Below are 65,696 nucleotides of genomic sequence, written 5' to 3'. Positions count from 1 at the left end.
ATCAGCCGGAAAGATGGCCTGTTGGTCACCTGGTACCATGCTGCCAACAGCCAGAAGGACATGAGGGCTGCCCTGGAAAGTAAGTGCAGCTGTGAGGGCCGAGGCAGGCCAGGGCAGGAGTGGGGAGGGAGGGGTTACCCAAAAGGGGACCTGGCCCTTGGTGTGTCTGCCTACGACGGCCAGTAGCGTATGGCTTTTTTGGGGGATTGTTAATCTTCACCCGAGAATATTTTTCAATTGATTTTTAGAGAGAGTGGAAGGGAGGGGGAGAAACAGAGAGACACATCGATTGATTGCCTCCTGCAACCTAGGTGCGTGCCCTTGACCTGAATTGAACCAGAGACTCCGAGGGCCGACGTTCTATCCACTGAGCCATGCCAGCTAGAGCAGTGTGTGGGTTCTTGACTGAGTACAGGAAAAATTTCACAACACAGTCTGGGTTAATCTTAGAGGACGTTCATTAAAGCTGGGGGCAGCGAAACAAGAACGGGCTGAGGCAATGAGCCTAGGAGGGTCTGCTTTGGCCCCCTAAGAAGTCAGAGGAAAGGGGGCCTTGGGGACTCTGCTCCCCTGGTTGCAAGCCTCATGGGGTCTCTTGGAGTTTAGTCCCTATTGGGGAGGAAGTGTCCCTGTTCTAGGGAAAATGGGATTCACTGCATGGCTGCAAACTGCTTGTTGAACTATCTGTTTCCCTGCTTCTCTGGTCCTGGCTGGCAGGCCTGTCTCGGGGAGAGCAGAGGTGGGGATTAAACAGCACTGTCTGTCCGGTGAGGGCCGCGCGATGATGCTAATCACCTGGCTTGTCAGGCAAGGAAGTGGGGGCTCAGAGGTATAGGTACTGGCTCAGGCTGTGCAGCTGATAACCTCTGAGCCTCTGGCTCAAACCCGATTCCAAAGTCATCATGTCCTGCCCTCCCTTCCCGGCTACCCCTCCCATGACCCATCCATGACAACTGTCCCTGCTGAGGAGGCCTTTGCCCTCCAAGCCTAAGGAAACCAGAAAACGTGTGTTTGAGGCCCGGCGCTACCAAACACACGTTGTAAAAACCCGAGCAAATAGCCCAACTCCTCTGAGTCTCCCAATTGAGAGTGATTGTGGCAGCCAGTCTGCGGCTGTTCACTGTAGAGACAGGCACACACATTCCGCATGGGCTGTCCTAGGTCTGCAAGAAAACTGCTTCCAGGCTACCGTGTGGCAAAAGGAAAAAGGAGGCTCAGGAAAGTCAGGTGACTTACCCAGGGTGACACCGACATAGGAACCCGGGGTGGTTGGCCCCACACTCCTGGCCCCCGCACTGTGCCCGACCCAATTCAATAAGATGCGAAACTAAAACCGTAACCATCTGAAACGAAAGGGATGGCCTTCAGACGCAGATTGCTGGCCCCACCCCAAGCTTCCGATTCCGTGATTCTGGGGTGGAGTCTGAGAATCCGCATTTCTGATGGTTCCCAGGTAGTGCCGAGGCTGCCGGCCCCAGAACCACTGCTCAGCCAACATCTCCCAATTTCAGAAGAGCAACTGGGGTCCAGAGTGGGAGACACAGCAAGTCTGAAGCAGAACAAGGTGTAGGCACCAGGCCTCTAGTTCTTATAGGGACAGAAGAGGGCCTGGGTAGGAGTGCCTGGGAAAGGCTTGCTGAGTGAATGAATGGTGAAGGAGGGCTTCCTGAAGGAGGCAGACTTGGTGGAGAGGAAAGGCCACTACCGGCTGGGAAGAACCAGTTTGCTGTAGTGTAGGCAGACCTTGGTGATAAGAAAAACAGATCCCTCCCCTGATGAGAAAGCCAGGCCCAAGAAGGGGGACTCCTATCTGGGAGATAAGACCTGGGATAAACAGGGCTCATCCCAGTCAGCCCACGGGCAGCTGACGGACCCAGCCCTACCAAACTGTGACATTGGCCCTGAAGAAAGTCAAGGGCCCCCCCTAGGCAGTGCCAACAGCTCAGAAGCACAGAGAGGCACCCTTAGCATGGCCTCAGGGGGCCAGCAAGGACCCCAGGCCTGGTGTCTTCCCGGGAGCCCTGCGGTGGGCCGCTGGGGGGAGGGTGGCACCACAATGGGGGTGGGGGTCCTGATGGGGAGCCAGAGGTAGGGTTAAACTGGTGAAGTCATCTTAGCCATGACCAACGTCCACGCGAAGAGGTGGGGCCAGCGTGAAGGCCTGAGAGGCATGACAGAACTAAATTCACATTTTACCTCGGCTCTTTACCAGCGAAGGGATTTGGAATAAGTGGCTTCACCTGTCTGCAGCTCAGGTTTTCCCTCTGCAATAGGGGGGGTGGTAGGATGACTGCATCATTTATCATTCCAACCAGGGCACTTCTGATAGTGGAAGAGTTCATTCTTTTTTTTCTTTTTAAAAAAATATATTTTATTGGTTTTTTTCAGAGAGGAAGAGAGAGATAGAGAGCTAGAAACATTGATGAGAGAGAAATATTGACCAGCTGCCTCCTGCACACACACCCCCTCCCCCATTGGGGATGTGCCCACAACCAATGTACATGCCCCTGACCGGAATCGAACCCGGGACCTTTCAGTCCACAGACCAATGCTCAATCCACTGAGCCAAACCGGTTTTGGCGAAAGAGGTCATTCTTAATAGCTATACAGTCCTAGCCGGTTTGGCCAGTGGATAGAACGACAGCCTGTGGACTGGAGGGTCCCACCTTCGATTCCTGTCAAGGGCACGTACCTCGGTTGCAAGATCCTCCTCGGCCCGGGGCCCTCGTCAGGGCGTGTGCAGGAGGCATCCAATCTGAATGTTTCTCTCACATCGTTATTTCTCTGTCTTTCCCTCTCCCTTTCACACTAAGAATTCAATGGAAAAATATCCTCAGGTGAGGATTAAAAAAAAAAAAGGTTATGCAGAGGTAACAGAAATATACTAGCCCAGTGGTCGGCAAACAGAGCCAAATATCAACAGTGCAACGATTGACATCTCTTTTGAGAGCCACATGTTTTAAACTTAAACTTCTTCTAACTTCACCTCTTCAAAATAGACTCGCCCAGGCCATGGTATTTTGTGGAAGAGCCACACTCAAGGGGCCAAAGAGCCGCATGTGGGTCACAGTTTGCCGACCACGATACTAGACTATACCAGGCAAACAGGGACAAACAGTCACCTAGTTAAGTGAGCTACTGAGTGTAAATAATAATTAATGCTCAGTGAATGCCTAATCTGGGATAGTTTATTATCTAAATCTAGTCAGTGAGAAGGAGATACAGAGAGGTGAAGTAACCTGAGAGGTCCAGGTCACACAGCTCTGCAAGCGTTGGCCCCGAGACTGGACGCTAGCAGAATGTGTTCAGGGTCTGCCCACTCAGCCGCAATGCTCTCCTGCCTGGGTGTGCAGTGCAGAGCTGGCCAGGCACGGGGGGAGAGAGGGCTTGGTAACTTTCTGTCTGCTCCTCTGGAGAGCAGCGCTCCTTCCTTCCTGACTAACCCCCTGTGGCCGCGGGACCTGATTCCTCCCTCATCTCCTGTACCTTCTTCATACTCGGCCCAAGCAAGTCGGGCCCCCAGATTCAGCATCTGGAAGGCGAGTACCAGCTTTTCATGATAAGGGACATTTTTCCAGGAAGAAGCTGGACCCAGCGGCAATCACAAGGAGACAGGTTAGGGCCAGACTGCACTCTCCATCCGTTTTGAGTCCCCTTTGCTGAGCATTTGCCCGGCCCCTGCTCTGGGCCAGTCTCAGGAGGAAGACTTAGAAGTAAGATGTGACCCTGTCTTTCAGGGGGTCGCAGTGTCACAGGGGAAGCAGCTGGTGCAAATCAAGGAGGCGGCAGCAGTCCAGACTCCAGTCCTGGCTCCCTCCCGATACACCCCCACCTCCCCCGGATGGGAGCTGGCCAGTTAGATGGGGTGGCAGACCCCTCAGTATCCACTGGCGTGTGTACCCTTGTATCTGCCCAGCGGTCCCGGTGGACCCGGCTCCTCTGGGCCCCACTGGAGGCCAACCCTTTGGACCTCTCTGTATTCCCAGGGAACCAAAAGTTAAGAAAAAAAAGGACTTTGTGTTCAAGCCATACAAATAAAGGCTACCCGCATAAAGCACCTCTGTTTACAAGGTAGTTTTATGTCCACGTGCTGTGTTTGTGGCCTGGGGAGGCTCACTCCCATTATGCCAACGAGGAAACCAGGGGGGCCGGAGCTCTGGGCAGGTTGCAAAAGTGCCAGGCTCGGTGCCAGGGACCACCTGCACTCTGCTTCCTTCCCCTCCTGGAAACGCAGACACTGAGATTTTAGAGAAATCTGAAAACTGAGACTTTGGGCAGTCTTTCACTTTTCTGGACCTGGGCTGTTTGATCATTCATTCATTCAACAAACTTTTTTTCATTTCTTTAAAAAAAAAAAAAAATTAAATTGGGCCCAGATGGCATAGCTCAATGGTTGCACATCAACCTATGAACCAGGAGGTCACTGTCCCATTCCCAGTCAGGGCACATGCCAGGTTGTGCACTTGATCCCCATTGTGGGGCGTGCAGGAGGCAGCTGATCAATGAACCTCTCTCATCATTGATGTTTCTGTCTCTCCCTCTCCCTTCCTCTCTGAAATCATCAAAAATATTTTTCTAAAAAAAATTAAATTGATTGGGGTAACTGTTGTTTTATAAATAACTTTATGTAAATGTCAGGTGTAAAACTTTGTGATACAGCATTTGTATACTCTATCGTGTCTTACCGTCCCAATCTTAGTCTCCTTCCATCACCATATGTTTGACCCTCTTTACCCTGTTTGTCCTTCCCTCAACCACTTCCCCTCTGATAACGGCTTGTGTTGTCCGTATCTATGAGTTTGTTTTCTTTGTTCACTTGTTGCTTTTTGTTTTGTATCCTACAGAGGAGTGAAATCAAATGGTTCTTGTCTTTTTCCTTCTGGCTTATTTCACTTAGCATAGTACTCTCAGACCCATCCAAGCTGATGTGTGTCACTGGGCGTCTGAGGTGTACCGAGGTGTAGGGAGTGCTCCCTGGAGCACAGAGGTCACGAATATTGTCTTTGAAGCTGTCCCTGCAGTGGCAGCAGCAGCCACAAACCCTGCTGCCCAGAGCACCAGACAGTCCAGAAGGCAGGACATGGATATTGAGTCTGCAGGAGAAAGGGCTTCATCGTGGCAAATGACCGGTCGCTATGATGCACACTGACCACCAGGGGGCAGACACTCAACACTGGAGCTGCCCCTGGTGGTCAGTGTGCTCTCCCAGCGGGAATGCCACTCAGCCAGAAGCCAGGCTCATGGCTGGCAGTGCAGCGGCGGTGGCGAGAGCCTCTTCCACCTCCGTGGCAGTGCTAAGGAGCGGTGAGCCAGGCGGTAAGGAGTGAGCAGGCAGGCGGTTAGGAATGAGGGGTCCCGGATTGTGAGAGGGCACAGGCTGGGCTGAGGGATACCCCCCCATCCTACCCCCATGCACGAATTTTGTGCATCAGGCATCTAGTTCCTGTATAAAAGTTCCCAAATGTTGCATCATTATTTATTGGTAGAAAAAATTAGAAACTGCAGGAATGTCTCAGGAAATAGGAGGGGGTAACTAAATCGACGGGGCCTTTGGTGGCCTTTTTTTCTTTAACGAAGCACATAAACGTGTGTGAAAATGTTTCCTACGGTTGAAAGAAAAAGATTAAACATTAGACATGCAGTGTGGTCTCAACTGTGTAAAAACTGTACAGTGACAAAAACGAAAGAAAGTTTATCAAAACGTGAGCTATGGTGGAAATGTGGATGGACCGTCCCCTTCTTCCTGCTTTTCTGTATTTTCTGAGTGCTCAATCCGAAACATGCAGTAGGTTTTACGATGAGAAATAACCGTTTAAAAACAACCAAGAACTCAAGAACTGATTGAGGTCTGTGTCTTTCCCAGGCGACATCATGGTCCTGGAGGCGGACGTCAACATAGAAGGACTCAACACAGCCAACGAGACAGGGGTCCCCATCATGGCGCACCCCCCGCTCATCTACAGTGACAACACCCTGCAGCAGTGGCTGGATGCTGTGCTGGACTCTTCCCAGAAGGGTGAGCGCCTCTCTCCCCCGCCCCCTCCCGGCTCCCGGCAGCTTGGGCAGGGATCGCTCCCTCAGCAGGCAAGCCCGGTTGCTGTCATGAGTTGCTCATTGGCTTGGTTTTCCATCCAGTGTTCCGGAGGCCCAGGTGGGGGAATTCTAGGCGAGATGGAGATGTGAAAAGGTACCTGGTGCTCTGGGTGTTTCCTCTTGGACACAGGGGAGATGGAGGATGTAGCTCCCTCCTGCAGTGGTCCTTCCTCCCTTCTTGAAAGCCTGATTGAAAGCCCTTCTTTTTTTTTTTCTTTTTTTTTCTTTCTTTTTTTCTTTTTTTTTTTTTTAACAAGGTTGTATTTTATTTTTATTTTTTAAAAATATATTTTATTGATATTTTTTACAGAGAGGAAGGGAGAGGGATAGAGAATTAGAAACACCGATGAGAGAGAAACATCGACCAGCTGCCTCCTGCACAACCCCTACTGGGGATGTGCCCGCAACCAAGGTACATGCCCTTGACCAGAATCGAACCTGGGACCTTTCAGTCCACAGACCGACGCTCTATCCACTGAGCCAAACCGGTTTTGGCTGGAAGCCCTTCTTCATGCTCAGCCAGGATCTGGTCCCTTTCTTCCCCCATCCTTTCCATCTCCTTCCCCCACCACACACACACACACACACACACACACACACACACACACACACACAAACACCATACCTCCTCTTTCTGTCCCAGGAAGTCATGTCTTCCAGTTCCTTCTGCCCTGAGCATGAGAAGCCAGTTTCCTAAGCCCTCGGCCTCCTCCCCACAGGTATCAAGCTAGACTTCAAGAGCATCAAGGCTGTGGGCCCCTCCCTGGACCTCCTGCGGCGGCTGACCGATGAGGGGAAAGTCCGGAGGCCTGTGTGGATCAACGCTGACATCGTGCGGGGCCCCAACGTGCCCATCTCCATCGAAGTCAATGCCACACAGTGAGTGTTCCCACCTCTGCCCCAACGGCACCCAGGCCTCTCCCTTCATCGTTTGGCACAGGAAGTGCTCAGGGGACCGTTCCTGAGTTTGCCTTCAGAAATACCATATAGTCTGACCTCGGAGCCTTCACACAGGCTGTTCCCTCTGCCTCGAATGCTTTCCTCCCGTTTCCTGATGAACCTTCGCCCAGTCGTTACCTCCTCCAAAGGAGCCCCAACATATAGGAGGAGGCTGACAAGCACACCTCCTACCACAGCCCTGGTGGGCTCTGTGTCCCCAGGGACCAGGACAGGGCTCGACCTGCTAGAAAAGTCTAAACTGCTGACTCCTGGCCCAGCCCCCGTGAAGTCCCGGCACTGCCACCAACAGCCTTCACACCCCTGCGTGCTACTCTGCATCGTACAAAAGAGGGCCACCTAAAAGGATAGGACACTACTGACTTAATCCTTATACAGCATCACTAGGCTAAAAGTATTCCCCCCACCCCCACCCTGCGGATGAGAAAGCTGACAACAATGGAAGCTTTAGTGAATGTTTATTGTGTGCCCCAGGCACTTTAGTTAGAAGAATACCCTTTATAATTCTTTTTTTTTTTTTCTTTTTTAATCCTCCCGAGGATTTTTCATTGCTTTTAGACAGAGTGGAAGAGAGGTGGAAGGGCTTGGGCAGAGGGAGGGAGGGGGAAAGGGAGGGAGGGAAGGAAGAAGGGAGGGAGGGAGAGAGAGAGAGAAGAGAGAGAGATTGGTTGCCTTCTGCATGCTCACCTACAGGGCAGGGGATCCAGGCTGCAACCAAGGTACATGCCCTTGACTAGGAATCGAACCTGCAGCCCTTTGGTGTGCAGGCTAACGCTCATGCTCTGACCACTGAGCAACCGGCCAGGGCCCATTTAACTCTTACAGTGAGAATGAGGTAGGTACTATTATATCCGTTTTATTAGTATAGGAACTATCTCATCAAAGTGCGAGGACCTGCCCAAGCCTAGTAATTGGCAGAGCAAAGATTCAAAGCCAGGCCTCTGAGTCTAAGCCCCACACTCCTTATCAGCCATCTCTCCATCCATCTGCCCAGCCACCCAGCCAACAATCCATTCATCCAACATTTGTGATTCCCAAATGGAGGTGCATTTGGAAAGCAGTAGTTTGAAAGTTGTAGTCAGCAGCACAAGATAAATACGGTATGTCTTTGTCTTCTTGGAGTATTGATTTTACTCAGTAGTTGGGGAGAGAGATGGGAACATTAATTGCCTGTTAAAATTTGCACCAGGGCAAAATCTGAATGAAATTTTAAAATAAAATCTGAAGCTTCAGAGGCTCTCACAGAAGACCCCGGGGGCTCCGGGTGTCATTGCTTCTGTCTAAGGGGATGCTGAAGAGGCCCTGCCCTCCAGGGGTGCCGTCTCTGAGAATCAAAGGGGCCCAAGGTCACAGCCAGGACCTGGACCCAGGCCCCCTGACTCTAAAATCCATGCCCTCTGAGTGGGGCCTAGAACAGGCCACTCCTGCTCTTCAGGACTCTGCTCCGGCCTTTACCTCACAGACTCACCAGGCCCTGCCACGTTCCCGCACAGCAATGGGGACCCGGCAGGTGCGGACGGGGCCAGTGAGGCTCTGAAAGACGTGTCCCTGATTCTCTGCAGGTTCCTGGCCTTGGTCCAGGAAAAGTATCCCGAGGCCACCCTGTCTCCGGGCTGGACCACCCTCTACTTGCCCCTGTTCCCGAGCAGCACGTACACCTGCGCCATGATAGAGAAGATGCAGGCGCTGGTGGGAGCGGTGCCGCAGAGGGTCACCTTCCCTGTGCGGGCTGTCATGGTGCGGGCTGCCTGGCCCCAATTCAGCTGGCTGCTGGGCCAGTCGGACAGGTGAGCATGCCCCGCCCCCGGGCCCAGCCCCTGCTCCTGCCAAACCCACCCCTCGGCACTGGTGCCCCCAGGAATCATGCTCATGGCTGGGACTTAAAGATTCTAGCCTAACCCCCGCTGGTGCTCACATCCCAGACAGCATCCCTCTCAGCTTGTACACTTCTGGTGACAGGCTGGCTGCGCACCATCACCTGAGGCAGCCGTCCATTATGGATAACGAACTTCCTGCCTGTTTGGGTTTACACTGAGACATAAGTTACCTCCCCTCAGCTTCCTCCCAGGGGAGCCAGCTGTGGGGCTGCACAGATTGCACCTGCAACCTCTGCCCCAGGGTAGTCTCCCAGCCCCACCATCGGCAGCGGCTCCCAGCTACCCAGCCGCACCTTCAGCAGCTCCCCACAGGAGTCCTGAGGCTTCTCCCTTCGTCCACACCCGACTGCTCCCCTCTCCCCTGCGCCCATCCCCTTTCCTAAAACAGAAAAGAGGCGCCCTCTCCCTCCTTCTGGGCTTCTGCTTTCAGTTATCCTCCCCACAGCCCCTGCGGCTTCTTCTTCTCCCAGGAAGGGGGTAGCGCTCTGGAAGAAGGGGCTGGTGGGAAGTCAGAGGCTCCGCCCCTATCCAGCTAGGGTCCAGTTCCAAGCACAGGGACTGAGGACCTAGCTGGGCCCAGGCCGGCGCTGAACCTGCTCTCTGGGCCCCAGGTACAGCCTGACACTGTGGCAGGGTGTCTCGGACCCCGTGTCCGTGTACGATCTCCTCTACATCCGGGACAACTGTGCCACCCACCAAATCTACTATGACCTCTACGAGCCTGTCCTGTCGCAGTTCAAGCAGCTTGCAAGTAGGGAGTGGTCTGGGAGGGTGGGGCTGGATTCTGCAGGGTGGGCATCGGGAGGGGAAAGCCTGGGTGGAATAGGGAGAAAGAACCACTCAAAGCACCTACTGTGTGCCAGACCCAGTGTCCCATGCTAGCTAAGCTTCATATATCCATAGAGCAGCAATTCCATTTTCATACACGGGAAAACAGAGGTTCAGAACGGTTAAGGAATTTATACAGCCATTCAGCTCGTACATGGCACAGCTCAGATTGGAGCCCAGGAAATTCCAAACCCATGTATCTTCCCTGGCAGCCTCGATTCTCTGCGGGTTACGCTAACATTTCAGAGACCGGCCCCTCTGCTGCCTCCACTCGCCAACAATCCAGATGCTGCCTGTTCCCTTGCTCAAACCCCTCACTCCCCGACTCCGAACCTAGGAGAGCCTGCAGCTAGGCCATGGGCCCGTCAGATTCAACATTCCTCGCCTGGGAGCCACCGAGGTGACGGGGAACCAGACAAACCTGGCTCCATCCCGTTCCAATCCCAGCATCTCTGCCACTGGCTGCGGGATCCTGGGCAAGCCACTTCCTGTCATCTACAAGACAGGAAATGACAGCTGCCTGGCAGGTTGCTGTGAGGGTTAGAATGTGTGGAAAGCCGTGGCACACAGAAGTTGCTCTGTGAAGAGCAGCCATATCATCGTGACAATTTGGGATCCCACAGTGAATGCCACACGGAAGCGAAGTTACTACTCCGGAGGCAGCCTGATCCCTCTCCTCCAGCCTCCCGGGGGCGACGCTCTGCGCGTGGAGTGGCGGGTTCCTGATGTCCAGGGCAATGGAACAGCGGCAACCGTTCAACTCCCAGGTGAGGGCTGCAGCCCTGAGCTCCCAGCTCAACTGCGGGGGCTTCCCTTTGCATGGGGCAGCGACTCGGTTACCATGGCAGCAAACCAGCCGGGCGGTGGGGGAGGACAGGGTTGCCAAGGAGGTGGGGTTCCCGGCCTTCGGACCAGCACCCCAGAGCCCTGAGCCACACTGAGCTGGGAAAGAGGCAGGCACAGTCATTGTTCCTCTGTCTTCTCTCCCAGGAGAAGAAGGCATGGTCCTGCTGCACGTCGGCCTCCAGGAGCCCGCCGCCGTCGGAGACGCCGTGCCCGTCGTGCGTGCCCCGGGTGGCCCTGCCCTGGCGCTAGAGTCCTACCTGCTGCAGCTCGCCACCCACCCCGGACGCTGGGGAGTCCACCTGCACATAGCCGAGCCCGCGGCCCTCCGGCCAGCCCTGGCCGTGCTGGCCCGCCTCTCCGGCCTCCGTCGCCTTCCCCTGCCCGTGTGGGTGGGGGCCACAGTCTCCCACGGGAGCTTTGCAGCGCCCGGCCACGTGGCCGGCGAGGAGCTGCTTTCCGCCGTGGCCGAGGTGTTCCCCCACGTGACGGTGGCCCCGGGCTGGCCGGAGGAGGCGCTGGGCGGCGGCTACGGGGAGCAGCTGCTCACGGACATGCTGGAGCTGTGCAAGGGCCTCTGGCAGCCCGTGTCCTTCCAGCTCCGGGCCGGGCCGCTGGGCCACAGCACGGCCGGCGCGGTGGCCAGGTTGCTGGCAGCCTCCCCCAGGGCCACGGTCACCGTGGAGCACAGCCCCGCGGCGGGCAGCTACGCATCCGTGCGGAAAGAGCTGCTGGCGGCCAGGGCCGTGGACAGGACCCGGGTCTACTACAGGCTGCCCCAGAGCTACCGCAGAGACCTGCTGGCAGATGTTGGCGGAAACTGACCGCCCGGCGGTGCTGGACAGGAGGCCCCTGGGGCCAGGCTTCCCGTGGGGGAGGCAGGAAGGAATAAACGCCCCTGCCTTCCTCACTGCGCTGCACGTGTGTCTGGGGTGGACGGCGTGGGGGCGTGGGAGCTGCTGAGGGGCCTAGAGGGTCTGCAGGCTGGGGGCCAGGTCGTTGCGATTGTCCAGAAGGAACTTCTCGCAGGCCTTGAAGGTGTTGTAGAACTCCAGAGAGAGGCCGGCCACGTTGGTGGTCACGTAGTTGAGGAAGCCCGAGGTGGCCTGGTTGTAGTAGGACACCTGCAGGACAGGAAGCCACGCTTGGGGTGCTGGGCCGGGGACGGGAGGGCCGTCTGCCCCACGGGCCTGCGGGGAGGGTAGCAGCCTGGGGTCTTCGAAGGCCACTGACTGGCAGGCATGGCCTCCTCAGCAGTTCCCCGGGCCCCTCCCCTCCCCTCCCCTCTGGGTACTGACAACCCTAGGTCCCCGCCACCACACACTGTCCTGTCATCGGATGAAGAGCAGAACCCAACACAGACTCCTGTTTAAATGAAGGCCTATTAGTAAGGTGACATCCCGCTTTTGGTGGGACAGTCCCAATTTTTAACAATTTGCCCCGTGTTCTTGAACTGGGACTTTTTTAAAACTCTGTGGGACACGGGGCAAATTGTTAAAAATCGGGACTGTGTGTGCCAGAACTGGTTTGGCTCAGTGGATAGAGTGTCAGCCTGAGGACTGAAGGGTCCCAGGTTTGATTCCGGTCAAGGGCATGTACCTCAGTTGTGGGCACATCCCCAGTGGGGAGTGTGCAGGAGGCAGCTGATCGATGTTTCTCTCTCATCGATGTTTCTAATGCTCTATCCCTCTCTCTTACTCTCTGCGAAAAATCAATAAAATATATATATATATATTTTTTAAATCGGGACTGCTGCCAAAAGCAGGACGTCTGGTCACCTTACTATTAGGGCCTTAAGAGACGAATTACAGCTACGCCCAGCGATTGTCCTGAGAAGCTCATCGGGGAAGTGTGTTGCCGGAACAAGTTTCGGGGCCCGGACAGCTGTGCATCCAGGAGGGCAACTGTGCAGACCCCCCCACCCCACCACCACACACACACACACACCTCGCTCGCAGCCCCTCCCCCACATTTCCAACACCGACTGCCCTGCTGTGTCAGATGGGCCCTGAGGACCAGAGAAAGCCCTCCCAGACAAGAAGGAGCATGTGAATTTTAGATGAGGACCGGGGCCTCCTGCCCTCAGCAGGCAGAGCTTTCTCCAAGACCCCGCAGGGGCCTCGGACTTTTCCACCCAGATTAGATTTGAGTGAAGGCTCACTTCTAGTCCCTGACATGCTGAGGTCCCCCGGGCTGGAGGAGCCCACTGTTGGGCAGGGGTGGGGCCCACGGCTGGAACTGTGAGCCGCTCAGTGCTGAGTTGCGCCCATGCATGTGGGTTTGGGGTGGCTCAGGTCCGGGAGGGGGACCCCTGGCCTCACCTTGGTCATCTGGTCCCCTTCCCGCCAGATGCAGAAGCCTGAGCAGAGGGTCTCCCCACGCCGGTACTCTGGCGTCTCCGGGTGGGTGGGCAGCGTAACGGACCGCAGTGCAATGATGTAGGGGTCCCTGGAGTGGAGGGAGGGGAGAGCACAGAAGGAGATGAGGACTGTCTTGCCCAGCGCAGGCTCTGGAGCCCCCTCTGGCACTGACCCAGCCTCTGGAGCTCCCTTAGGCACTGACACCAGAGTCTAAAGTCCTGTAAACCTTGGCGGGCCCATGTCTGGCTCCGGGCCAGGCTGCAGAGGAGGCACCTCTGCGCAAACAGCACTGCATTTGCCAGGAGCCAGCGTGACTCCCTGCAGATTTTCCAGAGAAGCCTGTGGGCTTTGGGATGTGCACGCTTCACCTTTCGGTGCCGGTCTAGCCGAAGTGAGGCCGTCTGTCCGGCGTCCTCACCGGGCTCAGCATGGAGGCCAAGGCAGCGCCTCCTGAGAGCTGGCCTTGCCACCTCAGGGTCGGGGATTACCCTGCTTTAGAGGGGCGGGTGTTCCCTGTCCTCCGGCCGCTCAGAAAAGCCAATAGGAAGTAGAGAGCTGACTCTAGGCTGAGGTCCCCCACCTGGGGAGGGAGCTGATCCCTGCCCACTTCCCACCCAGCAGGCAGGCACCCACCCTTGGTCGCAAGGCTTCCGCCGAGAGGCCAGGATCACGAAGTCCTGGGGCTTGGGGTCGTTGCCGAGGGTGGGGCTGACGACGTGGTAGATGGCATCGTCCTCGTCCACCTGCTGCACTAGCTCCACGTTCCTGTGAGGAGGCCCGGCCCGCAGGGCCCGAGGGTCACACCAGCTCCTTGTAGGAAAGCAGGGCTGGCCCAGCCTCCCTGAGCCAACGCTAGGGGACACTTCAGCCCCTACACACTCAGGAGGGCAACAAGGCCTGGCCAAGATGCATGCATGCACACACACACACACACACATACACACATGGGTATGCACACAAGCAAATACATACACGTGCACAGACAAACATCTATAGGCATAGCTGCATGCTCAAACACATGGATAGACACCTACTATGCACACAGATTCATGGGTGTCAATGGCTGAGCACACCAACTCAGAGGTGTGCGGATTTCCTGGTTGTACCGAGCATTTAGTGAGCATCCACCGTGTGCCATGCACAGCTCTAAGGGCTTCGGTGTACCATGCATTTCAGCCCAGAAGCAGGTGCTCTTAGCAGCCCCTCTTCATAGAGGAGGGGCTGAGTCTCGCGGAAACAACCTGCCCACAGACACAGAGCAAATAGAGAAGCAGAGCTGGAATGTGCCCAGGCTGTCAGGTGCCAGGCCTGTGCCCCTCAGCCCAGGTACACTGTACCCATGTGCCTGTACATACATGTAGGCTACCAGGGGTGGGGAACCTTTTTTCTGCCAAGGATATTTATGACATCACTAGAGGCCTGGCACACAAAAATTCTTGCACTGGGAGGGGCTGGGGGAGAGTGTCCCTCAGCTTGGCCTGCATCCTCTCACAATCCGGGACCCCTCGGGTAGGGTCCCTAGGCCTGGCCTGAGATCAGGGTGTAATGGGGCTTTCCTTCCCTGGGCTGCAGGCAGCTGGCCCCACCCCCACCACTGCCACAGCTTGCCATCTGTGCAGTGCTGCCCCCTCTTCTGCCACTAGTGGCCTCCCTCTGCAGGCAACAGGTTGAGGTGCAATGGCTTGGCTGGCCTGGGCCTCCCTCTTTCTTTGCAAGGGCGCAGGGCCAGCCCTGCGCGGGGCTATCTGCCTACCTGATCACCCCTAACCACTTGCCTGCCTACCTGATCACCTCTAACTGCCTATCTGCCTACTTGATCATCCCTCTGCCTGCCCAATTGCCTCTTACTGTTTGCTTGTACCACTTGCTTAGGGGAAGGGCCAGCACTGACTTTTTGGTTGGTCAGCCTCTGGTCGTTACTGGTCATTACGACCCAGGGTTTTTATATATTAGGATTCCTGGGCCATACAAAATTATCAACTGACAAATTAGCCTGCTATATTTGGTCAGACATTTCATTCACTCACCCCTAATGCCTTGGCAGGGCCAGACCAAATGATTTCATGGACCTTATACAGCTCACAGGCCCGATGTTCCCCACCCCTGGCTTATAGCAGCACACCCACGTACACATACTCACACATATTCACACATATGCACACACCCACACACATGAGGATATCCATAGAGGTACATATGACCATGTCTAGACCTTCCCCCTTCTCCCCTGCTCCTCTGCTCACCCACAGAGGCTGTCTCAGGAGCAGGGTGGGGAGAAGCAACTTGGAGCTCTCTGACCCTTCAAGCTACTTCCCCCAAACCCCATCAAACAGCAAGATCTGAGCTGGCCTTCGAGGCCCACCCCAGCCCACTTCCTCCCAGAAGCCTTCCTACCATACAGCCAGCTTCTCCACTGTCCACCCGCAGATCACCGCTCAAGATTCTCGGATGGCACTGCCAGCAGGCCTCGGTCACCTAGACCAGGGCCTTTTAAAGTAGCACAGCCCCTTTTACAAAGAAATCTTAAGCCGAAACCCGTTTGGCTCAGTGGATAGAGCGTCGGCCTGCAGACTGAAAGGTTCTGGGTTCGATTCCGGTCAAGGGCATGTACCTTGGTTGCGGGCACATCCCCAGTAGGGGGTGTGCAAGAGGCAGCTGATCAATGATTCTCTCTCATCAATATTTCTAACTCTCTATCCCTCTCTCTTCCTCTCTGTAAAAAAATCAATAAAATATATATTTTTTTTAAAATCTTAAGCAGAAAGCCTGTGTATGAACAGCTGCAAGTGGACCTGCTCAAGTGAGGACACGTGGCAGGGTAGGAGGGAGAAGGCCAATTTATCAAGAATCAGACGACCCGCTCGCTGGATTTCTAAGAGCACAGGTCCTCTTTGTGGACAGACTCAGAAGCAGGGGCTCCTCGTCACAAACCAGGGGAGAAAGAATCAAAGAAGCGGCCCCCAAAGCAGGGAGTTGGCATAACAGACAATGACGTCACGGGGACTTGACAAAATACTGCTTTCAACTTAACGTACTAAACACTGAAATCCTGGCTGTTTCTGTCCACATCCAGACGTAGAACTAGCACATGGTAAATTCGGTAAATTGGCCTTCCTATTAGTTGGCCTGAATTGGGGAAGGGGTCCCAGCCACACTTTCAGCCTTCCCCCCGCCACCCCACGCAGTATCTGGAACTCTCTTGGCAACAGAAAACTCCATAGACCACAGATGGAAAATCACCGATCTGTCCCCAAGGGTGAATCTTCACCTCTGAAGCACACATTTTAAGAGGAAGAAAACCAAGCCCAGGAATGAAATGGGAATCACTTGCCCAAGGTCACACAGCTAGTTGGACCAGAAAAAGGACCAGGCTTTCAACTTTGATTCCAGGCTCAGTCCTTCTCTGAAGGCTCAGAATAACCCTGACCCTGACTCCCACCTAACACATTACTACGGTCCCCTACCCCACTCCACCTCCACCCATTGCTCAAAGGCCAGCCGGGCTGAGCACAGTAAGGAATAGCTCAGCAGAAGGACACCTGAGGACCTGCCCTCCCCGTCAGGCCTGGGACGGGAACCGGCCCCACTGGCCCGCTGGCCCTCACCGGTAATGCTTGTCCCACTCGGGCCTCCGACGCAGGTCTGAGAGCAGCAGGAAGGCGTGGGCCGCATCCACATTCACCAGCATCTCCATGTGGAAGGAGAGGTACTTGTCATCCTCCAGGGTGTACAGGCCGACCTGTGTGGGGCAGAGGGTGGCCTCATTCATGTATCCCCCTCCCCAGACTCTGCTGGTGGTGGGATGGGCTGACTGGGATGCTGGAGGCCAGGGCTAGAAGCTCAGACTTGCTGTGTGGCTGCAATTAAGTGACTCAACCTCTCTGAGCCTCAGTCACATCCCTATGAAAATGGATGTTGAGGTAATTCAGCACAAGTGGACATGAAGGTGTTTTAAGAAGCAGTGACTTGCCCGGCCAGTGTGGCTCAGTGGTTGAGCTTCAACCAGTTGGATTCCCGGTCAGGGCACATGACCAGGTTGCAAGGTTGACCTCTCCAGGGGGGGGATGTGCAGGAGGCAGCGGATCAATGATTCTCTCTCATCATTGATGTTTCTATCTCTCTCCCCCTCTCCTTTCTCTGAAATCAATAAATATATTTTAATCCCCTTTCTGCCCTGGCCAGTGTTTCTCAGTGGTTAGAGTATTGCTCTTCCAACCAAAGGGTCTTAGGTTCAATTCCTGGTCAAGGGCACAAACCTCAGTTGTGGGTTCCCTCCCTGGCCCCAGTCCTAGCGCATGCAGGAGGCAACCAATTAGTGGGTCTCTCTTACATTGATGTTTCTCTCTCTCTTCCCCCATCCCTTCCACTCTCTCTCTCAAAGAAAAAATTATCCTCGGGTGAGGATTAACAAAAGCAAAAAAGCAAAAACAGAAATCCCCTTCTGACATGAGTGACTTGAGGGATTTTTGTAGCTGGCAGCCGGCCACCTCTGGCTGTTCAGAAGGGAAATGGCGGGCAGGTGCAGTCAGCTACCTGGTTGATCTCCGCGGACAGCGCCCAGTTGTTCTTGGCTGCAAGCATCTTCAGGGAGGAGATGTTGTTGTAGCTCAGGTACACCTGGACAGGGCACACCACAGAGAAGCCTCGCCTTCTCCCCTCCCGCAGGCTCGGAGCCGAGGCCATGCTGGGGCGGGGGAAGAGCTGGGATGGGGCAGGGGGGTGGGTGCTGGGCTTTGGGGAAGGAGGCCCAGGGGTGGCCAGACTGGCCCAGGGACCCTGGACAAGCCGCTCCTCCTCTCAGGGCCTCAGCTCCCTCCTGCCAAACAGGGACATCAGTAAAGCCCTTTGGGAACTGTGTGCATCTTGAGGCGTTAGCATCCCATTCCCTTCCGGCCTACCTCCAAACCCACTCTGACCACAGGGAAGGGTGGGCCTGAGGATGCTCCCCTCGGAGCTGGGGCCTTACCTGGTTGCTAGGGTCCCAGGGGACAGAGAGCGGCATCTCGTCCTGCTTACAGGACACAATGTACTTCCTGGGAGAGAGGAGAGAGGGCAGCCTTGATTTCTTGGGAGCCCATCTCTTTGAACAGGCTTCGCTGCATACCAACTGTGCCAGGCCCTGTGCTCAGCCCAGCGGGTAGGAGAGACCCCTGCCTGGCCAGGGAGACTGGATGGGCACACAGAACACAGCGGCGAGAACATACAAACTCAGGCAGAGGAAGGGCGGGATGAGGGGAGGGGTGCCAGTGCCGGTGCCAATGCCACATACCCTGGCTGAGCCAAAGCGACTTCGCCATTATGCCTCAGTGTCCTCGTCTGTGAAATGGGATCTGTGGTCACCCTGCCTCATAGGGGTGACTTGGCATGTAAATGCCCCATAAACACACCCTTTCCTAACAACAAAAGATGGTAAAGTGCTTCCTTGAGCCATCGCCTCTCCTCTCTGGGCCTTTCTTTCTTCATCTGCCAAGTGGGCATCAGAGTCAGTGGAGGGAGCAAAAGATTTTACATCACCCAGATCCTGCCAGGTTCAAGTTCTCGCCCTGCCAATCATTCCTGTGTGCCTGTGGCCACAATCCCTCCGTTCTCAGTGCCCTCGCCTGTACAAGGGGCCAGTCAGCCATGGGGTGTGGAGTGAGGTGACATGGATATAGAGGGCCCAGCCAGTTCCCAGCACAGGGGCCGCATCGAAGAAATGCAAGTCCCTGAGGCTGGGGAGCAGGTGGACAGCCCTGGACCCTGTGTCCCCTCCCATCCCCCAGCCCCAACTTGCCTGTCCAGGCGGATCTTCCTCCTGGCACTGGCCTCTCGGTATCGCCGCTCGCCGTCCTGGGCAGAGAAGCAGGGACAGACTATGGCACAGATGGGACAACAACTTGCCCCCCCATCCCTGTTACTGCCTGACCACCCCACCCCCAAGGGCCCAAGGAGGTTCTGCAGCCCTTAGGTGTTCTGGCCCCACAGGGGCAGCCGGAGTCAAAGCAACCTGAACAGGAACACGCCAGGTCACTGAGCCCAGCTTCCCCTCAGGCGCTCTGAGGGACCCTGGGAACCACTGTCCTCACCAGACCTCAGTTTCCTCCTCGGGAGAATGGGGGTCCTAAGGGCACCTACAATGGTCAATAGAACCCACATTTATTGAGCACTTACTACGTGCCAGGCATTCATCTCAAGTGCTTTCCATGCAACATTTCATTTAAGCCTTACAGCATTCCTCTGCCGTTGGGACTAGTATAATCCCACTTTACAGAGGAGGAAACTGAGGCACAGAAAGGTTAAGCGACTTGCCCAGGGTCACAGAACAGAGCACTGATGGGCTGACTCAGAGCCTGCCCTCTTCACTTCTACTTCTAAGGTGTCCTCACTCAGGAGCATTAATCGGCAAAGGCCTGGAAGGTACCACCCAGCTCCCAAGCTCCCACTCCCCCACGGACCGCCCACTCTTGACTGGCCAACACCCAGCTACGGAGCAGGGAATGTCACAGCCACACTCAGCCTTGTGAGGGGGCAGGGCAGGGACCTTCCCAGAGAGAGCTCACTCCCTGATCCTCCAGCGCTGGCCAGGCCTAGCCCCGTGGAGGCATGAGGCAGCATTATTTGGAGGGACAGACTCTGAACCCAGGCCCTGATTCTCATTCCTGCCTCCTTGCTCTCCTTCACCATCGTCATCACAGTCGCCACTTCCTGAGTGTCCGCAGGCCTTACCCAGGCCAGGGGTCAATATCCCACAGAGCCCACAGCCCTGTGAGAACGGGGCTGCAGGTACACATCCGCTTTACAGGTGGGGACCGAGCGCTCACAGAGGCGCCACTAGAATGGAGCAGAGCTGGCTCCAACCCACATCTGTCCCCAGAGCCAGTGCCCTTCCAGCTGTTAGCACCCACGAGGAGCCAGGCCCACATGCACGGTCTGAACTCTTCCGGGCAGAAAGGTTTCCACTTGGCACAAGGGGCGTTTCCAGGGGCCACACAAGGGCACCCAGCCGACGGGCAAGGCCGGGCTTGTTGCTCTCGGGCCTGTCAGGAGCTGGCAGGCACCCCCACCCTGGGCAGAGAGGGGGGAGCAGAGTTGGGGGGAGGGCAGGGTGCTGCACCCACTCACCCCAGGCTGGGGCCGAATCCAGGGCAGCATCTGGGGCTGGTCATTTGGGTCCAGGACCACAAAGGTCATGAAGGCGCTGTTGATGTGCCGCCGATGGGCCTCAGCCTCCTGGCGGTAGGCCTCCACGCACACGCCCACCTCCATGCTGCGGGCGAGGGAGGGCTGCTCTCAGGCTGGACAGACCTTCCCTCGGCCTGGCCCCTCCCAACACACATGCAGACATGCATGTGCTCGCACACACACGCACTCCTGCAGTCCCTTCTGGGTCAGAGCCCCACTGGCAGGAAACCTAGAGCTGCTCCCTTTGGTCAGTGGCTACAGAGCACCTGCTGCGTGCTTGGCCCTAAGCCAGTCACTGGGGACTGGGGATGAATAAGTCCGGTCTATGATCTCATAGACTAACAGCTGGGGGTTGCAGCAATAGATATGTACATATGATGATAGTATGAAAATATGTTATGGAAGAACACAAGCAAGGAGAGGGAGGTGCTGGGCCCAATTAGAAAAGATGTATACTATATAGCCAATCGTCAGCACTTTATTTTTTATTTTATTTTTTTAAATATATTTTATTGATCTTTTACAGAGAGGAAGGGAGAGAGATAGAGAGGTAGAAACATCGAAGAGAGAGAAACATCGACCAGCTGCCTCCTGCACAGCCCCTCCTGGGGATGTGCCCGCAACCAATGTACATGCCCTTGACCGGAATTGAACCTGGGACTTTTCAGTCCTCAGGCCAACGCTCTATCCACTGAGTCAAACCGGTTTCAGCAAACCGTCAGCACTTTATAAACAGCTCAGTGGCTGCTGTTTCTCTATATCTGACTGTCTTTATTAATTATAAAATAGCAGCCACCGCCCTTCCCCTCAGTTAAGAAGGTCTTGACCCCATAATGTAGACCAAGATGGGGACACCAAGACCTAGAACAGGGCAGTAAGTTGCCCAAAGTCACACAAGAGTCAGAAGAGAATCTGGGCTAGAAACCAGGCCTTGGGGCTCTCCCCCTGCATGGCAGCAGAATGTGTGCTGCCCAGGCTGTGAATAATAATAATAATAATAATAATAATAATAGCAGCAGCAGCAACGGCTGACCTTCACTGAACATGTTCTGTGGCATTCTACTAGTAACCAGTCCTTGAAGCCTTAAAACTGTAAAATAGTTGGGGTGTGAAGCGGAATACAGAAGCCCTCCTAGCTGAGACACTTCTGATCCTCATAGCCATTTGGCTTGGAGATCAACACTTCCCAGTGATACCAACAACAAGCAAGGCTTAACAACAAGACAGCCCACAAAGGGCTACATCAAGACTGTCCACCTCAGGTAACTGGGAGGCTGACTCACTGAACCATATAGGACACCTTAGCACACAAAGCCACCCTACCAACTCAGGAAAGCTGTGAAAATGCCAAGACAAGGAAATAGATCACAAACAAAAGAAATGGAGGAAAAGAAGAGACTGGATATAGAGTTCAAAACCACGCTTATAAGGTTTTTCAAGAATTTCCTAGAAAAGGTTGACAAGACCTATGAGGAGATGAAAAGGGATCAACAAGAACTAATAAGGGATCAACAAGAAATAAAGAATACATTGTCTGAAATAAAAAATATTATAAATATATATATATATATATATATATATATATATATATATATATATATATATATATATTTATAATATTTTTTATTATAAATATATTATACAGAGTCCTAAAAACAGAATGGAAGATCGCAAGAATCAAGTCAAAGATTTGGAACATAAAGAGCCAGAAAACACTCCTCCATAGAAGCAAGAAGACAAGAGGATCCAGAAAGTTGAAGATAATGTAAGAAACCTCTGGGACAACTTCAAGAGAACCAACATCATAATTATGGGGGTCCCAGAAGATGAGAGAGAGCAAGATATCAAAAACATACTGAAAGAAATAGTGACAGAAAACTTCCCCCACCTGGTGAAAGAATTAGACTTACAAGTCCAGGAAGCACACAGAACTCCAAACAAAAGGAATCCAAAGAAGACCACACCAAGACACATCATAATTAAATTTCCAAGAGCAAAAGACAAAGAGAGAATATTAAAAGCAGCAAGAGAAAAGCAGGTAGTTACCTATAAAGAAGCACCCATACAATTGTCAGCTGATTTCTCAACAGAAACCATGCAGGCCAGATGGGAATGGCAAGAAATATTCAAGGTGATGAATAGCAAGAACCTACAGCCAAAGATAATCTATCCAGCAAAGCTATCACTCAGAATGGAAGGTCAGATAAAGAGCTTCACTAATAAAAAAAAAGCTAAAGGAGTTCATCACCACCAAACCAGAATTATATGAATTGCTAAAAGGGGTTCTTTCGGAAGAGAAAGTAAATAAAGGTAAAAACTATGAACAACAAATACGTAATTATCAACAAGTGAATCTAAAAACCAAGGGAATATAAAAAACCTGATGAACAATATTAACTGGTGAATATAATAGAATCAGAGGTATGGAAGGGGAGTGAACTGACGATTCTCAGGGAAAAGGGGAGAGGGGGATGTGGGAAGAGACTGAACATAAACTGTGCACCTATGGATGAGGACAATGGGGGGTGGGGAAAGGGCAGAGGGTGGGGTGGGAACCTGGTGGAGGGGAGCAATGGAGGGGGGATGGAAATGAGGAACATTTGTAATAATATGAACAATAAAGATTTATTAAATAAATAAATAAATAAATAAATAAATATATATTTTTTTTAAATAGTTGGGATGAGCCCCATTTTACATGACCTAAGGCTCAGAGGGGTTGGATAACTTGCCCAAAGTCACACAGCTCATAAGAGGTGAGCCAAACTTGAACCTCAGCAGCCTGGCTCCAGGTCCCTTGCTTTATCAACGACACTATATGATCTTTGGAATCACCAAAAAAGGTATTTAAAGTGAGCTTTCAGCCGAAACCGGTTTGGCTCAGTGGATAGAGCGTCAGTCTGCGGACTGAAAGGTCCCAAATTCGATTCTGGTCAAGGGCATGTACCATGGTTGCGGGCACATCCCCAGTAGGGGGTATGCAAGAGGCAGCTGATCCATGATTCTCTCTCATCGATGTTTCTAACTCTCTGTCCCTCTCTCTTCCTCTCTGTAAAAAATCAATAAAATATATTTAAATAAGTAAATAAAGTAAGTAAGTAAGCTTTCATGGGCATAGCTGTCAGGATTCATTTCAAAGATAAACTCTCTGGGGACTACCATAAGTTTTGTTTTAGGCGAAGGGAGGGAAAAGGTACGATGACAACAGAATACTGGCAGAGGGTGGCCCTGGGATCCACAGTGTGCATGCGTGGAGGCGGGAGCCGGGGAGAGAGACAGGGAACGGACACATGGCACGACCTGAGACAGCGGGAGACCCAGGACTGGGGGTGCCCAGAGCAGGAGCATCAGAGCTGAATCTTGGGGAAGGTGGAAGGACTGAGCAGCAGGACAGGGGTTAGATCTCAGCTGGGGCAAAGGTTCCGGGCAGGTTTGCATTGGGTCCGCTCTCATGTCAAGAAGAGCCCTCAGCCCCCAGGGACCCCGATCCTGCCCGCCCCAGGCCCTCACCTATGTTTGAAGGCGTTGTTCACGATGGCCTTGAGCACCAGGCGGTCCCCAACCTGGGATGGTCCCCGGAAGTGAAACATCTCAATGGCCTTCAGCGTCGGGTGGGCACGACACAGCCGGCTGCAGGAGGCCAGGGGGTGGGGACAGGAGAAAGGCCCCTAGTGCTTTAGCCACTGGCTTACACCAGCCTCTGCCCCTACCCCCATGCCCAGACCTAGCCAAAACCACATGCACCACCTCCAGGCCCATCCACTCCCTCTCAGTGACAGTTCCGCCCAGAGGAGCAGAACGGAGTCCCATTTCAGAGCCTGGAATACTGAGGTCTGCGTGCATGGGCTGGAGAGCAGCTGAGTTTGAAGTGGAAGAAGAAAGGCTAGGGCAGGGCTTGGGGTATTCCCCACCCCATTTTCCTTCCAACCTTTGTATTTTAGTACCTGCTGTTTCTACTACCTGGAAGTCCTCCCCATACCCAAAGCTACTTGTCATCCCAGGCCCAGCTGAAGTGCTCCTCCTCCAGGAAGCCTTCCCGGACTATCCAGACTCTGACTTTTCTCTGAGATCTTATTGCACTCGTAGTTTGCACTGCCCCCAAAGGGCACTGCTTATATGCTGTGGCTAAGGGAAGGAGGGGAGAAAGGAAGGGAGGCGCAAGCAGTACACTCTCCCCTCACCTGGCTGCAATGGTGGCCACATTCTCCATCCAGGCCATGATCTGGCCCCCGAAGGTATTGCCCTGGTGATTGGCATGGGGAGGCAGGACCAGCTCCACACTCTCCACCCGCGTCTTCTCGGCCGGCACCACGTGGCTGCAGTCTCTGCTCTCCAGATCTGACCACGGAGAGGCGGAGGGGGAGAGGGGGGAGGTGAGAGGCTTTCCAAGGGCAGGCCTTCTGCATGGGCAGCCCAGGACCCCTCCACCACCTCTCTGCCCCACCCACATTATTTTATTTTCTCAGCACCTAGTGGGCTGGACCTACATGAGGAATGGGGGGGACTGGATGAGAGAGATGAGGCCGGCACAGAGCAAAGGGCAGAACCCTAGCTTTGAGACAACACACACCTGGGTGTGCAACTCAGCTCCACCCCATTGAGGCCGTATGACCTTGGGCAAGTCAATACTCTTTCTACACCTCAACTTCCTGTCTGTAACGGGCAGATGTCAAACTCCACCAGAAAGGGCAGTGAAGATGAAATGTGGTCTCCATTCTAGAGTGCCTGGCTCCAAACTCAGGAGGCGCCCTCAAGGATAGTTCTTCCCTCCCCCTGCCTGACATGCGCTGTCCCTCAGGGGCGAGGGCATAAGGGTACCCTCAGGAGGAGAGGCCAGAGAGCTCAGGGAATCCGATGCTAACATGGCCCACCCAACCCAAGGAAGCGCCGTCTCCTGGGGACAAAGACCTCCCCAGGAGGACCCATCAAATAGGCAACATTTTGCTGGCTTGCAGGCTGCTCAGATGCCGCAGACAGGGGGAGGGGAGGGGAGGTTACAGGCCTGAGCCAAGACCTGGAGGCAGACAGACACAGTCACGGGGAAAGTCAGATCTTGGCTCGGCTGGGCAGAGGGCAAGTAAGGGACAGCACCAGATGAGGCTGAGCGGTCAGCCAAGGGCCTGGATGTCGGCTAGGGCATCTGGAAGGACCCATGGGCAGAAGGGCGGTCAGAACAGGAGGGATGTCAGAGGACTGCAGTGGGATGGATGGCTCCCGGGGGGCTTGACTACAGGAGGGAGAGCTGGACCAGCCCAATCACAGCCCCCGGGCCCAGAGAAAATAGGGTGCACAGAATTCACAGCACAGCACACCGCTTTCATGGAGGTGGCTAGTTCGACTTGTCCTAAAATTGCCTCCTTGACGTTTCAAGGAAGGCTCCACATCTTAATGTTCTGGAGCTCAGTGAGCAAATCCAAGGTCACCCCTCTGACCCTTTGCCCAGCTATGCCCTCTGCCAGGAGTACCTTTCCTTATCTCCCCCTGATAAAGCCCTGCCAGTCCACAGTCAGTGTGCGTGCCCTGGTACAGAACAAGCTCCAAGATGCACTTTAAGGGGGAAGAAGCAAGATACAGAACAGTATGAACTGCGCCTTCCCTTCTGGGTAAAAGAGGGGGCAAAGTAAGACACAGGGGGGAATGTGCAGCAAATGCTTCTGGAAAGATGCCCCAAAATGAGGAACAACAGGTGCCTCTGGAGGGACTTGTTTTTTTGTTTTTTTGGTTTTTTTGTAAATAATTTTTTTATTATATATTTTATTGATTTTTTACAGAGAGGAAGGGAGAGAGATAGAGAGCCAGAAACGTAGTCGATGAGAGAGAAACATCCACCAGCTGCCTCCTGCACACCCCCCACCGGGGATGTGCCCGCAACTAACGTACATGCCCTTGACCGGAATCGAACCTGGGACTTTTCAGTCCGCAGACCGACGCTCTACCACTGAGCCAAACTGGTTTCGGCTGGAGGGACTTGTTTTTATCTCTAGCTCTAGATCTATGCCTGTACCTATGCCTACATCTATATCTACCTACCAACCTACCTACCTCTATGCTTTTTAAAAATCCTAGAGTCATGCCCTAGCCAGTTTGGCTCAGTGCATAGAACATCGGCCTTCAGACTGAAGGGTCCTGGGTTCAATGCCCATCAAGGGCACATGCCACGGTTGCAGGCTCTGTTCCCAGTAGGGGGCATGCAGGAGGCAGCAGATCGATGATTCTCTCTCATCATTGATGATTTTCTCTCTCTCCCTCTCCCTTCCTCTCTGAAATCAATAAAAAAAAAAAGTATATATTTTTTTAAATCCTAGAGTCACTGAAACTAGTTTGGCTCAGTGGATAGAGCGCCACCCTGTGGACTGAAGGGTCCCAGGTTTAATTCCGATCAAGGACATGTACCATGGTTGCGGGCACATCCACAGTGGGGGGGGCGGTGCAGGAGGCGGCTGATCGATGATTCTCTCTCATCAATGTTTCTAACTCTCTATCCCTCTCTCTTCCTCTCTGTAAAAAAATCAATAAAATACATTTTTTTTAAATAATAAAATAAAATCCTAGAGTCTTCAAGGTTAAGTTCAATACTACCTCCCCAAGGACCTTCTGTCCTAGAGACCAAACACATTTTGTGGCTAACAAAGTGTTTTCCCCTGACCGCTGGGAGCTGGGCAAGAGGCCTGCAGGAGACCTTGAGGCAAGAGGGCCAGCCAGGCCTGAGGCCAGCAGTGGGCAGACATCCCAAGGAAATGCCTCTCCTCCCTCTGCCCAGTGGGGCCCAGGGCACAAGGAAGGCACTGGCTGCCCTCCCTCTCCGCGGCCACTCACCGTACTGAATGGCGCAGTTGGCCAGGAGGTCCTTGATGGTGTCCGCGTACACCAGCCGCATGCGCCGGCGCTCGGCGGCCACACTGTGCTCCGTCTTCTCCTCCTCCGTCCGTGGCGTGATCTGCTTCAGCTTCACCTGTGGACAGGGGTGGGGTGCCCTGAAACAGTACCGGGGCCTGTCCCCCCAGCTGCCATCGCAGCCCGCGGCTGCTGGATGGTTACAAGTCTTTGTCCCTCTTTGCCCACATTTTCCCGTCTCCGTGTTGACTGATCCATCATCTTCATCCTCCAATAACCCTAGGCTCCCTTCTGGGGCAAAGGCACGGGGGATGGGGGTAGGGATCACTGCAGGGCGGGAAAGGAGATGGGGAGCCCTGAAGACTCCCCATGTGAGACGCACAGGGAGAGACGGGGAAAGGAGGAGCGGGAGGGAGCCTGGGGCCCGGTGGCAGTGGGGGATGGGCCTTCCTCTAGGAGCTATGACTCCCTGCCACCCCTCACCGCCACCCCCCTGCCAAACCCCAGCCTCACCACCTTGGTCCAGGCTCATCATGACTGGCGGCCAGGTGGCCCAGCAGCCCCGGGCAGCCAGGTGTGGCCACCTACCTTGGAGAGCTCACGGTGGGCCACAAAGGTGGCCAAGGCCTTGCACACGCTCCACTGCTTCTCAGAGCAAGTGTCCTCGGAGGCCACCTGGATGCCCACCTGGCGGGGGAAGAGTAGGTGGAGGAGTGAGGAAGGAAGAAATAGAGCTCACAAGCCCGAGGCCCGCAGCCTCGTGGCACGGGCAGTCCCACTCTGCTATGTCAGGATCACCCACCACGTCTAGGAGGCTGGAGACCTGGGGTAGGTTCTGCTTCTGCCCCTGGTTCCCTGGGAAACTTTAGGCAAGTCACTTCCCTTCTCTGGGCCTCAGTTTTCTCGTCTGTAAAGTGGGGATGACCAATCCCACCCTCGAAGGGCTACTGAGAGGATTAACATGAGTTAATGTTAAGTAAAGTGCTGGCTAACTTGAAAGGATAGACATGTGAGGTGCCCGGGGTCCTTGGGCATTTACAGGGTGCCCAGGGGCACAGACAGAACTCGCCATCTCAGCCTCAGTGGTCCCTCAGCAACCCCTGGGTGGAAGCTGTCCCCATCCAACGTCCATTGGTGGCAAAGAGAGTCCCTCCCCCAGAGCTCAGGGAGCCCTGTGCATCGCCAAGAGTCCTTCAACAACCCTGAGGCACAGGAATCACGCTCCCACTTCACAGATGGGAAGACAGAGTCTTTAGGAGGTCAGCTACAGGACTGAAGTCCAGTGCTGTCCCGGCCCCGGCCCCACTGCTGCCAGGGCCAGGCACAGCAGCTGTCATCCTTGCATTTCCACAGCCACCAGGCTGCTGACGACAGGGTCTGAGTCTAGGCGTGAAGACCCAGGAGGCCAGAAGTTAAGTCCCACCTTGGGATCCATGTGGCTTGGTAACCTGGAGCAAATCCCCTCCCCTCCCTGGGCCTCAGTTTTCCCTTCTGTGTTATGGGGTGTCGGGGCCGGAAGATCCTTAGGCTCTGCCCAGCCCTGCCAGCTGGTTCAGAACTCTGCCGCCTCACACAGGGCTTCTGGAGTGTGAGTAGAAAGCCCACCCAGCTCCCACGCCTGCCCCACACACCTCCATGCTGCTGTTGAAGGCCCGGTTCACCTTGGCCTTGATATTCACCACTTGTCCGACTCTGGGAGAGAAAAGCCGGAGGTGAGCCTTTCAGAGGGGACGCAGGGAGGGAGCCTCTACTGGGCAGAGCTATTAGGAGAATATCACTTTACCGAGTGTATTCACATATGGACGTCACCCGAGTCCTCAAAGCAAGCCAGCAAGCCAGTGTCAGCACCCCTTTCCCAGGAGGCCGAGAGAAGTGGGATGAGTTCATTTATCTGGCCCCTAACCCCTTGTCCGGTGAGTGCTCGAGCTCCTTTTGGCGCCTGTTTACCGATCCCCTCCCCAGGGAAGCCCTCCCTGCACCCTGTCGCTCTGTAAGGTTCGCCTTCCTCACACTTCTTCCAGCAGGTAACATCTGTCTCCCCCACCACCCATAAGCTCCATGGGGCCAGGCTTGGCACAGGGCACCAGGCAGCTCTCCACAATTAGTGGCCTACTAAACTAACACGTTCCTGCGTTTGCTGTATCGGTATTGGTTCATCAGTGGTGACAAAGGTACCCCACATGAATGTAAAATGTTAACAGAGGAACTGGATGTACTATCTACATCTGTACTGTCTACATCTGTTGTGTAAATCAAAAACTAATCTAAAATCTGCCTCCCTGCAGTCTGGGAGCTACTGGGGCGCCGGGACCTTTTGTACCACAAACCCAGCATGGGCCCCAGCCCAGAAAAGGTGCCAGGAGTGATGAATGACTGAACATGAATGAATACAGCAACTGGCCGAATGTTTTCCTTAACACTCTGGGCACCAGGGAAGCCCTGAAAAAGCCCTTGGCACTCGATGTCCTAGGCCCGTGGTCGGCAAACTCAGTGAACAGAGCCAAATGTCAACAGTACAACGATTGAAATTTCTTTTAAGAGCCAAATTCTTTCAACTTAAACTTCTTCTAACGCCACTTTTTCAAAATAGACTCGCCCAGGCCGTGGTATTTTGTGGAAGAGCCACACTCAAGGGGCCAAAGAGCCGCATGTGGCTTGTGAGCCGCAGTTTGCAGACCACTGTCCTAGGCGATGGAGGAGAGCTTAGGAGCGGGCCCACAGGCAAGAGCACTGTACGCAGGCCCTGCAGCCTGGCCTGAGCTGGGGGCTTGGCATGGTTCTTGGGTCCCAGCAAAGCTCTGCAGAGACAAAGCTCAACACAGTGTAACCAGTACAGGCTTTAAAATCAAACGAACTGTGAGGCGGTGAGCTCCTCGTCCCTGGAGGTATGTGTGAGCAGAGACTGAATGACCCAAGGTTCTGGCTCAGGCTTTGCCAAGGGGCCTTATGGAGGGACCTCCCTGCCATCCAGCAAGCAGTGACTCACAGAGAACTTTTAAGTTCAAAAAGGCATTCACTGAATACGCCTAATCCCTTCCATCTGCAGATAAGGAAACTGAGGCCCAGAGAAAATGTCTGACTTCGCCAAAGTCACATAGTAGCACCCCATGATGTGGCCTGGGCAGCGCCCAACTCCAAACTTGAAGCAATTTCCTTGGCTCCACGCTGGGTGGAGGAATCCACCCCACGGCAGCGAGCAGTGAGCCAGTTCCCAGCCCGGGGCTGTCCGGAGACCCTGCAGACGGGTCACTGCTTCCCGGGGGCTTCCCCCACTCCACCTGCAACAGCTGTCAGGTCCCAGGCAGGAGAGACAGGGCAGGGGTTCCTAGGCCTTGGTGGGCAGCCCAGAAGGACCTAGAGGCAGGTGGGGCCACTTACCTAATGGTGTGCTCAAAATAGATGTCATCCATGGAGGCCGTGACGCAGGGACAGCCGGCGTGCCTCTCCGCTGGTGGCGGGACGAGAAAGCAGTGCGTTAGCAGCCTCTGATCCAGTTCAGCCCTCCCGAGCGAGCGAGGCCGTGCCTCCTCACCCACAGCCTCCTTTACTTCTCCTGAAGGTTGCTGCGTCCTGCTTTATCTATCCCATGAGTTTTGCCTGTCTAGTATCTCTCCCTTCTGTTCAACTGCAAATTACTTGAGGGCAAGGATTTTTGCCTGCCTGGTTCACAGGTGTATTCCTGCACACAGTAGACACTCAGTAAGTAGCTATTGAATACATTAATGTTACGCCATGCAATGCTAGCTCCCAGCCTTCTAGAGGGCCCTCAGGTCTGCCCTGTCTACCTCACCCATCTTTGTTTGCTGGCTGAGTCATTCTTTCCTTCAGGGCCCTGCTCACTGCCTTAGTTCATTTAGAGTCCCTTCTCGGTCCCCCAGGGCTGGGTCATGGCCTCTGGTCTGTTCTCCCACAGCCCCAAGTTCACCTCCCTTTCCCCACAAAACAGTGCTGGGATCGTTGGGTCACCTGTCTGCCCCCCACCTCTCCATCAGACTGTGAGCTCCCTGTGGGTTGGAGAATACTGGGACATCAAAAGGAATGAAGTGAAGTCAACTCAACTTCTCAACTTAATGTAGGGAGCCTTAAGGCAGATAGCACTGTGCTTGCTCACAGCACTCCTGAGCCAGCCCTGGAGCAGCCACGTTTAAGGCAGTGAGCTGTGTGGGAGCAGGGACTTAAGAACTGGGATCTAAGGGCACTCAGAACTGGGACCCCTGGGAGAGGGTGGGCCAGAGCTGAGCATCGGGAAATTGGAGGGGCATTGCAGGCCGGCCGGCTGGGGTGAGGGACAAGTGTGGCCCTCAGAGAGAGAGTGATCGGCTCAGCATAACCGAGGCCTCTCCCCTGGGTGTGGGCCAGTGGGTGGGAGGATGGCAGTCTCACCAGACAGACAGGCCGTGGTGTCAATCCACTTGAGCAGCTGCCCGACGCTCAGCTCGCCACGCTGATTGGTGTGGCAGGGCAGCACCAGCTGGCTCATCTGCACCTCTGTGGGGTTCCGGTACTCCTCGCCATCTGCCATGGTGTCGTCGGTTTTCTCTGTGCGGGAAGTTGACTTCCGGTACTGTCGGCCTGAGAACACAGAGGCCAAACCCTGGGGAACAGGTGGAATCAGAGAGGTCAGCTCACTGCAGGGTCCCCTGAGTCTGCCCATCCCTGAGACCTGAGGGCTGGAGGGAGAGGAGAGAGCACCCCAGGGCCACCTCCTTCCAGACCCCAACTCCAAGAGGGGTCACTGCCCTCCAGCCCAGAGCTCAGACCCAGGATGTCACTTAGGCTCAGGTTCCTTTTAGCCAATATCTCCATGTTAACATGGCCTGGGACCCGGGGGCGGGGGGTGGAGGGGGCGGCTGGGAGTGCTGGGGTTCTTTTCCCAGCCTTACAAAGGGTTCAGCATTCTGGAGAAAGGGGATGCATGTAGAAGATTAAAGAGTCTGAAGACAAAAGATAATTTTGAAAGGCATGGGGGGTCAGAGGATCTTCAGCTAAAGGAACTGAGGACTCCCCTTGTCTAAGGACCCTGTGCTATTTATTTAACACAATTTGTCCTAAGGCAAGGTGGAGATAATACACTTCAAAGGATAAGGTATGAAAGGGTAGAAGCATTGTCAGTTTGGGGAACAGCCTACAGCTCTTCAGGTGTTTGGCCAACAGAGGCAATAAAATGCCCTGAGCCGTCTGGCAGTAGACAGTCCTATTCAGGTTTGGGGGAAGTGCCGTTTAGCCATTTCCAACAGGTAAACTACATATGACTCAACCCTTGTTGAGCTCCCCAAGCTTCTTCACCAACCTTTTGATGAAACTCTTGTAATTATTACATACTGGAATTGGTTCCCAGAGAGGGGGGAAAGGTTGGGGGGGGGGGAGGGAAGAGAGGAATCATACAGAGAACTCAGTCCTCAGAGCTTCAGCTTGTGGGTCCGCTTTTTAAAGTTTTGCCTCTGATTGACCTTCATGGCAGAAGGATTTCCCCTCTCTGTGCAGAGGACCCAAGAGCCCCCTCCCAGGCAAGCCTGGGGGTTGGTTCCCAATAAAGTGTTTCAAGAAGCAGGTCCTATTTCATCCCCCAAAGGCCCCTTCCCGGGCTCCTTGCTCTTCAGATGACACCTCTGTTGGGTGCTCATTTGTCTTTAGCACTTAGCTCCACTGGCTGGGAGGGCCCTGGGCAGTGCTTGAGCAGCTGTGTGATCCAGGTGGCTGCCAGCTGGAGAACCAGCTGAGAAAATCCTCAAACTCCTTAACTAGAGGTGGAGTTATTCCCCGGGCAGAAGAGATGGCGAGTGCCTAGCAGTCCCTTGGATGGGGTGGGACGAAGGAAGTGGAGCCGACCTGCCATCCCTTCTCTCCCTAATCGGACTGTGAACAAGAGCGGGCACACCTGCATGTGTGAGAAAAATGACAGGAGGGGCAGGAGGAGTTCCAGTTTTCATGGCCAATGCCAACTGCGGGGTAACAGTTGGCGCCAACATTTACACAGCACTTAGGAGATATCAGACACTCTCCTAAGCATTTTCCGTGTGCTAATTCATTTGTATCCGCACAACCAACCTCTGAGGTAGGGTTCATGATTAGCCTCACTTCACAGTTGGGGAAACTGAGGCCCAAGGAAGTGGCAACGCTTATATATGACCCCAGAGGTCTGGCTGCAGTCTGAGATCCCACCCACCACACTGCACTGCCTGCAGGGGCTCCTGGGCCCACGAGGAGAAGGAAGCCAGAGCTCTGGGCCTGGACTCAGCAGCAAAGAGTGACACAATCCAATGCTGACCCTGCCACTCCAAGGCAGATGGGGGCAGGGACATCCCAGAGCAGGGATGGCCCTCGTGTGGGGGGGAAGTGGGGGAGGACTCCTTGGATAGCTCCCCCCATGAGACTCTGTAGCTAATTCAGTACATTCAGAACACACACCGTGTGACTGGTTCAAGGTCGCTGACTCATAAATGGTAGATCTGGGATTTGAACAGGGCCTGTCTAAACCAAAACAGCCCTGGGTACCACATTCAGTGCTGGGCACCGACGGGGGAGAGGAGGGCAGCTGTCCCAGGAGCTCTCAGTGTGGGTGGAAGCCTTCGAGGTGCCAGGCTGCCAGGCTTGCAGAATCTTGCAGGCATCTTGCAGGCATCTCGCAGGCCTTGTGGTCTAAGCAGGGCTGTCACCATGGTAACCACTGCCGAGGCATTTCCAGCCTAGTGCGCACTGGGGGCCTGCATGGATGTGGACGCGGGTGGCTGCCTTTCTGGGTGTGGGAGTCGGGAGAGGGAGGAAGCCGGCAGACTGTTCGCCTTCTCTTCCCAAACCCCTCCCACAGCCAGGGGTCCTGCCCAGAACATTCCAGAAAGAAGCCTGGAGAAAGCTAGAGAAATGGGGGAGGCGAGATGCACAGAGTAAGCGAGAAGCAAGGGAGCAGTTCTGGGCATGCACACACAACGTCCCAGCTTCACAAGCCTATTTTCACATCCACCGCCTCACTGGGTCCTCACAAGGAAGGCAGACCCATTTTCACAGCGGAGGAGAGTGAGGATGGGGAAAGACCTGGACCAGGACACCTGTGTTCTAATCTTCTCTCTGCTTCTGCTCCGGTCAATCCCCACCCCCACCCGCCTCCTATTTCCTGTTCTATGTGAAGGAGTCCCTACCTTCCCAATGGACTCTCCATGCCTGAAGGCAGTATCTTTGCCTCATTCATTCATTCATTCATTCATTCACCGAGCACCTCCTTTCTCAGCACTAAGCCCTGGGCCAAACACTGAGAATGTAAAGGTAAACCGGGCCAATCCCTTTGAGAAGCTCTGCTCTAGTGCTCTTGTCTAGAAAGGCCTGGCGCACAGTAGGACCTCATCAAAGGTTTGTGGAGGGTCAAGCAGAGACAGACTTGAGTTTAAATATATATATATTTTTTCTTTTTTTAAAATATATTTTATTGATTTTTTACAGAGAGGAAGGGAGAGAGATAGAGAGTTAGAAACATCGATGAGAGAGAATCATCGATCAGCTGCCTCTGGCACACCCCCTACTGGGGATATGCCCACAACCAAGGTACATGCCCCTGACCGGAATCGAACCAGGGACCCTTCAGTCCCCAAGCCGACGCTCTATCCATTGAGCCAAACAGGTTTCAGCTTTTTTTTTTTTTTCCCCTGATTTTTTAAAAAATATATTTTATTGATTTTGTACAGAGAGGAAGGGAGAGAGATAGAGAGTTAGAAACATCGATGAGAGAGAGTCATCAATCAGCTGCCTCTTGCACACCCCCTACTGGGGATATGCCTGCAACCAAGGTACATGCCCTTGACCGGAATTGAACCCGGGACCTTTCCGTCCCCAAGCCGACGCTCTATCCATTGAGCCAAACTGGTTTCAGCTTTTTTTTTTTTTTACTGATATTAGAGAGGAAAGGAGAGGGAGACAGAGATAGAAACATCAATGAGGAGAATCATTGATTGGCTGTGACCTTGACTAGAATCGAACTTGGGACCCCTCAGTTCACAGGCCAACACTCTATCCACTGAATCAAACTAGGTAGGGCCGGACTTGAGTTTAAATCCTAGCCCTGTCCCTCAGGTGCTATGTGATCCGGAGCAAGCCCCCTCTCCTCCTGAGCCTCATCTCTCACTTACAAGTTGGGCAGGGGCAGTGGGAGATTGCCAACCCCCAAGGTATCCCCAGCCCTGGCTCCAGGGTCCTGGGGTTTAACCCCGCAGGGCTCTGGCGTGCTGAGCTGAGATTTCCAGTGAGGAAGCTAAGGAGCCCTGTCACCTGTCAGAGAGGACATGCTGAGCTCCTCCGAGCAGGGCTGAGCTCCCACCTCCCCACCCTGCAAGCTGTGGGGCAAGCCCCCCTACGGCTACCTCCCCCCTCCCCTCAACGCGGGTGAGCAGAGCCCTGGTCCGTGGCACCAGCAAAGGGGACAGAGCACCAGTGGCCCAGGTCAGGGCCTCTCAGACTCCAACTCCTTGCTTGGCTCCAAGACAGCCTGCCCACGTCAGGCCCGGCCAGGCCAGGCCTCCTTCTCATCCCAGGGTGGGCAGGCAGCCAGCCAGGGCGCAGGAGGCTTGGCCAATGGGGCTCCAGAGCTGGGACACTCCTCCCTGGGCCAGTCACAGAGAGCACAGAGGGCCTGATGGATTGGCCAGGCTAGCTGAGCCAAGACAGCTGACAGGGAGGGCAGAGCCCACTACATAGATGAGGTCATAGGGTCAGAGACATGCCCTCTCAGAAGGCAGCCATGCCAGGGTCTGGCCCCATGCCACAGCAGGCCTGGCCGGGTTTGATACTGACAGACGAGGCCCCAGCTGGCTACACCAGGGGTTCTGTGTCCCTCCTCCTGGACCGTCCATGTCACAGACCTGCTGGTCAGAACAGGAGAGGCCGCCTCATCCAATCCCTTCATTGAAGGGGAAACCGAGGCTCAGGGACAGAAAGACGGTCTGGGGTCACACAGCTGGGGATCCAGGAAGAGCCCTCCTGGGATGGGCAGCGGCTCCTTCGAGGCAGTTTGACCACAGCCCCACGCTCACACTGGCCTGGATTTCCTCCCTCCCCCACTGAGCCCAGGAACAGGGATCCAGTCCCTGAAGCTCTCAGAATACCCACTGTCCTCGGGCTTGGGTCCCCTCCCCCGCACTCTCCACCGCCCCACACTGGGGCTTGCTGGATGTTTCCAGAGCCTGTTCACAGGCTGCCCATCTCCACCTCCTCTGGCCTCCAGCACCTGTCTTCCCAGAGCAACCACAGGAGGTTCCTCAGAGCACCACCCTCCTCCACCCTCCCCCTCCTCCATCCTCTGCCATGTGGGGGCTGCTTCTGCCTAGGTTCCCTTTATCTGCCCTGTCTCCTCCTCCCTCTTCAGGTTTCCCCATCCCTGCTTTTCCCCAGGGAGTTCGGTCCTCCCAGCCCCCACAGCCTCGCCTGTCCCCATCACAGTGAAGCTGTGCAGTTACTGTATTCCTAGACGCTTCTGCCATCATTCAGTCATTCCTGCCAGTCAGGGACAGATCAGGCCTCACAGAGCAGGTGCCCAATAAACACCTATGGGAGAGGCTGGCGACAGGGGCTGAGACTTGAAGACAGGAAGGTCGCAGGTGCAGAGAGGACGTGAAGACAGCACAAAGGACAAGCAGGAACGGTGGTGCCTCGGGTGATGGGAACTGGGTGGCGAAGGAAAGCCTGAGGTCAAGTACCAGGTACTTGGTGGGTAGAGACAGAGGGAAAGGGGCCAAGGAGTCCCTACAGCGAATTCCCAGAAGACGTGACAGCCAGCAGAGAGCTTAGAGCTGCAGGAACAGCAGAGGAGAGGGCTGGGTGCTGCAGGAACAGCAGAGGAGAGGGCTGGGTGCTGCAGGAACAGCAGGGGAGAGGGCTGGGTGCTTCAGGAACAGCAGAGGAGAGGGCTCAGAGCTGCAGGAACAGCAGAGGGCTGGGTGCTGCAGGAACAGCAGGGGAGAGGGCTGGGTGCTGCAGGAACAGCAGAGGAGAGGGCTCAGAGCTGCAGGAACAGCAGAGGAGAGGGCTGGGTGCTGCAGGAACAGCAGAGGAGAGGGCTGGGTGCTGCAGGAACAGCAGAGGAGAGGGCTGGGTGCTGCAGGAACAGCAGCGGAGAGGGCTGGGTGCTGCAGGAACAGCAGAGGAGAGGGCTGGGTGCTGCAGGAACAGCAGAGGAGAGGGCTGGGTGCTGCAGGAACAGCAGAGGAGAGGGCTGGGTGCTGCAGGAACAGCAGAGGAGAGGGCTGGGTGCTGCAAGAACAGCAGAGGAGAGGGCTCAGAGCTGCAGGAACAGCAGAGGAGAGGGCTCAGAGCTGCAGGAACCACTGGGAACAGCAGGCCAGGGCAGGGGAGGCCTTGAAGATGACCTGGCCAGGGTTCCAATCTGGTTCCACAAGGGACTTATGTGACCTCAGGGCAAGCTGCTCTGTGGGCCTTAGTTTCATCTGTAAAAAATGGGGTAATAGTACCCACCTCCAGGGTTCCTCCTCAGGATGACACTAAATGAGATCAGGGGTTTAAAGTTCCCCGTACATGTTGGCCATATGGCCAACATTTGTTGAACATGTTCTGTCAGTACGTAAAACTGGATTGGGACTTTCTACAGAAACATAGCTGGGGAAGACCCAAATATGATCCAAGCTGGACTTTACTCAGCCTTTTCTCACCTCTGAGCTGACCAGAACTTCATGGGGCAAGACTGTTCATGGGTAAGGTGATTAGCCCGTTTCTGAGGTTCTGTGAGAATGCAAACAGCCATTGACGTTGGAGCCTGGACTCAAGCCCAGGGTGTGAGACTGAGAGGCCCTGTTCCTCCCACGCCCCTTCCTTCACTCTCCAGAGGCGTGGGACTAAAATGCAGGTTCGATGGGGCAGCAAGAAGCAGCCTTTGGCCCGCACCCTCAGAGCCTGAGGCCAGGCCCATGAAAGGCCTGGCTGTCTGAGGGAGACCACTCTGAGCTGTCTGAGGAAGCTGCCCTATCCCCAAGGGGTGGCTCAGCCTCTCAGAGACCAGGATGGCCCCCTGGTGGATCCCCCCAGCAAGGCAGGCACATGTGTCAACTTCCTACATTCTCCTTCCGGGTCCCTACCTCTCTCCCAAAAAGGCTCTGGGGCAGCCTGCGCACACACAGGACACAATGCATTGGGAGCTGAGATGCGAGCAGAGCTAAGAAACCAAATAAGGGAGGAGTGATTATGTTAGGAATGCAGCTGCACTAATGTACTGCCATAGAGAACTGCACTCTGGCCTTGAGAGTCTGGGCAGACAAAGCGAAGAGAGGGTAGCAGTGGATTGCAGACTCGGGTGAAAAGAGGGGGCAGTGGTCCATGAAGCCAGCCTGAGGGCTGGGGAACACCCGTGGGCTGCCCCAGGCTTCTAATTCTCATATACTAGTAAAAGCAGGTCAGCTCTGCATTCAAGAAGATAAATAACGGTCCCCAGTGCTCTACACACACATCCGAATTTTACTTCTAGCTACAGGGTGAATTCGCATTTGACGTTTTTCAAAATTTGGGGGTGAGAAAAGTTGAGAAAAGCAATAATTTTTATGACTTCCTATATGTTACTCCTTTGATTAGCATTTATTGAATACCTAGTAGGGATCAAGTTCTATGCTAAGAGCTTCCAGATGTATTATCTCCATAATTCTCATATCTACCCCGTGAGGCATTGTTACTCTACCCATTTTACTGATGAGCAAACCAAGGCTGGCAGAGAAGCAGGTACATTGCTTCTGAGCACCTGGGAAATGGTAGAATTTAAGACACTCTCAGACCCACCAGCCACAGTCCCCATTTGCATCTCTGTAGCACTTCCACAGGCCTTAGGGATGGGGAAGACCGAAGAAATCCTTCCCATCTGAGACTCAGAGACGGGGAGCAAACTAGCCCAGGCAATGGCCGAGGAGAAAGCAGAGGCCATGGCCCTGAGCCGCTGTCCAGAGCCCGGAGTCTGATACGGACGATCAGGCAGTGGGCTCCCCTCCTGACCCCCAGTCCCTGGGGGAAGCTGCTTTGTAGGTCAGGAGATTTACTTCGGAGTGACAGCAATGTTCTGGGACTAGATGGTTGTACGAGATGATGAGTTATACACTTTAAAATGGTAACTGTGCCCTGGCAGGGTGGCTGTTGGTTAGAGCGTTGTCCCGTATGCCAAAAGGTTTTGGGTTTGAGTCACAGTCAGGGCACATGCCTAGGTGGTGGGTTCAATCCCTGGTTGGGACACATACAGGAGGCAACCAATTGATGTTTCTCCCTATCTCTCTCTCTCTCTCTCTCTCTCTCTCTCTCTCTCTATCTATATATACACACACACTCACACGTATCTCCTTGGATGAGGATAAAAAAATAAAATAAAATGGGTAATTGTATGTTATATTTCACCTTGAAAAAATTTTTTAGTTGTTCAGAAAAACATTTTAGATAAGCATCAAGTAAGTCTCCTAAATTAAATTAAATGTAAAATGCCAAATACATTTGCAAATACATTAGCAAAAAATGATGTTGGAAGCAGACTGTTGAGCATGGTGCCTGGCACATGGTAAAAATGTTGGGGCTTTTAGTATTAGCTCTCTGGGCCTTAGTTTCCTCATCTGCCAAATGGGGCATTTAGTCTCCAAGACTTGGCTTCCAGGAGGAAGTCCTCAACAGGCCCCCAAACCCTCCCAATCAGCCCACCACATCTCCTGCTCACACCACGTGCCCCAGCCTCACAGGCTCAGTCATTCCTCACACTCCTCATGGCCCTGCCCACCACAGAGCCTGTGCCGGGCCTGCCCTCCGCCTGGAGCACTCTTCCCTCTCCTCTCCGATTCTGCAATGCCTACTCCCTCCTCAGTTCCTTCATCTCCTCCCCCCCCTCAGGCTCCTGCACCTGTACCTCGCCTCCAGAACGCTCTCAGTGATGAAGGATGTTTACTTAACGGTGGCCGCATTGGGTTGACACTGGACCAGAAGACGGACCAGGCAGGAGCCTTCTCCTTCTCCTCCTGGTGTCCGCTGGGCACAGAGCCTGGCCCGTGAGGAACAAACACATGAGTTAGCTCGGTGTCCCCCGACGAAGGAGGGAGAACACGGGCCATGAGGTCAGGTGAGGTTCCCCGCTGCAGGTCCATCTCTCCCCTGCCCCTTCACCCCATTCTGGACCGGAGAGCCTGAGCATCACCTGCCTGCTCCACCCCCGGGGTAAAAATAACCTTGTCTGAAATCTGGCACCACCCTCACCTGTCCTCAGGAGAACTCCCCCTGCCCCACGAAGAGCCCGCAGGGGGCAGAGCGGGCGGACAGGGCCTGTCCTGCATGCTGCCCCATCCCTGTCCCATCTGACCCCTGGGCACACACTGGAGGGGTTGCCACTGGCTGGGCACACGGGGACCGAAGCCCAGAGAAGTCCCAAGTCCTGTCCAAGGTGCCCCAGTTCGGAACCACAGAGCCAGGCTCACGCTGAAGGGCAGGCCTGCTGCCTCCATCTACCTTGCAGCCCCTTCCTCCGCCATGAGAGTGAGGAGGGTGTGGGAGGCCGATTACAACGGCCTGCTCCTGTGACTAGGGAAACCCTCCCCCTGCCACCGCCCCACCCGCGTCAGCACACAGACACACAGCTTGCCCACCCCATCTCCCCCACCTCCTCCCAGAGCACTGAGGACCAGGGGAGAGGCAGGGCTAGCTGAAGGGAGTGCACGGGTTCGGGAGCCTCGTTTGGGGGGCTAGAGAGGATAGAGAGTTGGGTCGGACAGGGCCTTGTCTTTCCTAGGCCACACGGGACTCCAGTAGCCTTCGCTTCTCAGCTTTGGGAAAATGAAAATGTGGGGAAGGAGGCACCAGGGGACCCAGACGTACCCTCCGAAACATGGGGGCCCCGGGGACTCGCTTCACCCTCCACTCCCTTCCATCCGGTCGCTCAGATGTTCCTCAGGTGAGCACCCCCCACAGGCCAGTCTCCTCGTCTGTACAATGAGATGGTAGGCACTCTGTCCAGAGTGCAGAGGGAGGGGCATATGGAAGGTGCTTTGTCAATGGCAATGGTTCCGCCCTCCCTTGCCCTCCTGGAGGGGACTTATGGTACCTGTATCGTCTGAGCAGAGCCTGCCAGAGGGACAAGCCTGGATGGGAAAGCTGGGGCTGCCGAGGAGGTGCTGTTACATGGAGGGGAGGCAGGAGCCCATGGGACTGTGTGCGGAGACGGCAGGGGGAGGACTGGCCTGTGGGGCAGGGGGTTCACTTAACCTCAGCCGCATGCTCACTGCCACCTCTCCGCATTGCCGGGGGCTGTCCCGGCAGTATGCCCCGTAACTAACCACCAAGGGGACATGGACACGTTTTCTCATGTCTCTGGCCCCAGCTTCCTCATTTATAACATTGGAAGGAGGGTGTGTAGATGAGATTGAGAACAATCGCTCTCCCTTGCTTAAATACTTCATATGTGCCGGGCACTGTGCTAAGCATTTTCTATGCATTATCTCATTCACTCTTCACACGGTCCAAACAGTTGAAAGCTGTTATTGTTCCCATTTTACAGATGGGAAAACAGAGGCTTAGAAAGGGAAAGTAACTTACACACACGCACACAATCACAAAGTCTGTAAAGGACAGAGTTGGGACTTGAACCAAGTCTGTTTAACTCAAAGGCTGAGGCGGCTTGGCCACTTTGCCATCAATACCTGTCCCTCTCACTTGATGGGCAAGGTGGTTACTTCATCACCCCAGACATTGGTGCCAGGCACGGCCCTTCCTCACCACACAGGCCAGGCCGGGGCCCATACAGGGAGTCCCCTCCCTGTCCACTCTCACGTGCTCCTTGTCAGTACCTCCTCCCAGCACAGTCCGGAGCCAAGGCCCTTGTCCTGCTGGATGCTCAAGTGCCAGAGCCTGTGAGGGGCCAGGGGGCCACCAGCAGAGCGGCACCCTGCACTCTGTAATTCCTCAGCTCTCGGGAGTGTGAGCATATCTGCTGGTCAGCTAAATACACCCTCTCAGGCATAGGACTCTCAGCTACCACACCCCCTTCCGTGGCTTCTAGGGTGTGCTTGCTCGCCCAGAGGCAGAGGCTCACTCCCTTCTGATGGAGACCCTGCCCCTGAGAAGCAAGTCTACCTGTCAGAGTCCTTCCTAGCCCCCTCTCCCCAGCCAACACACATACACACAGGCACACGCCACAGCCGACAGCTGCCTCCCTGCTGCTTCCCCCTGGGGGGCTGTTTGCCTCCTCCCACCTCCTGCCTTCAGCAGAAGCAGGAGAGTTCTGAACACAGGCCATCTGACCCTAAGTCCAATCGTCCCCAGTTGCTCTACAGGGGTCTTCAAACTACGGCCCGCGGGCCACATGCGGCCCGCAGAGGAGTCTGATCCTGCCCGCCAGGTTTTTTGGGCAGTGAGCGCAGCCGAGGTGTTACAGTAGGAATTAGTAGTTCATATAGTCCGGCCCTCCAGCTCTCTGAGGGACCGTGATCTGGCCCCCACTTTAAAAAGTTTGAGGACCCCTGCAAGAGTACCTGTGGCCCTGCAGGAGCTATGAAGAAAAGGTCCAGCCCTCTCCTCAGAGCCCTGCAGGCCCTCCCGGTGCACAGCCAAGGCTGCTGCTGGACATTGCCACTGGGTCACCATGGCAACAGGTGGCCAGGGGATGGGTCAGGCCCGACCATCCTGACAACAACCCTGTCTGACCTTGAAGCTGGGCACACCAGCTACAAGGTACCATAAGTCCCCTCCAAGAGGGCAAGGGAGAGGGAGAGGGATCAAGAAGAGGGAACAGGCCGAAACTGGTTTGGCTCAGTGGATAGAGCGTCGGCCTGTGGACTGAAGGGTCCTGAGTTCGATTCCGGTCAAGGGCATGTACCTTGGTTGCGGGCACATCCCCAGTGAGAGGTGTGCAAGAGGCAGCTGATCGATGATTCTCTCTCAACGATGTTTCTAACTCTCTATCCCTCTCCCTTCCTCTCTGTAAAAATCAATAAAACAATATATATATTTTTTAAAAAGAAGAAGAAGAAGAGGGAACAGGGGGAGGAGAAGAGAGAGGTGACAGAGACAGGGAAAGAGAAAAAAGGGGAAAAGAGAGACTAGACAAACCATGAGGTCCAAGAATAGAAGCTGGGAGAGAACAGAGCAAGCAGCAGAGAATCAACCTCTCGCTTTCTCTCTCTCCAGAGGGAAGTAAGGGAAGCAGGAAAGGGGCCCCTCGCCCCTCCCAGGCTGCACACATTCCTCAGGCCTGAGCTGCTCCTCGCAGCCCTGTAGGATTCTGGCTGCAGCTGGGACTTCCTGCCCCAGGAAGCTAGCAACACGCTGGGTGGCCCCTTCCAAGCCCAGCTGCTCCTCCAGCCCCTGCAGGCCCCTCCTTCTGAGGGATGGTGCCCCCCGCCCCCCAGGAAGTGAGGCTGCTTTCCCTAGCCCCTCAGGCACCACCTCAGGCTGACTTCCCCTATACTCCCCGAAGCCCCCAGATGTCCCCAATGGATAGAGTGTCAGCCTGCGGGCCCAAGGGTCCCCGGTTCAATTCTGGTCAGGGGCATGTACCTGGGTTGCAGGCTCCTCCCCTGCACAGGCCCTCCTCCCTCCTCAGGGCACATCCAGGAGGCAACCAATCGATGTGTTTCTCTCACATCGATGTTTCTCTCTGTCTTTCCCTCTCTCTTCCACTCTCTGAAAATCAATGGGAAAAACATCCTCGGGTGAGGATTTAAAAAATCAGCCGGGACCGGTTTGGCTCAATGGATAGAGCGTCGGCCTGGGGACTGGAGGGTCCCGGGTTCGATTCCAGTCAAGGGCATATACCTTGTTGCGGGCATATCCCCAGTGGGGGGTGTGCAAGAGGCAGCTGATCGATGACTCTCTCTCATCGATGTTTCTAACTCTCTATCTCTCTCCCTTCCTCTCTGTATAAAATCAATAAAATATATTAAAAAATAATAAAAATAAATAAATAAAATAAAAAAAGTAAAAAATAAAATAAATACAAAGTGTTCAAGAAACCTTTCTAAGCAGGGCCAAGTGGTAAGCGCAGGAGTTGGGACTTCGTGCACGGAACGCATTCCTTTACACCGGGTAAGGAGCAGGCCAGGCCTCAGGATGAGGAGTCACCAGGTCTCAGGGAGAGGCCCTGAGTCACCAGGTCTCAGGGTGAGGCCCAGAGCTGGGCACCACCGTTGGTGGCAGGGGCTGCTGTGCTCTGAGGCAGTGTAGCACCCGCTCTCCGCCGGGCACTCCACGTCTGTCCCTGGGCCTCCCGCTCTGGCTGCAAGATCCGTGTGCTGGTCCCACCTCCCACACGCCCATCGCACCCCCATGTGTGCCCTACACTGTCTGAGGACTCTCAGCCCACAGTTAAGGTTTGTTGAAGAAATGATGAGCAGGGCACAGAGAGAAGAAGGAAGAAAACAGGAAGGCCTAGGGCCCTGGTCCTCAAACTGCGGCTCGAGAGCCATATGCAACTCTTTAGCCTCTTGAGTTTTTAGCAAAGGCCAGCTTAGGAGCACCCTAATTAAGTTAATAAGAATGTACCTCTATAGTTTAAGCTTAAAATTTTGGCTCTCAAAAGAAATTTCAATCATCGTACTGTTGATATTTGGCTCTGTTGACTAATGAGTTTGCCGACCACTGGCCTAAGGGGCTGGGAGCAGGCCCCCCTGACCCAGGCTGCATGGGCTTCCTGGCCCCACTCCTGTCTCCCTGAATGGCTTTTTAAGTAAGACATGCTGAACCTCACTTTCCACTCCTATAAAGTGGCAATAATGTTCATAAAGAGGATTCGATGAGATTTTCTGTGCAAATTGCTTAGAATAAGGTCTCACCCATCGAAAGTACTTGAAAAGTGTTAGCACTTCATGTTGTTAAAAAGCAAGGCTAGCCCTAACCAGTTTGACTCAGTGGATAGAGCGTCAGCCTGCAGACTGAAGGGTCCTGGGTTCAATTCCAGTCAAGGGCACATACCCGGGTTGCAGGCTCTGTCCTGGGGTGTGTAGGAGGCGTGTAGGAGGCAGCCGATCAATGATTCTCTCATCATTGATGTTTCTATCTCACCTGCTCTTTTCTTCTCTGAAATCAATAATAATATACTTTTTAAATAAATAATAAATAAAATAGAAAGGAAGGCATTACCTGGCTGGTATGGCTCAGTAGTTGAGCATATACCCATGAACCAGGAGATCACAGTTCAATTCCCTGTCAAGACACATGCCCAGGTTGCGTACTTGAGCCCCCGTAGGGGGCATGTGGAAGGCAAATGATCGATGACATTTCTCTTTCACCGATGTTTCTAACGCTCTATCCCTCTCTAACTTCCTCTCTCTAAAAATCCATAAAAACTTTTAAAATATATATATTTTATTGATTTTTTTTTTCATAGAGAGGAAGGGAGAGTTAGAAACATCGAGGGGAGAGATCAGCTGCCTCCTGCACACCTCCCACTGGGGATGTGCCTGCAGCCAAGGTACATGTCCTTGACCTGGAATCAAATCTGGGCACAGGCCCCTGTGACTGGCCAGGCAGCCTTAGCTGAGCCCTCGCCCAGCGTGAGGATGAAGCCCCACTTCCAGGTCGATGGGAGATGGGAGCGCTGAGGGAAGCTTCCAGCAGTGGTGGGTGTGCAGGCCTGCCAGCCCCTCTGTGACAGCCCCTGCCAGGTGACCGTGCAGTCTGTCAGCACCAGGGCTTCCCTGCAGCCACCCATCCAGATATTGAACAGGACGGAGTCTGTGGCTTTCCACGGAGGCGGCCCACATGGATGTCCACACAATCTACCCAGACTCGGGGAGTGCTGGGCCCCGGGAAGGCCTAAGATGCCTCACTGTGGAAACGGCTTCTCAGGAAGGAAGGAAGGAGACAGACACTAGAAACCAGCTCAGGTTCACTGGGAACAAGGCCTCCAGGCACAAGGGTAGAGGTCACAGGGGCGGGAATAGAGATAGTCTGCATTAGCATAGACCCAGGACATTGGTGAGTGATCCTGGGAGGTGTCTCCTGGGGACGACCACCTTTGTCTGCTCTGTTCAACGTGGGATCAAATGGCTTGAGTAAAGACACATATGCTCATGGATGGCCACCTGAAACGTAACACAAACGGCAAGCCAAACAGATGAAAACAAACAAGATTTACGGTATCAGCCTGGGTTTACGTTTTTTTTTTTTTTCTATTGCCATCACTTTGCTTTCAGTTATACGCATGCTGGGTGGCTCTAATTTAATGGTTGTTTATGCAAAAACAGCCACATGCTTTCATCTGTTCGCAGCTCAACAGTGACAACTCCCGCTGTAACTAAAGGAGCACCCTGGGGCTGCTGAGGCTTCTGCTGTCATGAGCGGTGGGGGCATGTTAGGGCCAGAAAGATTTAATGGCAGGGAGAAGACAGCCTCCCCCTGGGTCTGGCCCAGCCCTGGGAGGGAGCAGGACAAGCATGCCCCAGGAGGGACAGTGAGGGGCTGGGCTACCTTTGACCTGAGTGGTAGGCCTCTAGCTGTAAATCTAAGGACTGGCTGGGTCAGAGGACAGGAAGGGTCCTAGTGAGGTATAAAACCAAGATCAGATAGGGATGGACAAGGTTAGAAAGAGGCCAATTCTGGCTGTGGATCAGCATAGATCCTTCTTTTATACATATACTAGAGGCCCAGTGCACAAAATTCATGCACTCGGGTGGGGTTGGGGTGTCCCTCAGGCTGGCCTGTGCCCTCTCAGGGGATATGTGACTGCTGTAGAGGCAGGAGAGGCTCCTGCCACTGCCACTGTGCTCACAGTGCACTGACCACCAGGAGATAGCTCCTGCCTTGAGCGTCTGCCCCCTGATGGTCAGTGTGTGTAATCGCGGCCGGTCATTTCACCACATGCCAAAACCGGCTCTTCAACATCTCCTGAAGGGTCCCGGATTGCAAGAGGGCACAGGCCAAGCCGAGGGACTCCACTGGTGCACAATTGGGGCTTGGAAGGGGAGTGACACGAGAGGTTGGACCAGGGAGGGACCATGGGAGGACTCTAGGGCATGTCTGGCCCATCTTGCTCAGTCCCTATCTACCAGACCCCAGCAGAAAGCTGAGTGTCTGTTCCTTGGTGGTCACAGTGCATGTCATAGCAACTGGTCAACAGGTCAACTGTCTGCCCTCTGGTAGTCAGTGTACAACATAGCAAGCAGTTGAGTGGCCTTAGCATATCATTAGCATATTAAGCTTTGATTGGTTGAACATCTGACCAGACAACTGGACACTTAGCATTTAGGCTTTTATTATGTAGGATTTTTTATTGATTTCAGAGAGAAAAGGAATGGGAGAGAGAGAAACATCAATGATGAGAGAGAATCATTGATTGGCCCCAATCAGCCGGACCCCACCTATGTACAAATTCATGTACCAGACCTCTAGTAAACAAATAAAGGAATAAAATAATTTTAGAGAATGAAAAGTGCTACCCAAAAAAATAATAAAAGTGGTGGATGTGCTGCAACCGGTTTGGCTCAATGGATAGAGCGTCGGCCTGAAGACTGAGAGGTCCCGGGTTCAATTCCGGTCAAGGGCATGTACCTTGGTTGCGGGCACATCCCCAGTAAAGGGTGTGCAAGAGGCAGCTGACCGATGATTCTCTCTCATCGATGTTTCTAACTCTCTATCCCTCTCTCTTCCTCTCTGTAAAGAAATCAATAAAATATATATTTTTTTAAATGGTGGATGTGACAAAGAGAGAAGGTGGTGGATGGGAGGAGCTAATGTGGGTTGGGTAATCAAGATGTGAGTGAAGAACAAAAAGGAGTGAATTTTGCACGGCTCGGGGGACACAGGTTGGGTCAGGGGAACAGAGAGTACAAAGATCCCAGGAGGGACAAGGACAGGCTTGGCTGCCAGAGGAACAGCGGGGTGGCCCGGGCGCTGGAGTGGTGTCAGGGAGGGGGCATGTGGGAAATGCAGCCAGGGGAACAGACAAGTGGGGCCATTGTCACCCAAAGCCTCGTAGGTTCCAGTGGAATTTGGAGTTTCCTCCAAGTGCGATGGGAGGAACTGGAAGCTGGAAGTGGAGAGGGAGGTGACCTGACCTGCATTTTAAGATCACTCTGCTGCTGTGTCGGGGTGGGTTAGAGGGTGAGAGAGAAAGCAGGGAGACTCCTCATGGGCCCCTGCCATCCAGGGAAGGTGATGGAGTTCAGGCTGGGCTAGGAACACTGGAGAGGCAGAGAGATGATGGCCCCAGGGAAAACTAGGAGGTGGGGCAGGCAGTGCTGACGGATTCCACACCTGAGCATGAGAGAGAGGGAGGATGCAGGCAGGACCCAGGTTTTGGACACATGGCTGGTGAGTGACGGTGCTGGTTACTGAGTTGGGGTGACTGGGGAGAAATAAGTAGGGGATGGAATCAAGAATTTTTGATATCCTATTAAACACGTAAAGAGAAGTGTCAAGGAGGCAACAATGTTCAAGTTTGGAGGCCACTGGTGAAGAGCTGTAGCTGGAGACATGAGAGTATATGGGCATTTAAGGTCCACAGGACAATGGTAAGATATGTACACAGATAATAATTTAATTAAAAAAATAAGGATAAAAAAAAGGGGGCGGGGGGGCTGAAACCTGTTTGGCTCAGTGGATAGAGCGTCAGCCTTCGGACTGAAAAGTCCCAGGTTCGATTCTGGTCAAGGGCATGTACCTTGGTTGCGGGCACAACCCCATGGGTGTGCAAGAGGCAGCTTATCGATGTTTCTTTCTCATCGATGTTTCTAACTTTCTATCCCTCTCTCTTCCTCTCTAAAAAAATCAATAAAAATATATTTAAAAAAAAAAAAAAAAAGGTCCACAGGAGTCTGCAGCTGTGGTCGGTCACATATGGCTGCTAATCCTTTGCTGCTATTCCCTGGGACAGGTCAAGTCTAACCCTCCCCCACGTGTTGTGACATTTCACCTGGTGACTTCTGAGACTGGATATGAGAAGCCTGGCAGCTTCCATTCAGGCCTCTGGAGCCCTTGCTCTGGTGAGCAGCTGCCAGGTGGGAAGTCTGAGACCATCATACAAAAAAGGCCCCACGTTGGTGCTGGGAATGACAGTTCCAGTGAGGCCCAGCCTTCTGGTCATGCCAAGTGGCCAGATACCCACAGTGCCATCTTGAGCTCCCTAGGCCAGCCGACCCACCAACTGAACACCCCCAAGTAACCTTTGATGGCGTAATCTCCATCAACGCCACGTAGAGCAGAACAGTCACCCAGCTAAGCCCTGCCCAGTGTTTAACAAACAAGATCCTATATAATAAAAGCCTAATATGCAAATTGTCCCCTCGACCTGGAGTTCTACCAGGAGTTTAACCATTCACTATGATGAGTCCTGACCACCAGGGGGAGACATGGAACATGGCAGGCATGAACAACATGGCACTGGCAGTGGGTAGCAGTGGAGGCACTGCCGGCTCTGACAAGAGTGGGACTGCAGCAGGATGGTGGAGTGGGTGAGTGGGCAGCGCCAGGTCAAGGCAGGTGTGAACAGGGCCTGATTGCCCTGCCAATCACCCCACAGATGGCAAACAGAGGCAGGGCCACCGCCCAGCTCCCAGGCGCTGAGGGAGCTGGGCAGAGGCCCGATGACTCAGGCGAAAGGGGGTGCACAGGGACCAGGGTCCCAGGTGTTGCCCAGGGCCCAGAGGTCCATGCCAGATGCTCACGCTTCGATCACACCACACCCATGCACAAATTTCATACACCAGGTCTCTAGTCTCAAAATATAATAAAATGGTTCTTGTTTTAAGCCACTAAGTTTTGGGGGTAGTTTGTCACACAACATAGCAACCAGGACAGACATCGTCTGAAGAGAGAGCCAAGACAGAGCTATTTAGAGGTAGGGTCGGAGGAGGACCTTGTGACGTAGACTGAGAAGGGGCACTGGGTGAGGTAGGAGGAGTCCCAGGAGGGGTGGACCTCCGAAGGAGGGGGCTGCTGGTCCATAGGCACCGAGCAGTCAAGGCAGATGGGAGAGAAACTATGAGGGAGCTGGAGGAGGGAGGGTGGAGAGAGAGGGGAGCCCAGTTAGAGTGAATTAGAGAAAGGAGGAGGGGTAAAGAAGTGGAAAACTTTCAGAGATATCTGTGAGGAAGGGGAGCGAAGAAGCAAGATAGCCGTTGGAAGGGTACACGGGGACAGGGCTGGGAGCTACGAGAGCTCATTTGCCTGCTGATGGGACAGAGCAAGTAGGAGAGGGGTCCCCCCGAGCCGGAGAGCTGCCTGCAGAACAGGGGCTGCCCAAGAATTGCCCTTGCAGAAGCTCAAAGATCCCTTTTCCGATATTGCTGGCAGCCATTTATTGTGCCTACTGTGTGCCAGGCCAGTCCTTGGGGGTCCTTTAATTCTCAGCTCCCCTCTGAAGCAGGAGCCCTCAGTTTATCGCTGAGAAGAAAGAAACTCGGGAGTCATGGGGAGATCCACCCAAGGACACGTGGCCAGGAAAAGACAGAGGCGAGGCTGAACTTGGGTTCTCTGACTCCGGAGGGGGATGCCAGTCCGGAGGGAGATCCAGTCACCAGCCCAGGGGAACTTCTGAGACAGAGCCTGGCACCCTGGAGGCCCTCCATGGGCGGCCTCCCAGAGCCTCAGACGCCCAGGTGGTATGGAGAAAAACGGGAAGGGGGTGGTCTCTGGCCTGTCCATCCACCTGGGCGGCACCCCCACATCACCACCCCACTACCCCACCACCTCACCACGGCCGATCCACAGGCGGAGCAGGCTCCGAAGGGCCTCCCAGCCTCCTGCCTGCCCAGCGGACATCAGTCTGTGCAGTGGACAACCTGGGCCCGGCTGCCGGAAGCTCTCGGTCTTCAGAAGCCAGGTGGGGCCCTGGGGGTGGGGACTGGCACTCAGTCTCAGGAGGCCCTCAGGGTGCGGTGGAGGGAGCCGGGAAGCAATTCTGTGCTTGTTTTCTCCCCGTTTTCCTCAGGGGAGGAGTCCCTCCCGCTGACCTCAAGTCATTTAATCCTCAGCCCCTTCTTCTCCCCCCGCCTCTTCCCCACGCATCCCACTGCTCTCAAGGCCTGCAGGCACTCCATGTAACCTCAGGAACCCATCTCTGTGTAATGCCAGCATGGAATAGGCCTGCTTAGCTCAAAACAGGCTCAAATGACTGGGACCATTATCAGCCCCGAGTCCCCCACGTTACAGGTGAGGAAAGGGGCTGGGAAAGGCGAGCTGCTGCTCACCAATCCACAGCCAGCAGGAGTCTTCGGACTCCACACCACCCTTCCGGGCCTCCCACCGCGCACAGGCACCGAGAAGGAGAGAAGCGGGTCTCTCCACACCGCCCTCCCTTCCCGAGGAATCAAGGAAATGGGACCCACCTGGTGGAGCTCAGCCGGGAGTGTGCAGGCACCTGAGGCTCCTCTGGGAAGGCTGAAGGGGCACTCCCTTCCGACCGCTAATCAGTTTCAGGCCTGGGAGCCGGGCCACACCCCCAGGGGCGGGTCACAGCCCGCTCCAGAGGTCACACATAGGACAAGGACAAGGAGTGAGGAGATCTGGGGTTGGGCTGGCAGCGCCACCCACAATGAGCAACAGGTTCCCCGCTTGGTGAAGACTCCACCTGCCCTGAGGCCACGCTCACGCTGGCAGGCAAGACCCCTGAGCCCCTGAGCCCCTGAACCCCTCCCCCAGCATCCCCTCCTGCCCCAGGGCAGGAGCAAGCAGACCAGGTACAGCAGTGACCAAATGAGGACACAGGGCACACCTTGAGGGCAGGGGGCCAGCCCCGTGTCTCCGCAGAGTCCCAGTGTCTCAGTACAATTTCCCAGCTTTATTGAGATGTGGTTGGCAAATAAAAATGATACGTGTTATTTAGGTTGCACAATGTGATGTTTTAATATACATATACATTGTGAAACGATTGCCGCAAATCAAAAGGTGCTTAATACTGACATTAATTAGTGAACGTCTGATTTGCTGAGGGCAAATTACTACTATTCAAGAAGCCCCGGGCAGGATGGATGTACAGATCACATGGGTGAGGGGTCACTGCCGAATTCTCTCCCCATTTCTATGGAACGGGCTCTTTCCCGCACAGCTGTCTCTCCTCCAGGGATCCCGGCCTGTCCCCGAGGCTGTGCGGGGCCGCCTCTGGGCCTCCCGCCGCCTCAGCCTGGCCACACCATGCTGTCGTCATCGGCCTGTTCCTCTCTGTCTCCCCGGGGAAGATCCACGGGGGGCCCCTGAGGACAGGTCCAGTCTGACTCCTCCCTGCGTCCCCAAAGCTCCAGACTCTGGTTGTTTCCATCCCTGCCCTGACGTCACCCCGACCTGCAAGGAAGCTGCCCCCGGGAATGGCAGGGGCACGCAGGCCCTGCCAGGGAGCCTCCGGCCAGCCGCCCGCCAGCACCATCTGTCCCCGGAGCCACCAGGCAGCACTGTCCGTGCCCCCGCCAGCCAGGTCGGCCCAGGACAAGAGCCCTCAGCCCCAGCAGGGGCCCCTCTCGGCAGCAGCCCCGGGTCAGACCTGGGATTCTCTAACTGGCCCAGAGCGACTCAGTGCCAGGGCCTGGGTGTTCCTGCCTATAAAGCCAGATGAATACCAGCAGTTGCACAGAGCAGTGGGGAGATTTAAACACGCCTGACTCTCAGCAGGTCCTCAACAAGAGGTAGCTTTCACCTTCTCAGCTGACCCGCCGGCCCTGTTACCCATCCACTGAGGAAACTGAAGTCCCGATGAGGTGAGAAGGGCCAATGCAGTGTCCACCATGGCCCATTAGGTGCCAAGTTCTTCTTTTTAAAAATATATTTTATTGATTTTTCACAGAGAGGAAGAGAGAGGGACAGATAGTCAGAAACATCGATGACAGAGAAACATCAATCAGCTGCCTCCTGCACCCCCCCCACCCCCCCGCCCCACTGGGGATGTGCCCGCAACCCATGTACATGCCCTTGACCAGAATCGAACCCGGGACCCTTTAGTCCGCAAGCCGACGCTCTATCCCCTGAGCCAAACCGGTTTCGGCTAGGTGCCAAGTTCTACCATCCTCCAAAGCCTTTCAGCTCACCAATAGCCTATCCCAGTGTTTGGCAAACTCATGAGTCAACAGAGCCAAATATCAACAGTACAACGATTGAAATTTCTTTTGGGAGCCAAATTTTTTTTTAAACTTAAACTTCTTCTAACACCACTTCTTCAACATAGACTCGCCCAGGCCGTGGTATTTTTGTGGAAGGGCCACACTCAAGGGGCCAAAGAGTTGCATGTGGCTCGCGAGCCGCAGTTTGCCGACCACGGGCCTAGCAAGATCTGCGGGAAGACCTGCTCCCACATGAGGCAACTGAGGCCCAGAGTGAAATGAGTTAGTGTCTCCAAGGCGGGTCTCTGGGCGCTCGCAGTGTGGGCAGCGTGGCGGTGAGCCCCACCACCCAGGGGCGCCAGGAATGCCAGCTCGGCCCGCCTGGACCAGGCACAGGTGAAGGCAGTGGAGCGCCTCCCTGGACGCTGGTGTGCGCGAGGCGGGGGCAGGTGGGCAGCCCTGGATCGGCACCGTCAGTGTGAGAAGGTGGGCAGAGGAGGCTCGGGTGGTGGGTGGGTCTGAGTATGACAGACAGTGAACCCACATTTTGGGTGCAGAGGCCCCGGATGCCTCTCTGGTCAAGACAGGGGCTGGAAAGGGGTCCCAGCCTCACTGGTAGAGGTTCTGAGTCCCTCGCCAGCCTTACAAGCCCGGGCACATCATCTCACTTCTTGGTACCTCCTCGGTGCCAGGGGGCTGATCCTATTGCCCAACTACGTGTTGTGAGCGGCAGGGGTGGATGGGAAGGCGGCTGGGACCTTCGGAGAGGGTGCTGGCCATTCAGAGAAGCACCGTGAGGGTGTGCTGCCTTGGTCCCTGAGCTCAGGGTGCAGGGACTGCGTACCGTGGCACCAGCCTGGGGGGCCAGGGAGTCCTCAAGGAGTGCACGGTCAGCTGAAACCGGTTTGGCTCAGTGGATAGAGCGTCGGCCTGCGGACTGAAAGGCCTCAGGTTCGATTCCAGTCAAGGGCATGTACAATAGCTTGGCTGCGGGCACATTCCCCAGTAGGGGGTGTGCAGCAGGCAGCTGATGGATGATTCTCTCTCATCGATGTTTCTGTCTATCCCTCTCTCTTCCTCTCTGTAAAAAGTCAATAAAATATATATTTTTTAAAACAAAACAAAAGGAATGCACAGTCTGGTGGGCAGGACTATATAACCCAGGGTATCCCAGACCTCAAACAGGTCCCAGTCTGCTTCGTGGCAGCCGCGTCTCAGCCCCTCCAGCTGTGCTGCCCTCGCTCACTCCACTCAAGCCACAGGGCCCCCTTCGGCTGCTCAGACGCACCAAGCTCCCCCACCTTGGAGCCCGCAGCTGAATGCTGTTCCCTCTGCCTGCAATGCTCTTCCCCCAGGTCCGCCCACAGCTGCCTCCTTCTCGGCGGCTAGGTTTTACCCAGCGATCACCGGCACACAGAGCTCCTGCCCTCTCTCATTATTCTCTCTCTTCTCTGTCCTCCAGGCAGCCCGGGTCCAATCTCGGCAGTGCCACTTCCTGGCTGTGTGACCTTGCGCAAGTTACTTAACCTCTCTGCCTCAGTGTCATCTTTAAGGCTGGCACAAAGCTACTATCTGCTGCCGAGTTGTTAGAAGGAATGGCATGCTTGGCACATAGCTAGCACTTGTGTGGCACTCACCCTACCGTTACTGACACTCAGGCACTGGACAAGGAATCAGCTTTTCCTTCTGTATTTCGTTGACTGTCCTGTCTCTCGGTCTCCCTCATCAGCGGTAGCCCCACACCACAGCCTGGGCTCATCCCAGTGTACTCAGCACCTGACACATGCTGATCCTGTGGAGAGAACAACTGACGTCAGGAAGACATCCTAAGGAGAATGCCATTGATTCTGGGAGCAGGCAGGATGGAATTGGAATGGGAGATGAGGGCCACGCTGGGTCTTAAAAGATAAAGAAGAGTCCTCCAGGGCGGACTAAGGACGCTACGGTGTCTGCCCCTGGCTGGGGCTGAGGTTCAAATGTAAGTGTCTGAGCCTTGCCTCTTCCTCCAGGAAGCCTTCTGGGACCTCTTCAGCCTGCGTCTGAGCGCCCATCGTCACTCCTTCTTCCAGTAGCTTTTGCACTCCTACATTTAATGGGCGTGTCATTTTACGTCTATGGTTCTCCCTTCCATCCCCGCACGGGGGGGTCCTCAATCGGATGACCCCTGCCATTCATTGTCGGGACCAACCTCAAGGTGATGCACAGCCCCTTCACGAACACCCAGACCCCTAGGATGGCAAGGCGGGTGGTGGCCTCAGGGACACCCAGAGGTGGGGAAAGCCTGGTCCAAGGTTATAGGAGAGCAATGGGGCGAGGATAAACTAATCCAGGGCTATCCAACCTCCCCGCATCTGAACCAGACCCCTAATGCGGCTGGAGTTTGGGGGTGGGAAGGCGCACCTCCAGCTTCCTCGGGTCCCAGGGGAAGCAGTGGGTCGCCACAGAGTGTGGGCAGCAGCATGTGGGTCTGTGGGTTCCTGCCAGCAGCACAGGGCTTCTCGGAAGAGCTGGACAAACAGTTTCACTCCGTTTCCACAGGAAATTAAGTTCCTGGGCCCCAAATGGATACCGGGAACTGACCTGAGCCAGGCTAGAACTCATGCTGAGCAGGGAGACCCCGCCTCCCACTGAGCTGCCCAGTGTCCAGTGTAGACTGACCCCTGGATGGGAGACGGGAGGACAGGGGGACCTTTCCAGCAGACACAGATGCTCAGTGCTCCTCCGGCCCCCTGCCCCAGCTTGACAGCAGACCCACCACCTCCCTCATCCAGTCACTTCCTCCCTGAAGCCCTCTCCCCCTCCCAGACTCCCTCCCTCGCACCTGCGGAGTGCTTGCTGAGTGCCCGGTGGTGGGCAGAAGCCAGAACATCCCATCTCTACAATGCCTGCTACCTGCAGAGCCCCACGGTACTTCCCAACCACATGTTTACGTGCCAGCCCCACCCCTGTAAGGTGAGGCCCCCCTTTGTTCCCAGTGAAGAGCTGGGCGGGAGGGGTGGGGGGCGGGATTGGTTTGCTTGCTTTTCATTCAAAATGGCTTTGATAACAGCCCAGAAAACAGGCCCCACGTCTGTATTCCAGGGGAACTTAGGGAATTCAGGAGGGAAAATAAGGGAGTCCAAGGAGATCTGCCATGTAGGCAACGGGTCAAAGGTGGCAATCCAGGCCGGAGTGTTCTCCGCCGGCGCGCGGTCACCCGGGTCACCTTGCAGGTCCACTTCCACGCCCCGCAACCGGCTCCCCGCCCAGACTCAGTGCGGGTGCAGCAGAGGCATGCCCGGGGCTCGAGTCGGGATGTGTGGGTTGGAATCCCAGCCGGGCTTTCATCGGGCTGAGCCTCAGGTTCCTAAGAGCTCAGACTCGGGAGCCAAATGTGAGTTCGTGTTCAAATCTCAGCTCTGCCCCTTCCTACCAGCGTAACCTGGGCAAGTCACTCAACTTCCCGTTTCCTCACCTGGGACGTGGGGATGGCAGACTTACCAGCCTCCCGGAGAGCGGAGTGAGGTAATTTATGCATGGTCTGGGGCCGGGCATGGCCAGCGCTGTGTAAGAAACTGCCAGAAGAGGAGTGTTCTCTTCGTAAAACAGTGATACACCCTCCCCGGCTGCCTTCTCCCGGCGACTGATGAGGATGAAAGAGTCAAGCCAACGGGAGAAGAGTTCAAGAGGATGGAACGTAAGAGAAGCCACAGACGGCCCCAGCCACCTGGAAGCCGCTCTCTGCCTTGGGCTCAGGGAACAGGAGGGAGACACCCTGGGCCTTGCTTCCCACTTGCCGGCGCCCACCTGGGCACTGAGAATCCCCTGGGGCTTTGGCCCTGCCCAGCACTGCGCCTCGGAGAACTCACTGGCTGATGGAAGAGACTTACTTGCAAGTCTGCCACACAGTCCAGGGCGAGAAGGGACTAACACAGAGGCTCGCTGTGCTGAGAGAAATCTGGGAAGGCTTCTCAGAGGAGGCAGCGTCTGAGCTGAGATCTGAGGGCTCAAAAGCACCTCCCCCGGGAAGCCAGTAGCAGGGGGCGAGAGGAGGCTGGGGGGTATCCCTCCAGCAGGAAGTGCAGTATGTACAACAGCGCGAGGAGAGAACAAGGTTGGTATGCTGAGGCAGGGGCAAGCCGTGCAGGAGGGCTGCCATCCTAGATGCAGAGGGGAGGGCAGGGGGAGAGGGGGAGGGAGAGATAGGCAGAGCACATTGCCCAAGTCCTGTGGTATCAAGTAAGCAATGTGGACATCATGCTGAAGGCAGCCATCGGAGAAGGTGAGGAATCGCCGCGTACTTTTTGGACGCGGCCCGCAGGGGCAGGTGGGGCGGGGGCTGGCTGGGAGACCGGGAGCCAGGCGGGAGGCTGCATGGAGCCCAAGCTCAGTGGTGATCATGCAGATGGGAGGGGAGGCAGGGAGTGGGTAAGAGATTTCTTTACTTGCCCCCGCCCCTTTGAAAAAGGCCTTTCCTGAAAACATCCTCAGGGGCCACCCCCTCTACGCCCTGAACCCTCCTCCCTCTGTTCCCCAGACCAAAAGCCGGCTGAGCACTGTCTCGTGCCTCCGCATCTAATCTCAGCTCCAAAGTCCCTGGTAAGAGGTTCCCGGGAAACGTTCGCGAGGTCACCTTGCAGGGCGCGTGTCACCAGCCCTCACTCAGTCCTGCACTTGCTCCCCCAAGAGCTTAGAGCTCCCCAGAACCCCGGCTTCACCCTGTCGCACTGGCCCACACCCCGAGCCCCTGAACTCTGAGACCACACAGCCACAGAGCTCGTGTGTCCTGCAGAAACTCACACAGGCCCCTGCAGGGACACACACACACACACACACACACACACACACACAAACAGAATCCCAAACACAAAGAACATGCGGAACACGATTGCTCTCCGCACAGCCCGCCCTGGGGAGCCAGCAGCCCCCGGGGCTGGTGTGGGAGCGGGCTGCTATTCATAAAACCAGCCCAGGGTCCTGCGATCCCTCTTTCCAAAAGAGGGTGAGAAAACGGCCCGCGGACAATGAGAGAGGAGACCTAGAACTTCTGACTTAAAATGGAAACTTCAGTTCTCCTCCGGGATCCCCAGATGATCCCCGCCCCTTTGCCTGCCACCCGCCCCGGCACCCCTTCCGTACCTTGCGCAGCTGATTTCCGACATTCTGCACATTCTGCATCATTGTGGCCGAGACCCCGCTAGCCAGCCGGCAGCACGCGCGGGCCGCAGCTCCCTCCGAGAGAGACGCGAGTCACCTGAGCAACAGTCGCCGGCTCCATATGAAGCCTGTGGGCAGTCTCCTCCCGCTCCTCCTCCCGAGCTCCCGCCCCCGCCGAGCCCAGGTCCCAGCCTCCTCGCAGACTGCCCTCTGCCCCCCCCCTCCTGGAGCCCCCCCACGCACAGCAGCTCCTGTGTCTGCCCCGAGGACAGGAAGGAAAGAGCTGCCAGCTGGGGCACAGCCACCTCAGGGGGCCCTGTGCCCGCCCACTGGGCTCCTGGCAGGACACTCACTTTGCTTCCAGCCAGACTGAGTCACCCCCCTTTCCAGCCCTTAAGTCCTCCCCAATGGGGTCTTTTGGCTCTGGGGTCGCTCCCAGGGGCCCGGAAGCTCCAGATCCCCAGCCCCAGGCTGGCAGACTGCTGAACCTCCGTGTGCAAGGGATCAGGTGGGGAGGTGGCAGGAGGCCAGGGAGCTGCCAGCAAGTCCCGGAGAGATACCAGAGCCACCTGCTAGGACTCTTCACCCTTGGGAGTGCTGCTCCCCCGCCTCCGCTCCAGGCTGCTGGCACCCAGCCACTGCTGGCCAGGCACAGGGCACACCCCTCACTGCCTCAAAATAGGTGGCATGACTTTTCTAAAAGTGGCGCCTGCCACATCCCACCCCATGGGCTCCACAAGACTCAGCCCCTGGGCACCCCTCCTAGCCCCTCTGGAGCCACCACTGCCTGGGAGACCACCAGGATTTCCCCTTCTCCCTCTCACTCCAGCAAGAGGCTTGGTGAGGAGGCCTGGAAGCTCGTGTGGGACTGCTTATGACAGGGCAATAAGACACCGAGCTCACAGGCTGAGGGATAAAGAGGGGTGGCCATCCAGGCAGGGGGGCTGGATGGACAAGTGGATCCGAACTAATAATGAGATCCTCATGATACCGGAGCACCTACTGTGTGCCAGGCCCCACCTTGGTCCTCGTTCTCACCCCACCAGAGGTCCCTTGGGGAAGGTAGGTGACGGGCCTCACGGGGTATAGCTATTTTTTAAAATATATTTATTGATTTTTTTTTTTTTTACAGAGAGGAAGAGAGAGGGATAGAGAGTTAGAAACATCGATGATGAGAGAGAAACATCGATCAGCTGCCTCTTGCATACCCACTACTGGGGATGTGCCCGCAACCAAGGTACATGCCCTTGACCGGAATCGAACCCAGGACCTTTCAGTCTGCAGTCTGACACTCTATCCACTGAGCCAAACCGGTTTCGGCGGCATAGCTATTGAGTGTGGAGCTGCACTGGCACAGAGGTCACCCTGATTCCGAGGCCTCTGCCCTTCCCTGTGCCCCTCTGTTTCATTCACCACATATCGCGGCCTGCCTGCCCTGGGCCTGGGGCTCCGGGGCTCTGGGCCTGGTTCTTTCACACACGCGCTATGTGACTGTGGGTATGCTCCCTCCTCCCTCTGAGCCTCCCTGCTCTAGGAGTCAAGGACCCGTGTCCCCCCCTATGAGCTCAGGTCTTGCTCTCAAATTGTTTATGGTCTGTCAGCAGTTTAGTGTCTACAGACAGAAAGTAAAGTCACACCTCAAAGACTGCAAGGTGGTCCAAGGATGGCCCTTGGGGTTAGGGCAAGCCCAGAGGCTTCCTGGAGGAGGCGGTGCCAGAGCTGGTCTACAGATCGAATGGGGCCTTGGCCAGCCTTTCTCAGTGATTAGCGCATTGGCCCTTGGACTGAAGGGTCCCAGGTCTGGTTCCCAGTCAGGGGCATGTACCTCAGTTACAGGTTCGATCCCCAGTCTTGGTCCGGGCACGTTTGGGAGGCAACCAATTGATGTGTCTCTCTCCCGTCAATGTTCGGTCAGGGCACGTCCAGGGCGTGCAGAAAGCAGCCAATCAATTATTCTCTCTCACCATTGATGTTTTTGTCTTTCTCTCCCTCTTCCTTCCTCTTGAAATCAATAAAAAGAGGCTGGCCAGGCTGAGCAGAGGGGTGAGGGAAGGCCTGCCAGGACAGAAGAGGGTGCTGCCATAGGCAGTGCGGATGCCCACTTTGCAGAAAAAAGCGGGGTGTCTGTCGAGGAGACCCTCTAATGCCAGGCAACAGGGTTTAGGCATCGAGAAGCCTCTGAGAATGACAAACATGCTCAGCCATGTAAAAGCCATGTGAGGTGAGCAGGACAGGTGTCATGAGACTCCCTGGATGGTAAGGAAACGAGCACAGAGAGGGGCCAGTTCACATCACTCAACCGCCTGGACTCCGGCAGGCAGCCGGGAGGGTCTCGGGCTCTCGCTATGCCGATGAGGGAGTGACCCCCAGCGAGCCTCCGACCCCTCCCTACCCTCTCCTGGGAACGGTGGTGGCTCAGACTCACCGCTCTCAGTCTAGTCCCTCATCTTACAGACGAAAACATGAAGGCCCAGAAGTGAAAAGTGAGCCCCCCAAAGTCACGCTGCGAGGAGGGCGTCCAGAGGCACCGCTCTGACCTCAGATGGAGAGCCCTGTCCATCCCCTCCCACAACACGGCATCCAATGAGAGAGGCCGCAGGGAGACCTCTGAGAGGCTGTCTTTCCGGCAGGGGCCATCAGCACGACGATCAGGAACAGTAACAGAGGCCCCTCCCACCCACAGAGGACTCTCTGCTCTCTGCTCTTTATTACAGAACCGACGCCTGTGTCTCGTCAGCAGTTCTGCTCAGGGTGGCAAGCCAGTGACTATTTCCATGGATACCTGCCTCCCTTTCCCACCAGACCCAGACCAGGGCCCTACATGCCAGAAACATGAAACACGCCTGCACGAATCACAGCCTTGGAAAGGCAGACCGAGAGAGGCCATACGCCATAGCTAGGCCAGTGGGCCTCAGACTTCAGCATCAAAACCAGTCCGAGGGCTTGGTGGATACAGCCTGCTGGGCCGGCTCCAGGAGAGCCCTAGGAGCGGCATTTCTTTTTTCTTTCTTTCTTTCTTTTTTTAATTTATTTTAGAGGACATTTATTAAAGCTTGGGATAGTGAAACAAGGAATGGCCTAGGTTGACAGGAGAAGGACCAGGTGGGAAAATGAGCCTTGGGGGGACTGCCTTAGCTCACTAAGAAGTCAGAGAAAAGGGGGCCATGGGGAGAGGTTCAAGAGGTTTGCTTGGGACGAACTGCCACTTCCCACTGCTGCCCTGGTTGCAAGACTCCTGGGGTCCCCCAGAGTTTAGGAGATGCATCCCTGTGGGGAGAAGAGAGGAGCGGCATTTCTAACAAGATCCCAAGGGATGCTGACTTTGCTGGTGCCCTGGTACTTTGAGATCCAGTGAGCGAGGTCAGCCCTCCCTTTTACAGCTGGGGAGGATGAGGCCCAGAGATCTCAAAGCAGCTCCTGACGGTATATCAACAGCAGCAGCACCATCATCATCATCAAGCCCTGCTGACCCGCCCAGCACTGCGCACGCACTCCATGCCCCTCGCCGGCGTGGGCCTCGCCCGGAGAGGAAGGTACTGTGATCATCCTCTGACAGGGGAGAAAATGAAAGCAAAGAGTCATCTGTCCAAAGTTACACAGTTGAAGAGTCATCAGCAGGATCTGAACCCTGATCTAAATCTGTAGCCCACAGGTTCAAACACCACGCTACACAGCTCTGGTTAGAGCTTAAGCTGGTCAAGGAATCTCCAGAGGTCCCCAATCCCAGTTGGTTCATTCCTGGTGTGGGGTGAGCTGTGGTCGCTCAGTCCAAAGGCCTGGTCCTCGAGGGGGCCTCTGCGGTGCCCTGCATCTCAGAAAGCCTGCCATGCTTCCCCTTCTCCCCCCCAATCCTCACCCGGGGATAATTTTCCATTGATACTTGAGAGAGTGGAAGCGAGGGGGAGAGACACTGAGAGAGAAACATCAATGTGAGGGAGACTCATCGATTGGTTACCTCCCACACCCCTCACCCCAACCAGGGCCAGGATCGAGCCTGCAACCAAGGTGCATGCCCTTGACCAGAATCGAACACTGGACTCTTCAGGCCGATGCTCTAGCCACTGAGCCGAACCGACAGGGCGAAAGCCTCCCTCGTAAGCCCGGTGAGCCCAGAGTATTTTCTCCACAAATAATTCTTTTCCCACATAACATCCTTCATGTGGCCCCACCAAAGGGGCCTTCCTGGCTGGAGGGCAAATGTTTGCGTTAATCCTTCAGGTCCACATCCCAGCTCGACTTCCCCATTCAATGACAAAACAATGGAAAAAATCTCCATCTATATTCCACGGTGATGCTGCATTGTCACCGTCTGTCTCCACCATCAGACTGGGAACTTGTCTCCACCATCAGACTGGGAACGCAAAGGGCAGGGACCTCATCTGAGTCATGAGTTCTCAGCACAGTGCCCGCCCGGAGCAAGGGTTTAGTGACTAAATGATAAGAAAGGAAGGGAGGGAGGGAGGGAAGGAAAAAAAAAGGAAGGGAGGGAGGGAGGAGTATAGGAGCAAATGAAGAAATGAATTAGTGAATAACCAAACTCCCAGGAATTCCCTCTGCTGGGCCTTTTTGTTTTCCCAAATAGGACCACAGGCTTTCTAAGTAGGAGGGGACCTCTGACAGCATCCATTCCGGCTCCCACTCTTGGCACTGCCCTAGCTGAACCGTCCATGGGCCAGAACCTATAGCTCTACCCACCACACACATACCCCTAGTGTAAGGTGACCAGACGGTCCCGATTTTTAACAATTTGTCCCACGTCCCGGGGCGTTTTAAAAAAGTCCCGATTTTCCAAAAATAGGGACTGTCCCGCCAAAAGCGGGACGTCTGGTCACCTTACCCTAGTGCCCAGCCTCCACTTGCATAGCTCCCAGACCAAGAGCTCGCTCCGTCTAAGGCTGCCTGTACAATTAAGGAGTTCTACCAGGCAGGTGGGTCTTGCTGTCAACCCATGACCATGGCTCTAGGTCGCCCAGAACACGGCGGCTCCCTGGCCTGTGGCATTGGCAGAGATGTGGGAGCACACGTCCTGTCCTCTGCCTGGCCCTGGCCCCCCTGTCCAGACTTACAGCTTCTGGTCTTCTCAAGCCAGGAGCAGGGCTCCCCAGGGTGCCGCCCACACCTGGGATTCCCTCCGTTCCTGCTGTTCTCTCCATGCTGATGCCCTCTGATAACTCCACTTCCCAACCCTGCCCCCAGCAAGGCCCGGCTCACGTGCACCACCTCCAGGAAGTCTTTTGGGCCCCTCCTAGGTGGAAATCACATCCTCTCCCCCTGTGCCCTGTCCCCTCACACAAACACACACACTGCACAGCCCTTTCTTTCTCTCTCCTGCTGTTTTTTCTCTAAGATTGGGCTGGCTTATGTTAATTTCTCCTTCTTGACCATGAGCAAGCTGGCAGTGTTGAGTCATCAGGGTATCCTGCCGCTCCCACTGAATATTCAGGACCTTGATCAATAGTAGATGTTCAGTGTCCAAAGAATGAAAGAATGAGTAATTGAACGGGAAAGAACAAGGGAATGTGTGAGTGAATGGAAGTAAATATATGTATGAATGAATGAATGAATGAATGAACGAATGCATTAAAGAATGCAAGTATGTTGTCATCCTCTCCTATTCTCCAAGATGAAGACTCTCAGTTCTTTCTGGGGGGGCCCCTAGGCATGGCATGACACAATAAAGGAAGTTGTGGGATGAATGGGGAGGAGGGCAGAAGGGTGGAACAGAGGAAGGAGGTAGTGATACCAGCAAGATAGGAAGCTGAGGTGAGCTAAACACTGCTTCAAGGCCAGGCCCCGCCCAGACCACACACTGCGCGTTCTGGAGGAGCTGGGTGAGGAGAGCAGCGAGCAACCTGTTCAATGCTGCAGGGGTGAGAAGACGGAGCTGTAGGGGTTGGGCGGAGGGAATGCTAACCAGAGTCAGGATGCCGTCCAGCCAGCCCCGAACTCCCTGCTGCCCAGCGGGCTCAAACATGCCCGCCCTCCCCTTCTCTCACACATCCTCCCGTGGAGGCTGAACCCCCTCCTTGGCCCAGCTGCTCGGGGTCTGGGCCAAGCCTGACTTCCTCCATTGGGTCCTTGCAAGAAAGTTACTCACAACGTGGGCTAGTGCTTCCCAACACACACACACACACACACACACACACACACACAGTGCCCACGTGAGTCAGCAGTGGCTTCACACACCCTGGACTCTGAGTCTTGTGCCCTTAGGCCCTCCCTCCCCAGGGCCAGCCTCCTCCATCCTACTGAGAGGCCTGCCCATCCCAGCTCAAACCCCAGATGCCGCTGCCCCAGCCCGCCCAAGCACAAGTGCACCGGGCACTGCCTGGACCCGGGTAGAGGCGGGTCTACTAGGTAAGGTGCTGGGACGGAGGAGGAGCCCACAGCAGGAGGAGCCCAGGGAAGGTGGCTCTTCGGAGACAGAGGGAAGTGGGGGAGCGACTGCCGGTGGTTGGGCCCTTACCCAAGTGGTGGGACACTGTAGTCCCACAGCTTGCAGGAGGAGCCGAAGGGGAACCACGGCGAAGCAGCCGCTGGAGAGGCTCTGACACAGGCATCCAGGCCGCAGAGCAGGGGCTCCTGGGGGAGGCTGCAGGAGGCTGGAAGGAGGCACAGGAAGCAGGCGGGCAGAGGCACGGGAGGGGCGGGGCGCTGGGTGAGTTCCCGGAGGAGCCGGGTCCCCTCTCCTCCCCCTCACGGGAGCGGGTGGAGCACCCCACCCCCTCCGCGGGCTGCTGAGCCTGCGGTTCACAAAGGCCCAGGCACCCGCTGGCGCCAGACACTCCGCCCCGCGAGGCAGGCGTCAATCCGAGTGCACCGGCCGGGCCACGTGGAGCAGGCAGGACAGGCGCACAAAAGCTAAACCAGCCCCTCGCCCTCTTAAATAGTAACACCAATTCGTTTACACTTTTACAGAGCAGAGCACCTACTATGTGCCAAACACTACAGAGCACCTACTATGTGTCAAACACTCCGGCTGGGTGCTGGGATGAGGTTCTGAGCCCGAGGCACCGCCTTTGCATGTCTTTCTGTGTGTCCACAGGGGGACGGGGGGAGGGGGGGGGGAATTGGGGAGTCTGGAAAGAAGAAAGAACATAGATACCATCTATGATCTCTCTTCCCTCAGAGAATCCCTGTTGATATTTTGGGGTCTGTGCTTCCAGCTAGACTAGAGCTGAAAGATGTAGACATGCTGCCTGGGGGAGATGGAGGCACCCCTCCTCCTCCCATTGCGTATACTAGTATGTATATACACGATGTGATATGATATGAAATATATAACATATGATGCGATCATACACATGGAGGAGCTGCCTGGAAAAATCTCCAGCAGTGTTCATGTTTGGGTACAGGCTCATCGGGCCAACTTAGAAGGGACTGGACAGAGGAGGACGGCCGTCCCTGAAAGGCTGGGTGTCTGGGGAGGAGGAGTTTGGCTGTAGGAGTGCATTCCACACGGGACAGGGCGGGAGAGTGGGAGGGATCAGGCATCCCAGACACCGCCCAGGGGCGGGCACTTGAACTCTCCCGCCTGCCTGGCGCCTCAGGGAGGAAAGGGGAGCTCAGCCACACCTGGGCCCCCCAGCCTCCTGTGGGGGACCTCTGGCTGTGCAACTAGATGAGCCCCTTCCCCTGGTCAC

At 55.2% G+C, this 65,696-nt stretch overlaps 2 protein-coding genes across 4 annotated transcripts; one reads left to right on the top strand and one right to left on the bottom strand.

Annotated features, from left to right (window-relative positions):
* Nucleotides 1-5,586: 5,586 nt before the first annotated feature.
* On the top strand, nucleotides 5,587-11,422 carry FAM151A (family with sequence similarity 151 member A; the record flags this gene model as incomplete). Its single annotated transcript, XM_084874759.1, has 6 exons — nucleotides 5,587-6,016; nucleotides 6,813-6,972; nucleotides 8,613-8,837; nucleotides 9,539-9,678; nucleotides 10,379-10,522; nucleotides 10,746-11,422. The coding sequence occupies exons 1-6, from the start codon at nucleotides 5,872-5,874 to the stop codon at nucleotides 11,420-11,422; spliced, it is 1,491 nt and encodes a 496-aa protein (XP_084730885.1). The 5' UTR covers nucleotides 5,587-5,871.
* Nucleotides 11,423-11,566: 144 nt separating this feature from the next.
* On the bottom strand, nucleotides 11,567-64,644 carry ACOT11 (acyl-CoA thioesterase 11; the record flags this gene model as incomplete). Of its 3 annotated transcripts, none has more annotated exons than XM_084874568.1 (17): nucleotides 64,520-64,614; nucleotides 58,036-58,150; nucleotides 31,337-31,547; nucleotides 30,332-30,401; nucleotides 28,585-28,645; nucleotides 27,542-27,640; nucleotides 26,936-27,071; nucleotides 24,301-24,457; nucleotides 23,630-23,749; nucleotides 20,060-20,204; nucleotides 18,728-18,787; nucleotides 17,925-17,987; nucleotides 17,492-17,575; nucleotides 16,564-16,697; nucleotides 13,592-13,723; nucleotides 12,920-13,046; nucleotides 11,567-11,722 (listed from the first exon to the last, which is right to left on the bottom strand). In XM_084874568.1, the coding sequence occupies exons 2-17, from the start codon at nucleotides 58,075-58,077 to the stop codon at nucleotides 11,567-11,569; spliced, it is 1,797 nt and encodes a 598-aa protein (XP_084730694.1). In that variant the 5' UTR covers nucleotides 58,078-58,150; nucleotides 64,520-64,614. The 3 variants fall into 3 exon arrangements, with proteins under 3 accessions (XP_084730694.1, XP_084730695.1, XP_084730696.1); XM_084874569.1 differs by having other exon boundaries at nucleotides 17,925-17,991; nucleotides 18,732-18,787; XM_084874570.1 differs by lacking the exon at nucleotides 58,036-58,150 and having other exon boundaries at nucleotides 64,520-64,644.
* Between the last annotated feature and the right edge of the window lie 1,052 nt (nucleotides 64,645-65,696).

This window comes from Pipistrellus hanaki, assembly GCF_964339955.1.
Source record: "Pipistrellus hanaki genome assembly, chromosome: 2".
In the NCBI taxonomy this organism is placed as follows: domain Eukaryota; kingdom Metazoa; phylum Chordata; class Mammalia; order Chiroptera; family Vespertilionidae; genus Pipistrellus; species Pipistrellus hanaki.
Note: the sequence above shows the minus strand (reverse complement) of the source record. Positions and strands in the feature narration are given on the sequence as shown.